The 72,089-nt window shown below is 43.9% G+C and overlaps 1 protein-coding gene across 1 annotated transcript; it reads right to left on the reverse strand.

The window, feature by feature from the left end:
- Positions 1 to 1,198: 1,198 nt before the first annotated feature.
- LOC137428592 (uncharacterized) lies at positions 1,199 to 58,461 on the reverse strand. Its single transcript, XM_068118496.2, has 4 exons — positions 58,407 to 58,461; positions 34,795 to 34,857; positions 4,912 to 4,974; positions 1,199 to 3,779 (listed from the first exon to the last, which is right to left on the reverse strand). The coding sequence occupies exons 1-4, from the start codon at positions 58,459 to 58,461 to the stop codon at positions 1,480 to 1,482; spliced, it is 2,481 nt and encodes an 826-aa protein (XP_067974597.2). The 3' UTR covers positions 1,199 to 1,479.
- Between the last annotated feature and the right edge of the window lie 13,628 nt (positions 58,462 to 72,089).

A 72,089-nucleotide genomic window follows, 5' to 3' on the forward strand; every position in this document is an offset into this window, starting at 1 on the left:
GGAGCCAGGATTTCTGGTGGGTGCGAATGCGTGGAGGAGGGTGAAGGGATTAATGGCAGCCATAAAGATATCATGAAAATTGATTGCAGAAGTGAAGAGGGTGGATAGAAGGTGGATGGATGAACTGAGGAAGGAGACTGGTGTGCAGTTGAGCTTGACGGAGAGATTGATGAAAAGCCTGCTGAAGTGCGCTGGACACTTGATGTGTACGGAGGAAGAGAGAATGGCAAAGAGAACGGGTATGTTAAGGGAGTAAAGTAGGAGGAATGAAGAGATTGGCTGGTTGAGATGGGAGGATTGTGTGAGCAGGGATATCAATGAGGTGGGGTGGTTGGAGAGTGGAGAGAAATTGTTGAGAAAGGAGGAAGTGGTGGAGTATTGTGGTCGAGGCAGCTTGGTTGGACCTCATCCCTTATAATGGGAAGAGAAGGGGGAGGAAAAGAAGACAAAGAGGATTATAATTGGTTTTGGGTCGTTTAATGTCACAAATCTTTCGGATCGTCATTTACAAATACATATCTTTCACATATTTTTCGTTCATATCCCATATATTTCAGTGTTCATTTTAAGCTGTGAATCCATTTAAATATCAGCCGATGTCCTTCCTTCCATCCGTCCGTTAAAAATAAAGTAGACAAAACTTTCTAACCCACTGTTTAATTCTATATGGTCTGAAGGGCTGTTGAAACCAAAGCTTTCAGAATCATTGGAATCTCCTGCGATGAAGCTAACTCCGAGGGCCTTTCACTCACTCACCACAGGCAGATTAGGTTGGTGGTCTTTCTGTCTTCTACCGACTCCTCTCCGGCTTTGCTCCCCCAACTCTCTCTGTGCTCTGTCCCCCAAATATTCCCACAGGTCGCACAAGATCTGCCAGCAACCCTCTTATGGTTAAACTGCCAAAATCAACCCTCCAGGTCTTCAAAGCAGCTCTTCACCACCATCTCTTATCTTCCACCATCCAAAACCTTGATCTTTTCTCCCTCTGCAAATTCACCCCAGATCAACTTTTTTGAAATACCAACTTCTTTCCTGGAAGTCCTTGCAGTTTCCAAGTGTTTATTCTTCTCCCCCTCCCCCCTTTCACACGCCTCCACCCCCCCAAGTCCTCACCCTCCCACAGATCTCCCAATGTCCCTGCTCTCAAATGTTGTTTGTGTGCTTACCCCTCTCTCCCCATCTTGTCTACCGCTCCCCTTATTATATGTTTTATGTGTCTCTTTGATTATTTTGTGTGATTAATGTTTGCTCTTTCACGAGCCTCGATCCCGTATACAAAACAAAAACAAAAAAAGTGAAGAAAAAAAAACACTTACTCGTGTTTTTCTCCGTTTGTTGCATTTATATTCCAGGGAGTCATGGTCTTTCACCTCATCTCCTCTATTTTGATCATATTCCAGTTGTTGCGGCTCATTTTAAATATTTTGTCACCTTCCTCTTCTTCCTCTGCTGTTTGTCCTAATCTACCTCTCCTCGTTATCATTTACTGTTCTTACTCTTGGTCACCCTGTGTGAATTTTTCTGATGTTGATGCAAGTATGATGGAGTTGCAAAAGCCTTGCTGCATAAAGAACACTGACAGGGCTTTTCACCTGTGTGAATCGTTTGATGTAGACGCAAGTATGATGATGTAGTAAAAGCATTGCTGCATAAAAAACACCGATAGGGCTTTTCTCCTGTGTGAATCGTTTGATGTCGACGCAAACGTGATGGAGTTATGAAAGCCTTGCTGCATAAAGAACACTGATAGGGCTTTTCTGCTGTGTGAATCGTTTGATGTAGACGCAGGTATGATGAAGTAGTAAAAGCCTTGCTGCATAAAGAACACTGATAGGCCTTTTCTTCTGTGTGAATCGTTTGATGTCGACGCAAACATGATGGAGTTGCAAAAGCCTTGATGCATAAAGAACACTGATAGGGCTTTTCTCCTGTGTGAATCGTTTGATGGCGACGCAAGTGTGATGAAGTAGTAAAAGCCTTGATGCATAAAGAACACTGATAGGGCTTTTCTCCTGTGTGAATCGTTTGATGTAGACGCAAGTGTGATGAAGTAGCAAAAGCCTTGATGCATAAAGAACACTGATGGGGCTTTTCTCCTGTGTGAATCATCTGATGTTGATGCAAACGTGATGGAGCAGTAAATCCCTTGCTGCATAAAGAACACTGATGGGGCTTTTCTCCTGTGTGAATCGTTTGATGTCGACGCAAACATGATGGAGTTGCAAAAGCCTTGCTGCATGAAGAACACTGATAGGGCTTCCCTCCTGTGTGAATCGTTTGATGTAGACGCAAGTATGTTGAAGAAGTAAAAGCCTTGATGCATAAAGAACACTGATAGGGCTTCTCTCCTGTGTGAATCGTTTGATGTCGCCGCAAGTATGATGAAGTAGTAAAAGCCTTGCTACATAAAGAACACCGATAGGGCTTTTCTCCTGTGTGAATCGTTTGATGGAGACGCAAGTATGATGAAGTAGCAAAAGCCTTGATGCACAAAGAACACTGATGCGGCTTTTCTCCTGTGTGAATCTTTTGATGTCGACGCAAGCCTGATGGAATAGTAAATGCCTTGATGCATAAAGAACACTGATGGGGCTTCTCTCCTGTGTGACGTTTTTGATGTTTACTCAAGCTTGATGAATAAACAAAAGCCTTGCTGCACAGTGAACACTGATAGGGCTTTTCTCCTGTGTGATGTTTTTGATGTTGACCCAAGCCTGATGAATAAACAAAGGCCTTGCTGCATACCAAACACTGATAGGGCTTTTCCCCTGTATGTATCTTTTGATGTTTATGCAAATATGACGAATCAGCAAATGCCTTGCTGCAAAACTTACACTTGTGCGGCTTCTCTCCTGTGTGACGTTTTTGATGTTTACGCAAGCTTGATGAATAAACAAAAGCCTTGCTGCACAGTGAACACTCATAGGGCTTTTCTCCTGTGTGATGTTTTTGATGTTGACGCAAGCTTGAAGAATAAACAAAAGCCTTACTGCAGAGTGAACACTTATAGGGCTTTTCTCCTGTGTGACGTTTTTGATGTTTATGCAAGCTTGATGAATAAACAAAAGCCTTGCTGCACAGTGAACACTTATAGGGCTTTTCTCCTGTGTGATGTTTTTGATGTTGACGCAAGCTTGAAGAATAAACAAAAGCCTTGCTGCACAGTGAACACTCATAGGGCTTTTCTCCTGTGTGACGTTTTTGATGTTTATGCAAGCTTGAAGAATAAACAAAAGCCTTGCTGCACATTGAACACTTGTAGGGCTTTTCTCGTGTGTGATGATTTTGATGTTGACGTAAGCTTGAAGAATAAACAAAAGCCTTGCTGCACATTGAACACTTATAGGGCTTTTCTCCTGTGTGAATCTTTTGATGTTGACGGAGATATGATGAACTAGCAAATGCCTTGCTGCAAAACGAACACTTGTCCGGCTTCTCTCCTGTGTGACGTTTTTGATGTTGACGCAAATGTGATGAATCAGAAAATGCCTTGCTGCAAAACGAACACTTGTACGGCTTCTTGCCCGTGTGGATTGCTTGATGTCGTTTTAAAGATGACAATGTTATAAATGATTTGTCACACAAGGAACACTTGTGTTGTCTCTCACTTCCTCGGATATTCTTGAGGGGCTCTGTACAACGCTTACATCTGCGTGTGAAAGACACGCTGCCAGGTTCGTCAGTTTCTTGACAAACACTCCGAGTCGTGGGCCGATTGAAAACTTCCGTGTCAAACCACTGGGAACAGTTTGAACAAGAAACCAGTTTCGTTTGTTTCCCTGCAAAGACAAGTCACAAAAATCATTAATTCGCACCAACTTTACAAAATTGACATATATTTCACTCAAATTAGATTGAAGATTGGCCCCGAATATGCTCAATTAGATTGAACAGGAAAGATTCAAAAATAGAGGAATTGCGCATCTCCCCAAATGAGTCAGACATTTACTGATCACACACAAACAAAATAATTCATTCGTTCATTCATTCATTCATTCATTCACACAAACGATCTTATCAGAGGTTGCTCCATCATTCTGGACAGTGTATAGCAATCAGAGGCTTGCTCCCACCATGTGTTAATGGTTGTGGCATCAGTTTCTCCTTGCTTCCTATGATGCATAACATACTTTGATGAACATTCTGTTGAATCCATCCATTGTTCTACGCGTCCACCAACACAGAATGACTTTCATAACTTTTCCACCTACAATATCTAGAAAAGCGACGAAGGACAAAGGGGTACCAGCCCTCTCGGAGAAACAATACTCTGCAGTTCTCTGAAAAGTGTTCATTGGCAATATGAAGAAGAATCAAGGCATGGCGAGGCCTGTTGGCGAATGCCCAGTGTACATGCTCCTGTTTGCCATCTCTCGTGGGCATGTCATTCGGGATGGTGAGACTCTTTAAAATGTTAATTTACGAAATAAATACGCGAGTTGTCTGGTTTATCCATTCAGAGAGGTGCTGTGAGTATATAGGCAATACTTTTCCAGGTGTCAACACCTTGCTTTTTGCTATATTCTAACTTTGCTTGAGGTGGGAATTGTCGGGATTTACGAATGCGCAGCATTGATGAAGCTCTAGCATCTAGCCTCTCTCCTTATTTTGTTTTGTTCAAGAGGAACATGCAATGTGAATGATGATGTATTTGACCCGAATAGTTTTACAGATTAATTCCTCCTCTGAAACACACGTTTACCCTGAACATCTCAAACAAATATAGTGATGCTTCAATATGCAGAGAGGAATCCGTTTTCAATGAGCTGGGTCATTTTAACATGGCCTAAAGTCACCATGTGGCCTCAAAAGACAAGTGCAACAGCATCTCTCACAACCTCCTGTGCAATGTAGACACACACACATGACTGTCTGTAACTGGGACAAGCAGAATGTTGTTGTGGTTCAGACCTTTCTCTTGAGATAGTGAGTCATCCTCAAACTCAGATTCCACCTTCACTTTCACAATCAATTCTGAAAAGAAAAACATCACATTAAAACTGAACTTTAGATTTTTCAAGTTTCTAAGGCTTATGGAGCATCTGTTACAAACTTGCAAACATACACATCAGACTTTTTTAATCCGATCAAACCCGGAGAAACAGGTCCGCTCCCTGGGAGAGGGCGAGGTTGGGGTTCTCAAATATTATATTCTTCCATTTCCTAATGATGGAGCTCATTGTGCTCTTGGGAACTTTAAACACGAGAAATTGTTTTAAACATCCAGGTAATAGGTTCCAAATTTCATCAACGGCTTGTTTCCGCATTCTTGAGTCTTATTTTGAAAACCGTCGAAATCACGTTGGTGTCTGTTCATCTGGCTGTCCGTCCACCCAAAATATGTTGGCACTCATATCTCAAGGGCTCCACATTAAAGCTAACTCGAACTTGGAATATACATTGGCCAATAGGTCTCGTTAATGGTGTTCGAAACAAATTCCACCTGAGTGTCATAGTTTTTGCTTCATGAAATATTTTTAAATACTAGCGTGACTCGGCGCGCTCCTCACCACGTGTCGTTTCAGAGGGATGGGCATCTTTGACCATTTCGGTGTCTTTTGGGTCTTCATGGTGTTTTGGGTCTTTGGCGTCTTTTGGCGCTTTGGGGTGTTTTGAGTCTTCGGGGTCTTCAGGGTCTTCAAGGGTCTTTATGGTGTTTTGGGTCTTCGGGATGTTTTGGGTCTTCGGGTGTTTTGGGTCTTCAGTGTGCTTTGCGTCCTCGGGGTATTTTGGGTCTTCGGGGTCTTTTGTGTATTTGGGGCCTTTTGGGTCTTCAGGGTCTTTTTGAGCGCCAGGGCCTTCAAGGGTATTTTTGGTCTTTGGGGTGTTTTGGGTCTTCGGGGTCTTTGAGGGCATTATGGGTCGTTAAGGGTATTTTGGGTATTCAGGGGTCTTGGTGGTATTCAGGGTCTTGGGGGAATTAAAGGGTCGTCAAAGGTCTGAGGGGTCTCAGTAGTCTAAACGTCATTAAAAGGGTTAAGAGGGTGTTAATAATTTATTTTGAAGAAGCGGACCTTTTGGTCCATACATAACCATATACGTTTGCTCTGTTATAATAAGACTAGAGGGGTCACCCATGGGAATCCCACGGGCATGGATGTGTGTGATATTTGGACATCTTGAGTTTGATGCTGCACATTCAGTTTTACAAAACGGTTACTGGCAATTTATCAGATCCACAAATGATGTAATCTACACAATGTATTTACTTCTGATAACATGTGAATGCATGTGCGTGCAAATGGGAAATACAGTTTGAAATGTGTGATTACATCTCACGTAAAATGCGACTTCAAGAGCTCAAATCCTCTCCCTCCCCGCCCCCATCATGCACACTGCACCAGGGAGTGGATCACCCACAGGGGAGTGGATCACCCACAGGGGAGTGGATCACCCACAGGGGAGTGGATCACCCACAGGGGAGTGGGTCACACACACACACACACACACACACACACACACACACACACACACACACACACACACACACACACACACACACATAGGGGAGTGAGTCACACACACACAAACACACACACGGGAGTGGGTCACACATACATCCACACACATATACACATCCACACATATACACACATATATACAAACACACACACACACACACACACACACACACACACACACACACACACACACACACACACAAACACACACACACACACTATCTCGGCAATTTGCTGTCTGTGGCGATACGCGAACGAAGCTTCGCCCTCTCTCAACATTGTTGACCACGAATACGTTTTTTTTTTTTGTTTTTTTTTGTATACTGAATGGAGGCTCGTGAAAGAGCTAACATTTACTTCACAAACAAATCAACCAGACAAACAAAATATATAAAAAGAGGGAGCGGAAAAACAAGATGGGGAGAGAAGGGGAAGCACACAAACACAACATTTGAGAGCAGGGAGATGTGTGGAAGGGAGAGGGCTTGGGGGCGGAGGTGTGGGAAGGGGGGGAGGGAGGAGGGAGAAGTATAAAACACAAGGACACCAAGGACTTCCAGGACAGAAGTTGGTATTTCAAAAAAGTGGAATTGGGGTGAAATTAGTGGGGGAAGAAAAGATCAAGGTTTTGGATGGGGGAAGATAAGAGATGGTGGTAAACAGCTGTTTTAAAGACCTGGAGGGTGGAGTGGGATTGAAGAGAGTGAGGGAGTTTGTTCCAGAGGTGGGAGAAAAGAGGAATGAAGGAGTGAAGGTGAGCAGAAAGTCTTGATTTTGGCAGTTTGACCATAAGAGGGTTGCAGGCAGATCTTGTGCGACCTGTAGGAATATTTGCGGGACAGAGCCCAGAGAGAGCTGGGGGGGGGGCAAGGCCAGAGAGGAGTCGGTAGAAGACGGAAAGACCACCAACCTGCCTGCGGTGAGTGAGTGAGAGGCCCTTGGAGTTAGCTTCATCGCGGGAGATTCCAATGATTCTGAATGCTTTGGTTTCAACAGCGTGAAGACGAGCTAGGTGTGAGGCAGGAGCACCAGCCCAGAGGGGAGAGCAGTATTCAATTGAGCTGCGGATGAAAGCCTTGTATGTGGTGAGGAGCGCAGGTGTGCTAAGGAAGGACTTCGCACGACGGAGGATGCCCAGTCGGCGACTGGCTTTCGAGGCCAGATTTGAAATGTGGTTTTCCCAGGAAAGATCATGGCAGATAGTGAGACACAAAAGCTTGAGTGACAGAACTTCTTGGAGAGGATTATTCAGAAAGTGGATGGGAGGGTTGTCCAGTCGGTCTTTTCGGAGAGACATCGTAAGAGTGTGAGATTTGTCAGGATTGAAAGACATGTTCCACTTGTTTGCCCAGTCTGTGATTTTGTCCAGGTCTGTAGAGAGTGAGGAGGCTGCAGACTGCTGATCTGAGGGATGAAGAATGGAGCGACAGAGAGTAGAGTCATCAGCAAAGAGATACAGCGGATTTTCAAGAGAGTCAGAGAGCTCATTGATGAAGACAAGAAAAAGCACAGGGCCCAGAACACTGCCTTGTGGAACTCCAGCCTGAACAGGAAGAGGAGATGAGAGAAACCCATTCAGGGCCACATGTTGACTACGACTAGAGAGGAAGTCCGCCAGCCATGCGTGGAGATTTCCATGGATACCAAAAGAGGAGAGTTTGGTGAGCAGAGCGGGGTGCCAGACCGTATCGAAGGCTAGTGATATGTCAAGGGAGACGGCTCTAATTTCCTGTTTGGCATTGAGGACCTCCATCCATTGTTGAGAAAGCAGAAGCAGCATGTCCAGAGTAGAGTGTCCAGGTCTGAAACCAAATTGATGATCAGAGATCAAGCCATTGGAGAAGAGGAAAGATTTCATATCTGAAGCAATGATGGATTCCATGACTTTGCTGATAATTGGGAGAAGGCTGATTGGTCTGTAGTTGCTGGGATCTGTTTTTGTACCTTTTTTGTGCAAAGCGGTGATGTTGGCAGATTTCCAAGCAGATGGAAGATGACCTTGAACAAAAGAGAGGGTGAAGAGAACAGAGAGAGGGAGTGAAAGAGCGGAAGAACAGGATTTTAGGACACGTGGGCTGATGCCGTCAGGTCCAGTTGCAGAATCCGAGTCAAGGGTTGACAGAAACTTTTCCACCTTGTCAGGAGGAAAGGACACAGAGTCCACACAGTTTAACACAAGTTAAACATTTAATCGTGAGGATGGAAACGTCCAACGCGAATTCTTCATAAATCTCGGCAATTTCCTGTCTGTGTACTTGGGCGGTGTAAGATATATCATGCCGTGAAAAGCCACGATTATTTAATACATCGCAGCAATTTGCTGTCTGTGATGATACGTGAACGAAGCTTCGCCCCTTTCCCCACATTATTGTGACGACGTATAAATTAAATATTTCATCGTGACGACTGTCATCAAATGGAAAAGTCCGCCACAAATTTTGAAAATATCTCAGTCATTTTCCCGTCGGTTATTTTAGGCGGTGTATGACAGTCCGTGCCGTGATTTTTTTTTGATATATCTCGGCAATTTCCCATGTGTGTGTGAATGTTCTCAATTATTGCTGACACCGAGTCTAAAACCATCGATATAAATGAAATCAGATGGCGAGTTATGGTGGAGATAGAGGCGTGAGAGAGTGTCAATGGCCTTTATGTTATAGGCCTTTGAAAATGCATTTCGTTCTATAAACGGAAACTTTCATCGGATTTAATTCCCGTCTTTTTCAACCGAGTCCAAAACCATGTTAGCGAGTGTGAAAAATGAAATGAGATATCGAATTAGAGTTGAAATAAAACTGTGAGAGAGAGCAAGACACCATGGGCCGAACAAAACAGGCCTCAAAGCTATGCGAGTAAATAAAATGGTGGATAGTTGTTTTTGAAGCCTCTTCCAGAATGGGTGGAGCTACTCTCTCAAATAAGGAAGCCACACCCCGGACAGACGTTCAACAGACAGAATCACCTCCGGAGAATATAATAAAGATATATACAAAAATAAATGTATAGAAATATATATACACACTTTTTACCCCTTTAATATTGTTATGTCGGAGGTTAAAGGTACATCTAGGGCCAGGTAGATCTGTATAGGTAACATGCTTCGACTGTCGCGATTGGGAATATACCCTGTAATAAGTTCTATGTGTAGTCCGGTTTGTCGGGATGAGCTGTATTGATGTCCCCGCTACGAGGGAGCAGGGCGTGCCAAATAGTACAGGGATTATGGATAAGATTCCTTTGTTCGTCGTCCCCTCTGTCATCAAACCTGTGTCCCTTATGGCAATGCACTCATTTAAACACTTAGATAGGTCCTTAGTGCACTCATTAAACAAGCGTTACGCCTCGGTCCCCCGTCGGTGAAGTGATGTGAGTTGACAAAGTGGAAGACGCAAGGTGGCCATCTTGGATTTTGACATGGCGACCCAATATTCAAAAGTTTTCTTCCTTATGCGTAGAACCACCCACACACCAGATTAGAAGTTAGTAGTTCGTTTATTTTTCAAGATATTTCGTTCACAATGTTCAGACACATATATGGTGGTGGCCATCTTGGATTTTGACGTGGCGACCCAATTTTCAACAGCGTTCTTCCTTAGGCCCAGATACACTCACACGCCACATTAGAAGTTGGTACTTCGCTTATTTTTCAAAATATTCCGCTCACAAGGTTCAGACATACATGGCGGTGGCCATCTTGGATTTTGACGTGGTGACCCAATTTTCAATAGCCTTCTTCCTTATGCGTAGACACACCCACACAACAGATTAAAAGTTAGTAGTTCGTTTATTTTTCAAGATATTTCGCGTTACAAGGTTCAGACATATATATGGTGGTGGCCATCTTGGATTTTGACGTGGCGATCCAATTTTCAATAGCGTTCTTCCTTATGCCAAGGTACACCCATGCACCAAATTAGAAGTTGGTACGTCGCTTATTTTTCAAGATATTCCGCTCACAATGTTCAGACATACATGGCGTTGGCCATCTTGGATTTTGACGTGGGTTGCACCCACACAACAAATTAGAATTCGGTCCTTTGCTTAGGCACGCATGTACGCATGCATGCACGCCCGCACACGCGCATGGACAGACAGAAACACGGACGGAGGGGAAAAACATAGTCCCCCTTTCGCTCCGCAGTGCGACGGGGGACAATAATTCCCCTCCCTCACCACAAAGATTTGGAAAACGGGCAGGAAGCCAGGCCGGGCCACCGCCAATGGGGCCGCAACCAGCCACACCACCAGCTGGCCTAGCAACCATCCTCGTGGCAGGCTAGCCACGCCCAGGGAGCTGGTGATTGGTTGGAGCGGGAGGCACTCGACAAATGGGAGAAAGCCAGCAAGTGCGAACATTCGAGAGGTCGAGAGACGAGGCTCTGGTTGGAGAAAGAAAGGCCTGACGTCACAGGGCGAGCAGTAAAACTGCCGGCTCGCCGGGATTGTGCTCTCTTCTCTGCTGCCCTGGGCTGATTCATGTCCTTCCTTCCTCCCGCGCTCTTGCCATTCCTGTCTCTTTGTGTCTCGTGTAGGAGATCCACCTCGTGTGGAGATCGCTAGCCCTACGTTGGTGCTTGGAGCGGTGCTCGGTCCTTCTTGGTGCTTTTGGTGCTGGGAGCGAACGGACCTCGTGGGCAGTCAACGAGGAGCCTGGAGTGGGGCATTGGCTCGGGCTTGGCGGAGCGCGTGGGCGAAGCGGATGGAGGGTTTCCTCGCGCCAGAGCTTGGAGCCGCGTTGGACTGTGGACAAGACAGCAGACAGTTAAGACGCACCACATTTCACACGTACACGACGGACAGTTATTTTTGCAATTCATTCCCCTGTCTCATATTTGGAAGTCGGTGTGCGGGATCCCGATTTAGGACATTTTATTACAGGCGCGTATTTCCCTGTCCCGAGATTCCTTGTAAATAAACCCTTGCATTATTTTCCCTTTCCATTCAACATCTTGTGTTCGTTGAGTTAATTCCCCTGAAGGATCTGAGCTGCGGTTGGATCGCTATAGGTAAGCGCTTCCGCCTCTTCCTCTTCACTTCTTCCTCCCACGGTTTATAGCCGAATCCGTGTTTGGTCGTCGCCTCAATTAAAGCCATTTGGTCATTCGCAAGCCCTGGTATTAACCGGAGGGTATTCGCATGACAACTGGTAGTCAGGAGTGGGATAGAACCCTGTTATAAATTTGGTGTCAAGAGTGGGGAGAATTTGGAAACAAAATTTTCGAAGTCGGAGGCGATAAATTTGCATCTTCGATCGGTGTGCGGGACGCGAACAGGGCGTCAGTTAAAATTTAAATTTTATTCCTGATAAAAGCCGCGCAGGAAAGCGACCTCTTCTTAACGGATGGAGGAGGTGGGCAATATGGAAGAAAGGATGGAAGATGCTGGAAGCATTTGGGGTGAGTCAGATGTACAGTCACGTGAAAAAGTAAGTACACCCCATGTAAAGTTTTGACTTTTTAACATATTTCAACATGCAGCTATTTGATCTTCATTTCAACAATATTGATAGATAAAGGTGATACAATACAACAAATATCATGAAACATTTACATTTTGTAGTCCATTGTATCATTTAAATAAACATAAATGCAAATTTCACACGTGGAAAAAGTAAGTACACCCCGACATTTATCACTTCAAATACCTAAAATTTGAATCAGGTGCACCAGGTCAGGTGCAAATGATTAGAACATCGTTGGAGAGGATCTTGGAAGAACCTGTCTTATTTAAACCTCAGACATTTCGTTTGGTTTGCTCTTTGTTGTTGAAGTGTACGGCGTCACCATGCCTAGATCAAAAGAGCTCTCTGAGGCCTTCAGAAAGAAGATTTCTGTTACGTGCTCCTCCCCGTACCTCAGTCACGGTGTACCTCCGAGCCCCGAGAGGAGTCACGGCAGAAAGATGTGTTATTCTGTATGTGAAAGATCAATGGTGAAACCACACCAATTGTTACCAACAAACAAGTATTGTATTAAGGTCACACAAGAATAACAGGACAATTCCAATATTAATCAATTGCACAACCAATATATCATTCCTATGATGGTACGATCAGTTTCGTACAATGTAACTCACTGTGCTCCAAGTGAGCGAAAATAACATTCCCAATGTCTCTATCCCGGCATCAAGCCAAAATCGATCCACGCTCCAGTGATCGTCAGAACGATGTCGTATCGAGACCAGAATCCCGTTGGGTTGACAGTCACACTGCCAAAGATGGGTGAAGGTACCCTCAAGAGGCGACTGGGAAATCACAACTTCGGGTATGGACGTTCAACGGCTCCCAATCGGCGAACTGCAGATTCCCTCTCAAAATCCACATTGCACACACACACCAGGTTAATGTCTGGATGCGGTAAAAATGGTTGAAGCGAGGTGAAAAACCTGGAGCGATGCGAAATCGGGCGCGAGGCAAGATGGCCAACCGGCCCGTACTTGAGACGTAACGGCACTCCAACGATTCTCTTCGGAATCAACCGCAAAACCTGTCACGCATGTTTATCTGTCACAGCGATAACAACTCTGTCGCAGGAATCCCTTTCCCAGGAAACCCAAAGTTCACTCGTGACCCCGTTCGCCAGCGTTTGCCCAAGACCTCAAAGCAGCTCGGCTTCTTGTCCGACTCACTCACTCCACCTCCTTTTTTTCTTCTTCTTCTTCTTCTTCTTCTTCGTCCGGTTTCCGATTTCTTATAAAACATTAAATTTTTTTCCTTCTGAAAACAGTAATCTCGATTTCACTTAACCGATAACAATAATAGCACATGGAACCAAAATGTTTACAGTGGATGAGAACCACAACAACGGAAGTGACGAATCCGTAACAGTTACAGATGCCTCTGAGTCTGGGAAGGGATTTAAAAAGATCTCCAAACAATTTGAAATCAATCATTCGACTGTCCAGAAGATCATCGACAAGTGGAGAAGATTCCAAACAACTGCCAACTTGTTCAGGCCAGGCCGCCCCAGCAAATTCAGCCCGAGAGCAGACCGCAAGATGCTGAAAGAAGTCTCTAAGAACCCCAGAATGTCATCACGGGACCTACAGGTAGCTCTTGCCACTGTTGAGGTCAAAGTGCACGAGTCTACAATTAGAAAGAGGCTGCACAAATTTTATCTGCATGGGAGGTGTGCCAGGAGGAAACCTTTGCAGAACATCAGGGCAAGACTAAAGTTTGCCAATGAACACCTAGGCAAAGACCAGTACTTCTGGAATAATGTGCTCTGGACAGATGAGTCAAAGGAAGAGCTATTTGGCCACAGTACCAGAAGACGTGTTTGGCGAAAACTAAAGACAGCATTTGACCACAAGAACCTGATACCAACTGTAAAATATGGTGGTGGAAATATTATGGATTGGGGTAGCTTTGCTGCATCAGGGCCTGGGAAGCTCACCATCAAATAATCCACGATGTATTCTTCATTGTACCAGAGGGTGCTTGAGGATAATGTGAGGCCATTTGTCGGAAAGTTGAAGGTCAACCGAAGGTGGACCTTGCAACATGACGATGACCCGAAACATACCAGTAAATCCACCAAGGAATGGCTGAAAAGAAAGAAATGGAGGGTTCTGGAATGGCCAAGTCAAAGCCCGGGTCTAAATCCCATCGAGATGTTGTGGGGGGATTTGAAACGAGCTGTGCACGCAAGAAACCCCTCAAACATCGCACAGCTGAAAGAATTCTGCATGGAGGAGGGGGCAAAAATTTCTCCCAGTCGATGTCAGAGACTGGTAGACAGTTATAAGAAACGCCTACTTGAGGTTGTTTCTGCCAAAGGGGGCAATACCACCTATTAGAGCCAAGGGTGTACTTACTTTTTCGACATGCGAAATTTGCATTTATGTTTATTTAAATTATACAATGGACTACAAAATGTAAATGTTTCATGATATTTGTTATATTATATCACCTTTATCTATCAATATTGTTGAAATGAAGATCAAATAGCTGTATGTTGAAATATGTTGAAAAAGTCAAAACTTTACATGGGGTGTACTTACTCTTTCACGTGACTGTAGATGGGGGTGGGGGGGGTTGAGCATAGTGATGGAACTTCCCCCGCTGTAGGGACGGCCCCCATAGTCAACCAGGCCTTAATGCAATTTATGGCGCGATTGGAAAATAAAATTGATGGAATGAAATGTGAATTGAAGGGAGAGATTGTTTGTTTGTTTTTTTTTTGTTTTTTTTTTCTATACAAGATCGAGGCTCGTGAAAGAGCTAACATTAATCACACAGAAAGACAAACCGACACAAAAAACATATAACATGGGGAGCGGTAGACAAGATGGGGAGAGGGGGAAGGACACAAACACAACATTTGAGAGCAGGGACATCGAGAGATCTGTGGGAGGGAGAGGGCTTTGGGGGGGAGGGGAAGGCATTTTGAGGTATAAAACATATGGACACTGCCAGGACATCCAGGAAAGAAGTTGGAATTTTAAACAAAGTGGATCTGGGGTGAATTAGCGGGGGTAGAAAAGATTAAAGTTTTGGATGGGGGAAGATAAGAGATGGTGGTGAACAGCTGTTTTGAAGACCTGGAGGGAGGAGTGGGATTGAAGGGAGTGTGGGAGTTTGTTCCAGAGGTGGGAGAAAAGAGGAATGAAAGAGTGCAGGTGAATAGAGAGCCTAGATTTCGGCAGTTTAACCATCAGAGGGTTGCTGGCAGATCTTGTGCGACCTGTAGGAATATTTGGGGGACAAAGCACAGAGAGAGAGAGCTGGGGGAGCAAGGCTGGAGAGGAGTCGGTAGAGGACAGAAAGACCACCTACCTGCCTGCGGTGAGTGAGTGAAAGGCCCTCGGACTTAGCTTCATCGCGGGAGATTCCAATGATCCTGAAAGCTTTGGTTTCAACAGCGTGAAGCCGAGCTAGGTGTGAGGCAGGCGCACCGGCCCATAGGGGAGAACAGTATTCCATTGAGCTGCGGATGAAAGCCTTGTATGTGGTGAGGGGCTCAGGTGTGCCAAGGAAGGACTTCGCATGACGGAGGATGCCCAGTTGACTGGCTTTGGAGGCCAGCTTGGAAATGTGGTTTTCCCAAGAAAAATAATCCCTTTTGGGAAATTTCTTTTGGGAGAAAAAATTGGGAGAAATGAGAAAAGATGGGAGAAATGAACAATAAAATGGAGGCTCAGAGTGAGCAAATGGAGGGAATGAAAAATGAATTGAAGGGGGACATGAAGGGAATGGAAAACAAAATTGAAGGATGGACGAAGGAATTGGAGGAAGGACGGGGAAGAATGGTGCCGATGGGGCCCAGGAGGATCCAAGGGTGGGTGAATTTGAATCGGAATGGGGGGAACTCAAATTGGGAAATGCACCGAGAATGGCAAGCAAATTAAAACGGGAGACTGCAAATTTACAGGTGAATGGGGAATACCTTCAGGTCGATGGGGATTGCCAAGAGGTAAATGGAGGATGTTTCCCACATGCTGGCCTGGAGGTTTATCAGGACCGGGTGGATGCCCTTCAATTCATTTTTCATTCCCTCCATTTGCTCACTTTGGCTTTGGCTTTTGGCTTACTTTTGGCTCACTTATGGCTTTCTTTGTTGTTAAACAGTTATAATAATCCTTAAAGTTTATTGTTTCTTTAATGACATTTTTCTTTATGCCTTTTAACTTCTTATCAGTTTTTTCAACGTTATTCACAATGTATTTATAAGCATAAGCCTTAGATCTCAATCTCACAAATTCACTCATGACATTTCCTCCTAATTCATCCTTAAACTTTCCAATCACCTTTTTATTTTTAGAAGAGAACAACTCACTCTCTGGACTGTAATTACTAGTGTCATAGATATTAATGTCCTTTTTCATGTCTGAATAAACATCATCAGTATTAATTTGCAAAATAAAACTATCTGTATCCATATAAAGTAGATTAACATCATTTTGATATTTCTTCCTCAAGTTATTATAAAAGTAATCATACATTAATGACTTTGATAAATCAAGAATTGATGTTCCAATATAAATAGGTTTGTTCATTTCAATACTCTCTTTAATCAAATGGATCGCACAAAAGTTCTCAATAAAGACCTCAGCTCGAGTAAAACTCGGTCTATTAATTAATTTTGATGCTTGTTCCCAAGATGTTGATAGTCTGATATTTTGTCTTTTCCTCACATTCTCCATGGTCTTACCAAAGACCGCATTATTCATCAATTTATAAAAGTCTTTCTCAAAATCTGTTTTTGACTCTGTTCTTCTTTGTGTATTAAAATCAATGTACCCCTTCAACCAATGACTTTGATTGAACTTTAGAACCCTATGGATCTTCTCTACTCTTAGACCTTTTGATAAATATTGTCGCAAATTTCTTTGGTGTAGAACATAATTTTTTTTGTTATATAATGTAGTAAGTAATTTTTCTGTTGATTCACCTATATTAAATGATTGTTGATAATCACTTAACCACTCCTTCTTTGGACTTTCCTTTTCACAAGCAAATGGGAGATCTTTGTGTAGGTTATGAAGTTCCTCTGGATATTTCAAATCGACCTCAAAATAATAACCAACCTTTGAATCATTCAATTCTTTTTGTGTAGAGATACATACATCTTGTAAAACCTTTTTGTAATATTTTTCCTTTACCCATCTAAGTTTTCCATAAGGAAGAGCCTGAGACATTGCCCAGCCATACAGGTTGTTCGCATCATAATACATCAAGTAGGAGCTCTCTACCGATGGATCATAATTTGGAATGTACTTGTTATTTGCTTTAGCATATCTCTTTGAACAGACTTGTGAAATTCCTCCTCTCTTTGCCTTTTCAATCATCAAAAGCATATCAACATCGGTTATCAAATCCAAAGCTTGTTTTGTCATTTTTAACATCGCGCTCCAAGCCAATCCAGGAGCAGTGTAATAGTGAGCAGGATCCAATCCATATCCAGAATGACAGATTGTTCTGAAAGCCTCAAACACATCAGCCAACAAAAGCACATCAGTTCTGAGGTACAAATCATGATACTCACCAAGATTCTTAATGTTATATTTTTTCCAAACATTTTGTGCGTGTACATAATCTTTATCAGATTTTTGACTATTATTTAATTTGTTATAGAAATTTTCTTTTAAAGGAAGTTGTGTTTCATTGAATCTCTCAAATGAGTCCATATAGTCATAGGGGTAAATTCCCTTTTGTGTTAGAAAATCTTTATCTAAAAAATGCTCTGAAAGACATGGAAACTCTTTTAGATTTTGAACCAAGTTAGCCAATGGACTTGCCATGAATTTAAATGTATCAAGAAATCTGATATGAGTAATAGGAGATGTGTGAATTGTTTTTGTGAATGAAATGTATTTCTGATCCGTGTTTGGAATTGCTGAGATACTTCCAGAAGTCTTTGAGAGTTCCTTGATAAATAGATGTGTATCATAATGAGCGTTGTTATGAAGAAAGACAGGAATGAAAGAGGGGAGTTGATAATTAATATTACAACTTTGATGAGCCGGACCTCGATATTTACCAGTGAGATGACAATGGTCTCTAACCTTTAGACCTTTACCAATTTTCTCCTCACAAATATGACAGACATTGTTTTTTATAAATTCCCTTTTTTCTTTACTTGTTAAGGACATTGGTTTATTGGTTTCTCTCATTATCTTGGTTAATCGAACACAGTCTTTTTCTAGTCGTTTCACAAACTCCTCTGGGGTATTTGAGCCTCTATACATCTCTAACTTGTTATATTTATCACCAACGGATGATTTGATATAATAACAAAAACCACAAGGAGTATGTTTTTGATATTTATTTGTGTATGATTCTTTTGGATCTGGAGAAGCAGTATCAATTTTTTCTAAAATACTTTCAAAATCAGCATATATAACAAATGGATGTTTTATTGTTTTCTTTTCATCTTTGAATGTGATCTTTGAGTCTTTTTTAGGCATGTTGATTACCGTTGATTTATGTTCACCACAATAATTTGAATGTTTATCTAATCTTTCTTGTGTATGGAAGAAGTTAAGACAACGCATACAAATATATATTTTATTTGTTCTTTTACATACTTGTGGTTTTATTAATTTTGTAATATCTTTGATGTATGTATAATGTGAATTTTCGTCTGAATTAAAATATAGAAGATTAATATGAGTTTGTTTACAATTGTCAGAAAGCTTTAAAACCTGAATGTTGTTTGTTTCTGTTAGACCATAAACATTAACTGATAAATTATTCAACTTTTCAAATTTAGGAATATCATTTAAAGTCATCGGAAACTTTAGATCTTTCGTATTTAATGTATTCTCATATTTTTTATAATGAGATACTCTTTCATCATGAAAATGTGGAGGATGTAAGTGTGCTAGAATAGACCAGAGAAAACATTTATTGTCTTTATTTTTGATATTGATAACTGCTTTTCTATTTTTGATAACACTGGGTAAATCAATGTAAGAAGAAGCTTTTAGAGGATTTGATTTAAGAATATGAATGTCTATGTAAATAATTTTTCCTATATTGAATCCACTTCCTACGATTGAATTATCCACATCTTGCTCTTGTTTAATAAGTTCATCATAGACTCCTGATGTTTTAAAATCTTGATATGAAGATATAAAGTGTGGCTCAGTTCTCATGTATGGTGTATCTATAACTCCTTCGTCCTTTGTCATTTCTAATTTTACTCCCATATAAAATTTAAGTGGTTTCATTTCTTTCAGTGTTTTTTCAATCAACGTTTGAACAGCAGGTTTAACTATTTCTACAGCATAAACTATAGACTCTGGTTCAGGAGGTTTGAAGTTAAAGACTCTTATTTTAATATGTCCTTTGAATGCACCATCAGAGTTTTTAATAGTAAACAATTTTGACAAGTGTTTGTTAGTTTTAAGATGGGCTTTAAACCCCTTCTTGAGGATGGTTGTTTTACAGACCTTACAATGTTTTGTTTTAGGTGGAAGAGGGGAAAGTTTGTTAAGAATGTTGTCTGTATGTTTTGCGGTGAGAATATGTTGTTTATAATATTTTACTTCCTTCTCGCAAGTATCACAATAAACCATATTTATAGCGTGAGAAAACGTGGTGTTTTATATATATCGCTGTGCTTAAAATAAAACACTTTTGAGCTTTACAGCTCCGTTTTATATATATCGCTGTGCTTAAACTAAAACACTTTTTCACTCAGAATCATCGAAGTCATAACTATCACATGAATACTCAGAATCATACTCAGAGTCATCAATAAAGCTACTCTCATAACTATCATTTGAGCACAAACTATTAGTATCATAACTATCATCTGTGTTCAATGAAATACTATCATCACCATCGTCCGAGTTCAATGAAATACTATCATCACTATCGTCCGAGTTCAATGAAATAGTAAAATCTTCACTGCTGTAATGACTCATATTGAATTAGCAGAAAAAACCTTTCCATCTATACCAATATACTTTCTTTCATTAACGGATTCAATCTCTACATTTTTAATATCAAAAGTTATCTTTAAATAATCTCTAACTATCATAGAACGAAATGACATTTCACCAGAAATATTAACATCATTCATTTTACTTAGATCTACACCCTTTGGATTATTAAAGTAAATACAAATTTCTCCACGAGTATTGTTGATGGTCTTATCATTCTTTTTCAAAGTATCGTGGTCAATCACTTTTTCAAGCTTTGAATAAATTGCCAGGAGTAGAGGAGAAACTTTTGTTAGATTTACTTTAATGGATGTCTTTCCAGGTATAGTTAGAGCTCTTCCTTTAAATGAAATAGAGGGGCTCATGTTATTTTCCATAACTGGTTTTACCCAAAAATTTCCATATTTATCTTTGTTCAATTTAACATCTTTGACATATTTTTCTATATCTTCCACCGAAGTAGAGATTGATTGAAATTTGTCTTTTGTGCTTTGAAACATTGTATTTATTAATGAATAAACTTGCGTTTAGTTTAAGTAAAAATTTACTATATAAATATGATAAGTTCTGAAGGATATTTAGAATTTCCAGACTCTCCATATGAAGAGTTCAGATGCAAAAACAGATATATCCATTTTTGCTGAAATGAGAAAATCAAGATTTTCTGCTGTGCATTCCAGGTGAAACCCATCAAAATGACATGGGCTGTATCTTAAAATATGTGGACGCGATCGGGTTTTGGGAGAAAATGATTTGCCTACTGAAACGGAGGTATTGAAACATATACTTCGGTAAACATAGTTCAGTTTCATCACAAATGGCGTTTATCGGTTTTTGCGCCTGAACTCTTCATATGATAAATTAGAGAATTGTCCGGCTTGTGATAGAATAGGGCTTAATAATGAGGGTTCATATAAACAATGTATTTTCTGTGATTTAATTTTAATTAATGATAATAAAAAATATAAAAATATATATAACTCTTTTAAATTAGAACCAAAAATGAATTACTTTACAAGATTATTAAGAGAGATGAATGTTAAGTATTGTGATGATAATACACCATTTCTTTCAAGGGAAGAGACTATTTGTATTGAGGAAATGTATAAGGGTTTAATGATATTTATTATTCAAAATAATTTTAATGGAAATGTTAATACAAGATACTATATAAATAAAATAATGAATTATTTTGAAATTAAACCCGAACTCAGGATAAAATATAGAGTTTCTAAAATAGCTCAAAAAAAGTTGGATGACTTGTTTTCCAAATATATAAATGAATGATTTTTTACCCGTTTGGGAAAATAAGATAAAATTTAATAACCATAAAAACATTCCAAATTCATTGAGATGTCTAATAGTTGGTTCAAGCGGATGTGGGAAAACCTGTTTACTTTTAAAGATGCTCCTTGGTCCTAATTTTTTAGATTATGATAATTTAATAATTTTTACAAAGTCAAGTTTTCAACCCGAGTATCAACTATTCTCACAGGGTTTTAATGCGGGTCTTAAAAAGGAAGACATTATCGGTTTATTTAAACTTCAAAACAAACTAAATGATTATAATATTGAAGATATAATACAATTATTTTGTGATACACAGAAATCAAAATCGAAACCAAAACCCATAACTTGTATTCTCAGTGATAATACGGATGATATACCTTCACCTCAAGATTTAGATAAATCAAAAAAGAACCTCATCATCTTTGATGATTGTGTTAATGAGAGAAACCAAACAGTAATGGATAGCTACTATACAAGAGGGAGACATTCTTCTTGTAATTGTATATATCTTAGTCAATCATATTTTCAACTCCCTCGACGCTCAATAAGAAACAATGCCAATACTTTTATTTTATTTAAGTTAAATTCAATAGATGTAAATAATTTTTGGAGAGATAATTGCTCTACGTTATGTAGTAAAAAAGAATTTGAAAATTATATGAAACACACGATTGAAAAATATAAATATATTGTTGTGAAACAAGATGAGATATTAAAGGATGTATTTTTATTTTAAACATAATTACATATATAAATGACAACAATTATTATTAACCTTGTGGGTAAATCTGCTTCTGGAAAGAACTTTCATAAATCTAAACTCTTGAATAGTAAAAATGAAAAGATTGTAAGTTTTTTTTTAAAACACCCTATGATTCGTTTTGTGAGTACTACAACCAGAGCAAAGCGACCAGGAGAAGTAGAAGGGAAAGATTATTACTACATTTCAATGGAGGAACATATGCGATTGAGGAACGAAGGTCAAATATTTGAGGAGGTCTCTCTTGGTTCTACAAAATATTCACATTGTAAGAGTGAGTTAAATAAAGTAAAATCTAATGGTCTTGGGATTTTAGAAACTAATCCTGAAGGAATGAGACAAATTATTAAACAATTGTGTGGTGATGGAGTTAAGATTTTATCATTCGGTTTTGATATCGATGAGGAGCCTCAACGCAAACGTATGAAAAGCAGAGATACAAGTATTAGTGAAGAAGAAATAACAACTCGTATTAATACCAATAAAGAATTTGATGAAATATTTAAAGAAAAGGATTTATTTCAACACATTTACTATAATGACAAAGAAAAGGAAAATTTTCCCATTGACCTTTACAATTCATTAAATGATATTTTTCAATAAATAAATACAGAAAATGAATACCGAAGAAAGAGCAAGAAAGTTTAAAGAACATCAAGAGTTGGTTTCAAAAGTTGTAAAGCAACAGGAAGAGATAAAGAAGAAACGGAGACAGAAACTAACTGGTGAAGAAGCCTTTGAAAGAAAACAAGATAAATTTTTTAAACCGCTTTTAAAAACTCAACACCCTACAGTTCCCACGGTAGAATTTACTCCGAAAAAACTTCAAATGCTCAAAGATTTTAGTCAGATACCAAAACAAGAACTTGGAAAATTAGAATATAATGATGAAGAATTATTTCAGAAACTTGAGGAGGTAAATCAACCCCCTAATTATGTAGTGGAAGCTCTTCAAAACAATGAATATTTGGCAGATTCAAAAACCAGAGCAGGTCTCATTCCAACAGAAGACCCAGCAGTGTTTCATCTTGTGGAAGAAAAGGTATTGATATTTAATGATGAATTGATGTTCTTGAGTTCTACTCAACCAAATGTTAAATTAACTCCAAGATTAATGTTTCTTCTAACAAACCCCGGATTCAGCGGTTCAAAATATTTTGAGGAACCACTTGATATGGAAAGAGAGGAAGATAGGGTATATATTGAGTTGCTAAATGCACTTGATTATGGAGTTTCTGTTGCTGGTAAAAGTAAGAAGAATGAGAAGGAGAAACATATTATTGATGCTTGGTTCGGGTGTTAGTTTTCTTCCAAATGACCCATCACAATTAGTTAATAGGCTATTATTGTTGTTAGGTAGTAAGAAGGCTGGAAACAACAATTGTTTTAATGAATCCTCAGCCATTTTATATCAGTTGATGAACATGAAAATAATTAATAAATGTCAATACAAAGATATTTTATTAGATATTAAATAAGATGAGAAGCACAATTCTTAGTTTTAATTTCACAACGAGCGATTACACAGCTTCATTCCCTTACCCACTACAACTTGACCCCCTTACCTCATATGAGGCATCTTTGTTGTCGATGGAAACTTATAATACCCTTTTTAATATCACAGAGAAAAACAACAAGTTTAGTTATAATCCAGGAAGTGGATATAAAACTATAACCGTTTCACCTGGAGCTTACGAGATTTCTCAAATATCTTCAGAAGTCTCTCGCCTTATGAAAGAAAAAGGTGATGAACCAAAAAATATTGTAATAGATATTCAAAAACACACTTCAAAATCAACTATTAAACTTAAAAATAATTATAAAGTTGATTTCACGATTGAAAATTCGTTTAGAGAGCTATTGGGTTTCGCTTCAAAAAAGATTGAAAATAACGGGACGTTTTACAGTGATAATGTTATCCAAATATCCTCCGGTATAAATTCAGTATTAATTCATTGTGATTTGATTGATGGTGCTTATAACGATGGAATAAGAACAAATACAATATTTTAATTCAGTGCACACTCAACCCCGATTGGTTATAAATTTAATATGGCACCAAAAAATCTTGTCTATTTACCTGTTTCAGGAAAAACCATATACAGAGTAAATTTTAGGATAACCGACCAAGATAATCGTATGATATCCTTTAATGATGAAATTATATCCATCAGAATTCACCTACATGAAGTTTTTCAATAAATAAATAATGGTTATTGTGAGAAAACATGAGTTGGGAAAATATAAAATAATTACAGGGGAGGGCATGTACCTTTCACCATACTATACAAGGTATGTGGGTAAAGGATACTATAAACCTAAGAGACAACGAGGTGAAGGTCATCAATTTCGAAATAAAGGAGATGGGATAATTGATACTCTAATGGGTATTGGTTCAACCATCCTTAAACATAAAGACCTAATTGGTTCAACTGCTTCTGCCGTGGGCTCCGTTGCGGGTGCTATAAAGAGTATAAAAGATGCTCAAAAGGAGTCTCATAAATTACAAGCAATCAAAGAAATAAAAAAAGGTAAAACTCAACTATCTTCACAAGAACGACAAAAAATCATTAAAATACTTGGGTCAGGGTTTCAACGATTTTAATACTATATAAATACAAGTATGGAAGCGATTGATAGTATCTATGATTTGGATGATACAATTATCATTTCAAACTCCACAAAAAAGGAAGACTATTTTAAGGTAAATGCTATAACAGGAACAGACTGGAATTCAAACGGAACAAAAAGTTTTGAAATAAATAATCAACAAACTTACTTGAATATAGCTGATAGTTTCTTGCTGTGTAAATTTAAATTCACTAAGGCTGCGAATAATACTAATGCTACACTCGTAAATGATTTCTTCTGGAAAATGTTTGACAGTGTCCACCTGTATATTGGAACACAAGAGGTTGAAGTGGTTGATTATGTCTCTGCTGCATCTGAAATGATGAAATTTACACTATATTCATTTAGTGATAGAATGGGTAAGGGAGCTGTTGAAGGTTTTATTCCTGATATGTCAACGGGAACAAATGCTGACCCCGGTTATAGTCAAAGGAAGGCAATGTATAATGATGACACAAAACCAGAGAATAGTTTTACCGTAGCAGTACCTCTGAAAGGTATATTTGGATTTTGTGATTATGACAATGTTTTGTATGGTCTTAAAATTAGATTTCAACTACAAAGGAATGATAATGTAAATAGATTGCTTTTTGGGGCTCAAAATGCTTTTGGTGATAATAATAAATTTGTTATTAATGATTTGTGTTGGTATATTAGTGAATATACTCCTAATCTTAAAACGGAAGAGATGTTAAATAGAAGACTTAACTCAAAGAAACCGCTAAATGTATCATACCTTAAAAGAAGATGTCAACACGTTAAACTGGCACACTACCTACACTTGGAATTTAGGTGTTCTTCAAGGAAAGCCACGATACCTATGGCTCATTTTTAAGAAACCAGATGGAGATGAAGGCACTGATAAGAATAATGCGCTGAGTGATAATGCTAAGGTGAAACAACTTCGGGTTTCTCTTGATGGCACATTTTATCCGCGAGATAGATTGGAAATTGATTGGGAAAAAAATGATTATGCGGAAGCCTACAAGTCTTACCAAAAGGTGTGTGAAAGCAACGGTAATAATGATCCTATTTTGGATATGGTTGCGTTTCAAAAACTTTATACAATCTATGCAATTGACCTGAGTTCTCAAAAGGAAACTATAAAGTCTAATCGAGTGGATACTTCTCTATACATTGAAAGAGGGGAGAGTGAAGAGGTTAATGCATATTGTTTGCTTTTGGAGGAAACAGAATTACAGATTAATACAGATAATGGTGTTATGATTAATATCACATAGGTTTTTTCTCATAAATAAATGGTAGGGGTATATGTTAATCAAATCAATCTTAATAAATTAACATCTTGTATTCAAAATCAAAAGCCTTGTATTATTAATGTTAATACAATTCAAAGAAAAGGAGCTGTAAGAATTGATGTTTTACTCACACACACACAAGTAAAAACACTAAATGATGTTGGATCACTTAAAATTAAAATGACGAAACCTATGTTAAAGAAATATTCAATAGACGAGTCAAGAGGAGGATTTCTCCCGTTTCTAATTCCTTTATTTGCTGGTTTAAGTGCGGCGGGAGCATTGACTGGTGGTATTTCAGCAGCGGTAAAAACTGCTAACGAAAGGAAGGCACAACTAAAAGCTCAAAAAGAATTGGAAAGACATAACAAGGAGTTGGAGAAACAAATTAGTGGAAGTGGTGTAATTGTAGATTTTGCTCAAAAACTTGAAAGTCTACCTGATAAAGCTAGATTGTTGGTTAGAGATATGCTTTCCTCTATCGCTCAAGTGGGTGTTAAACTAACTAAACGGGGTAATGGATTGTATCTTTCTCATAAATAAATGGATAAATGGTTTAAACAATTTGGAAAGAATACAACATCAAATATAGAACTTACTAAGTATTGTAAAACACTAAAAATTGATAATGTGGTTATTTGTATGAGAGATGAATTAATACATATAAATAAGAATACAAAGAATATTATTATGAATTTAGACACACAGAATGGTTCTCATTGGGTTTGTATTCATAATAGTCAGGATAAATATTATTTTGATAGTTATGGTATGCCACCACCTGTTGAAGTAATACAATTCTTACAGAATGGTGTTTATCAAACATTTCAAGTTCAAGAAATTAATTCTAAATGTTGTGGTCAATTATGTTTATATGTATTATTTCAACTCAACAATAATGAAAATTTTTATGATATCATTTTTAATCTAATATAAATGACTTATGTTGGAAAAGATGGTTCTATCTTTGGAAAATCCTCTCAGGATATTGATTTATCAAATTATTATACAAAGGCACAGGCTGAACGACAAAAATATAGTGTAAGTAAAAATATTAATATGAAGAATACTTATAAATTAATCAATTATCCAAACCCTACAGATGCGAATGACTTAATTAGATTAAGTGATTTATCACAATATATATTTTTAAAGAAAACAGCACGTTTTGTTAAACAAGTAAAATTTACAACCACAACACCTGGTTATACTGACCATACACCTTTCCTCATTGAATTTAACTACCTGCTTACAATTGAATTTTATAAAGAAGGACATATAGTTAATATGTGAATTAATAAATGGGGGTATGATATGCCTGATTTAGGGTATAATTGGTCTTTTTCAATAAACATAGAAGACCTACATGATTTTAATCAGTCTCGTAAAGAAGAATATTATCCACTTGGTGAGGATAAGGATTTATGTGGAAGTACAATTAATAAACAACAAATACATGGTTTTAAGAAAAGAAAAATATATGATAGTATAGCGATGGTTAGCATGACAAAGAAGGAAGGTCATGAGATAAGGATAGAAAGCCAAGGAATACAAACCAATTTGGTAGTGGGAAGATGGGGTGGTATTACCTGTCATAATATTAATCTCACATATATTTCTGATACATAAATGGCAGGAAGAAGACTACAAGAGAATTATAATTTTTGTATTCAAGGATACCTACAAGAAAAGGGTGCTCGGTATTACATACCTTATGATTTGGAGCATATACATGGGAATTTTGTCATTAAAAACTGGCCTTACACTGATATTGTTAAACCCACAAATAGAGACTTGTTTAAAATATTAAATAAAAATGAACTTCTCAAAGTTATGAAATATAAAACTCTTTTAGAAATCGTCAACAAATCTTATTGGTATCCTATTATGAGAAAAATAATTATAGATACAAGAATATCTCAAAATCCAGATGAGTATATGTATAATATTCTTTGGGGTTCAAACTCAAGGGTAGCAAGGGATGAGGAAGGAGTTGAAGAAGAGAAGGAGGAAAGAGAGAAAAGAGAGAAGGAGGAGAGGGAACAAAGAAAGAGGGAGGAGAGGGAGATGGAAATCAGAGCGATTCAAAAAAGAGTGGATGTATTACAGCAAGAAGATCAATCTCAACTCACTGAAGAGGAAAATAAAGAAAGAATGAATGCTGTGAAAATATTGATATCAAAAATTGCTAAGATAAATGAGGAAGGAGTTAAAGAAGAGAAGGAGGAAAGAGAGAAAAAACAGGAGGAAAGGGAGAAAAAGGAGGAGGAGAGGGAGAAAAAGGAGAAGGAGGAGAGGGAGGAAAGGGAGCAAAGAGAGAGGGAGGAAAAATATAAAAAGATGGAAATCAGTGAGATTCGTAAAAGATTGAGTGTATTACAGCAAATAAATCAATCTCAACGCACCGAAGAGGAAATTAAAGAATTAACAACTCTTATGAAGATAATATTTTCAAAAATAACAAGGTCAATGTCTTCAATTTCAGGGAGGAGATTTAAACGAGAAAGTGGGGATAAAGAAGAAGAAGAAGGAAAAGATTATGTGGTTGATGATGTCGGTGTAATTGACTTTAGTTAGTTTTTATTTGTAAATAAATGGAGGAGAGACTGAAGGCATTCCTTAGGATTCTTTATGTTTTAAAAATAAAGATTGAAATGTATATGTTGAAAACCAAAAAGGTTTTGATACTCTGTCGGAATTTTTCTGATAAATAAATATGAGTTATTGTCTCAAATGTAAAAAGAAAACTAAATCTAAAAATATCTCTTATGTTAAAGCTAAAAATAATAGAGTTTATCAAAAAGGAATATGTCAAGTATGTGGCTCTAAAAAGTGCCAATTCATCTCTCCTAAAAGAGGAGGAGACATACAAAAGTTTCTGTCAGGAAGTAAATTTACAACAACTGGAATTCCAGGGGAATTACACCTTCCAGGGTATTCTTTCTGTGGTCCAGGAACAAACTTGGATAAAAGATTAGATGAGGCTGACAATCCTAAACCTTGGTCTAAACCTACAAATTGGGTTGACGAAGTGTGTATGAAGCATGATATTGCTTATGGGAAAACCACTACGTTGACTGAAAAACATAAAGCCGACAGCGAAATGTTGTATAATTTGTCTTTGATACAAAATCCAACGTTGAGAGAGAAAGTTGATAGGTTTATTGTGAGAAATTTGATAAATGCTAAATTGAAACTTGGTCTTGGTTATTCCTCAAAAAACTATTAGGCTCTAATGATGTCATCAAGACTGAGGAGCTTTTGGCTGAAGAATTACACAAACCTATAATCACAAAGTTTAAAAGAAGGAAGGGTTATTCTAAATACACCGACCACATATGGTCCGCTGATTTAATTGAATTGAATAATGACAGGGGATACAGGTATGCTTTAACCGTTATTGATTTGAGGAGTAGATTTGCCTGGGTTGTCCCTTTAAAAAATAAAAGGGGTGATACTTTAATGTTAGCCTTTAAGCTAATATTTGATCGGGATAAAAGGAAACCAAAGAAGTTATGGACTGATGAGGGAACAGAGTTCTATAACAAAATATTCATGAAATTTCTTAAGGGGAAGGGTATTAAATTATACAGCACCTTTAATGAAGGAAAGGCAGTTGTTATTGAGCGTTTTAGTCATACTTTAAAAGAGAAATTATATAAAAAATTCACACAACTCGGTTCTCAAAAATGGGTGTATTTAATTCAGGATATTGTAGATAATTACAATAATACAGTTCATTCATCAACAAAATCAAAACCATCAAAAACATTTACAAAATTAGAATATGAAAAGGAGATTAATTTGAGAAAGCCCAAGTTCAAAGTTGGTGATATTGTAAGAATATACAAATGGAAAAGCCATTTTGAGAAAGGTTATACAAAGAGATGGACTAATGAATTATTTAAAATCGTTGATGTAATGGCTACAAACCCTTGGACCTACAAATTATATGATTTAAATGGAGAAGAAATCTTGGGTTCATTTTACTCGCAAAAATTACAAAAAACACAAGTAAGCAGAAAATACCCTTGAAAATAATAAATAAATAAATAAAATGTAATGGGGATACGTTTTTAAATCTGTGAACCCCAAACACAGAATCACACAACTTTTTAGTTGGGGCTTAACTTTTGTGTGTGCATAATGGGGATACGTTTTTAAATCTGTGAACCCCAAACACAGAATCCCACAACTTTTTAGTTGGGGCTTAACTTTTGTGTGTGTATAAAGGGGATACGTTTTTAAATCTGTGAACCCCAAACACAGAATCCCACAACTTTTCAGTTGGGGCTTAACTTTTGTGTGTGTATAATGGGGATACGTTTTTAAATCTGTGAACCCCAAACACAGAATCCCACAACTTTTCAGTTGGGGCTTAACTTTTGTGTATGTGTGAGTGAGTCATAATAATATACAAACCCTAACCCAACCCCATCCCTAACCCAACCCCATCCCTAACCTGAACCCATCCCTAACCCAACCCCATCCCAAACCCAACCCCATCCCCATCCCTAACCCAACCCCATCCCTAACCCAACCCATCCCTAACCCAACCCCATCCCTATCACAACCCCATCCCTAACCCAACCCCATCCCTAACCCAACCCCATCCCTAACCCAACCCCATCCCTAACCCAACCCCATCCCTAACCCAACCCCAACCCATCCCTAACCCTCACATTCAAAATCCCAACCCTAACCCAATCCCATCCCTAACCCAACCCCAACCCTAACCCTCACATTCAAAATCCCAACCCTAACCCAACCCCATCCCTAACCCAACCCCAACCCTAACCCTCACATTCAAAATCCCAACCCTAACCCAACCCCATCCCTAACCCTCACATTCAAAATCCCACCCAAACCCTAACATAATCTTTTTTTTCTTCTTTTTAAAAAATATGTATTTCATTTTTTTTTTTCCTCTTCTTTCAATTCTGTCTTTCAAGGCTTTCAAGTTTGAAGAAGTAGAAATGGGAAGAAAGAATTTTCCAGCATTTTCTTCCTCGAACTTTCTTGATATTGCTTAAATCAAGCGTCATTAAACAAAGAACATTGTTCATTGCTTTAGAATCCAAAGAGTCTCCAAGATGGACCCCACAGGTAGAGTCTCCAAAATAAAACCAACTTTCCAAGTTCCCAAGGTATAACCACATTCCTGTTGAGCCTCCAAGATAGGTATCACATTCCGAGTCATCAAAACAAAACCCCCATTCCGAGTCTCCAAAAATATAACCATCTTTCCAAGTCCCCAAGGTAGAACCACAATTTTCAGAAATATTGGGGGTTTCCGTGATAAGTCTCACATAGTATAACTGCGTACCATCAGGGAAAACTTCCCTTTCCCAATTTTTTAGGGTTTCTATGATGTGTCTCACATAGTATAACTGCGGACCATCAGGGAGAACTCCCCTTTCCCAATTTTTTAGGGTTTCTATGATGTGTCTCACATAGTATAACTGCGGACCATCAGGGAGAACTCTCCTTGCCCAATTTTTTAGGGTTTCTATGATGTGTCTCACATAGTATAACTGCGGACCATCAGGGAGAATTCCCATTTCACAATTTTTTAGGGTTTCTATGATGTGTCTCACATAGTATAAATGCGGACCATCAGGGAGAACTCCCCTTTCCCAATTTTCAGAAATTTGTGGGTCTCCAATGTATGACTTGTATTCTGGCTCATCAAGGTAGAACTTGTTCAGTGGGTTTTGTTTTGATAACTCACAACAAGTATCATCATGGTAAAACTCTTTTTCAGGATTTTGTGGATCTCCAAGGTATAACTCTTTGGCTGGGTCATCAAGGTAGAACTCGTTCTGGGGGTCTTGGTTGTTCAAAATCTCTTCAAACAAAAAAATAACTTCATCCCAAGTTGTGTTAAAAGCAGAATTTTCATTTCGTATCTCAGATACAATTTCCTGTGAAAGAAAATAACAATGTATTAATTTAATACAATATTTTTATTTGTATAAATCAAGCTCTATGAATATTAAAATAAACTTTGTTAACTCTTACATGAGTCTCATCTAAAAAAAAAAAAAAAATAAAAATAAAAAAAAAAATAAAAAAAAATAAACAAACTTACCTCCATTGATAAGAGGTTCGAGTCCAGTTCATCAATCTGAAGGTTGAGTTCTACACAGGTAGTAGGACTCCAAGGAATAGCAAAGTTATCCCATTCCATTTCGGCATAGTAGTCCATTCTCAAGTGAAGCAGAAAGCGTGTTTGAAAAAGCCTGTGTGGTCGGTGCCTTTTATAAGAAGGGCTGGGTGTGTGTCATTTCCTGTGGAAATTCCCTGGGCAAACCTGGGCGTGTCTTAACTGGAAATGATGTGATAGAAATTCCCTGAAAATGATGTAATGTATTACCTGGAAATGATACAATGCTGAAGAGTTTATAAAGTGGGTGGGACTTAGCAAAAGTGGGCGGGGCATAGCAAAAAAATGGGCGTGGCTTAACAAAAAAGTGGGCGGGGTTTACCAAAAAGTGGGCGGAGCTTACCAAAAGTGGGCGGCACTGGAGGCGCTCAAACAAGAACATTGAGGGAGGTTTACCATTTTATCTTAGCTCAGTTAAAATATCTTAATAAAGAACCAAACTCAAACATATTTTTTGTTAATGTATTAGACGGTGAGGAGAGTTGCAGGAGAATTAAATTATTTCCCACACATAAACAAATATTTGTAGGGTCGTTGTTTGAGTGGGCCAAAGATGTTTCACCAGATGATATGAAGAGTAAAAGGTTAAAAGGTCCATAAGGTCAGAAGGATCACAGGTTCACACAGAAGGACAATTGTTTAAGTGGTCTAATGAATAAGGATAACATGTCAAAAGGTTAGAAGCTTCGTAAAGAACATGGTGAGAGAAATAGAGGTGTTTAGGGGCAATGAGGGAAGGGAAAAATTAACATGTAAGTCAATGGGAAAATGAGAGTGTCCCAGAAGCAACATATATACACTACTGGGGTTTTATGTGCAGATCAGTGACAAAAGATATCTCCATTTAATCAATTTTGAATTCAAGGTGAAACACAAGAAAATGTGAAAAAGTCAAGTGGTGTAAATAAGTCATTCATATATATTCCTGTGTCTCACTTTCAGGCATGATTGTCAGTGGGCAAACCACATTTCAAAGTTGGTTTCCAAAGCCAGCAGCCGATTGGGCTTCCTGCATCATGCAACATCCTTTCTTGGCACACCTTTTTTTTCTTTTTCTTTTTTGGATACATAATCGAGGCTCGTGAAAGAGCTGAGACCTGCACTCATATCCACCAACTCGGCCTTCATCTGCAGCTTGAAGGAGTGCTGCTCTCCCCCTGGGCAATCGGTGCCCCTGCCTCGCACCTTGCTAAGCTTGACGCCAATAGGAACCAAGACCTTCAATATTATTGGAATCTACTGTGACGAAGATGAGTCAGTGGGCCTATCACTTTCCCATCGCAGACAGCTTGGTCGTCTCTCTGTCTTCTAGGGTCTCCTTTCTGGTCTTGCACCCTCTGCTCTTTCCGTCCTTTGTTCCCCCCAGGTTTCTGCAGGGTACACGCAGTCCACCATAAACCCCCTGCTGGTGAAACTACATTAATCAAGATCATGATTCACATCTGCTCATTATCTCCACCACCAAGGGTGGATGGAGGTTATGTTTTCACCCCTGTCTGCTTGTTTGTTTGTTTGTTTGTTTGTGAACAAAATGTCTCAAAAAGTTGTGGATCGATTCGGACGAAATTTGGCAGAGATGTAGCGTATGTCACAAGGACGAAATGATTAGATTTAGGTGAAGATCCAGATTCGGCTGCTAGAATTTTTAAAGCGATTCTTCTCCATTGGGAGGTGGGGCCAAAAACGATACAAAGTAGGATACCTCAAAAAGGAGTGGACGGATTTGGATGAAACTTGGTGGAGCCGTTTGGTGTGTGACAAGGAATAATCATTTCGATTTTGGTGAAGTTCTGAACAGGGATTCCGATATGAGAATGATTTAATATTTTTCAGTGTTGCTTCACCATTGGGAGATAGGGCCAAAAACTACACATTGCAGAATATCTCAAAATGTTATGGATGGATTTGGACGAAACTTGGTGGACAGGGTGTGCGTGTGTGACAAGGAAGAATCGATTCGATTTTGGTGAAGACCTGAATATGGATTCAGATATGATAAAAACAATTTTTTAAAGTGATTCTTCACCATTAAGTGATATGGCCAACAAGGCAGAGGTATGCTCTCTCTCCTGAGTGCCATTCTAGTTTGTTCTTTTTTCCCCACCTCTGGAACCAACTTCCACATTTTCTTCAATCGCATTGTTCTCTCCAAGTCTTCAAGACAGCTGTTCACCACCATCTCAGATCATACCCCATCCAAAACCATGATCTTTTCTACACCGGCTAACCTACTGACCCCCCCAAACCGGCCATCCACAACCCCATCTCCCTCCAAACTTCTAGTTTTTCCTTCATGACAGTTTGCTTCTGTATCCATCTTGTCCACTTCATGCATCCTCTCCTGCCCCCCATTCCTCTCCACACCCATTATTTGTCCAGGTCGTGCTCTATTTTTTCCTTCAACCCTGCTGTTGGTGTTTCCCCCCTCTATATACTGCTGCGTCTTGATCTGTTCAGTGTTCTAGCTCTTTCATGAGCCTTGACATTGCAGGAAAAACAAACAAACAAAAATAAATTTAAATTTAAAAATAAATAAATAATTCCATGGTTTGCAAATCCAACTACAATATACCCTTCCCTTTTTTACTCTACTTTTGCAATCAACACCTCATCTCAACAACACAAAATCATCAATAATAAATGATCAATAATAATTCACATGAACATTGCATTGTACCAATACACTGCCCGACAGTCACTCGTAAAGAAATTATGACTGCCCCCTGATTAGCATCAACCAGAAACTTCAATTGGCAAAACAAACAAACATAGCGTTCTCATTTTATCGTAAAAAATAACTAAAAAGAACTACAACATGAAGATTGTTGTCGTTCAAACCTTTGTCGAACGAGGAAGACTGGTCCAGCCACTCGGACTCCACCTTCACAGCCACAATAAAATCTGAAAATAAAACATCACACTCGATCTCAATTTTAAGGAACATTTCTAACAAAGTCATTATCAGAATATTGTATAGAAAGTCTACACCCCCTTTCAAAGTTTTTCACCTTTTGTTGCCCTTTAGCCTGGAATTAAATTGCATTAAATCAGACGTTTTCCAATTTAGTTACATGTCGCAACCCACAACTTCCAAGTGAAAAACAAATTATGCAAATTTCAGAAAATTAATAAAAAATACAAACCTAAAATATCTTAGTTGGATAAGTGTCCACCCCCATATAATAGCAATTATAAATTAGCCAGGTGTAACCAAGCACCTTCAAAATCACACACCAAGTTCATTAGCCTCCACCTGTGTTAAATTGTAGTGATTCTGATTGTTTCAGCATCGCGGGAAGGGGAGGTCTCTTGCGGGGCAAGCTCGAGAACGCACGTCCGAGTCGGCGCTGCTCTGTCTGTGCCGGTATCTTGTATCCCGTCAGGTCTGACTTTCCGTGATCCCTTGTTTATTAGTCATCTTAGCTTGTCGGAGTGTCGTGCGGGGCGTGTAAGTTAAATTTCACACTTACATTCAGACACGCACCAACACATACACACACTTTGTTTTATATATTATGCTTGCGTGATTATACATACTAGCGTGACTCGGCGCGCTCCGTGCGCCTCACCACACGTCGTTTCAGAGGGGTTGGCATCTTTGACCATTTCGGTGTCTTTTGGGTTTCATGGTGTTTTGGGTCTTCAGGGTCTTTTGGGTCTTTGGCATCTTCAGAGGCTTTTGGGTCTTAAGGGTCTTTGGTGTCTCTTGGGTCTTCTGGGTATTTTTGGTCTTCAGGGTCTTTTTGGTCTTCGGGGTCTTTTTGGTCTTTGGGGTATTTTGGGTCTTCAGGGTCTTTTGGGTCTTTGGGGTCTTTTGGGTCTTAAGGGGTGGCTTGGGTCCTCGGGGTGTTTTGGGTCTTCGGGGTGTTTTGGGTCTTCGGGGTCTTTTGGGCATTCGGGGTCTTTTGGGCATTCGGGGTCTTTTGGGCATTCGGGGTGTTTTGGGTCTTCGGGGTGTTTTGGGTCTTCGGGGTGTTTTGGGTCTTCGGGGTGTTTTGGGTCTTTGGGGTGTTTTGGGTCTTCTGGGTGTTTTTGGTCTTCGGGATGTTTTGGGTCTTCGGGGTGTTTTGTGTCTTCTGGGTATTCAGGGTCTTTGTTTATTCAGGGTCTTTGGGTATTCAAGGTCTTTTTGAGCCTCAGGGCCTTGAAGGGTATTTTGGGTCTTCAGGGTATTTTGGGTCTTCAGGGGTCTTGGTGGTCTGAAGGTTATTGGGGGAGTTAAAGGGTTATCAAAGGTCTGAGGGGTCTCAGCAGTCTTAACGCAATTAAGAGGGTGAATCAAGAGGGTTTTAGTAGTTGCCGAAGACGACAAGAAGAGGCCATTTCGTTGGGTACAAAGCTTGTTTATTGTACAGAAATCTCCAGCAACTGCTCGCGAACGGAAGTCGTAACGGCTTATATAAAACCAAGAACCCTCTTCGGAGGGCGTGGCTCCAACAGCCGCGCGTGCGTCACAACCACACAACCAAAAGCCCGTGTGCGTGGGTTAGACCAAACATATCGTATTGGTTCCCGTCACATGCGGATAAGTTAACCGTGACATGTGAATAAGATAACCGCGACATGTGAATAAGGTAACCACTGCATGCGCCCCCCCAGAACGCACGCCACGGGCGTGTACGTAGTTCGCAGGCGCGCTCGGCAGTGCCGAGAAGGCTCGGGCAGGGCCCGGCCCCGGTACGCGCGAAAAAACGCCGCCGTGGGGTTGAGTGGACCAAGGGGCTGGTCAAGGCCTCGGGGGAGGCTGCCGAGGGTCCTCGCGGGCCTCCCGAGGATGTAGAGTAGGAGACATAGTTGCGCGAGTGGCGAGCAGCGGTAGCAGTTGTAGGTGCAGCAGTAGGAGTTGCGGGAGTGGCGAGCAGCAGTGCGCGCGAAGATAACGAGGCTCCAGTGCGCGAAGGTTACGAGCAGCAGTACTCGGCCTGTGTGCGCGAAGGCGACGAGCAGCAGTACTCGGCCTGTGTGCGCGGAGGCGACGAGCAGCAGTACTCGGCCTGTGTGCGCAGAGGCGACGAGCAGCAGTGCTCGGCCTGTGTGCGCGGAGGCGACGAGCAGCAGTGCTCGGCCTGCGTGCGCGAAGGCGATGAAGTAGCCGTGCTGCCAACGCCTCGTAACGGCGTTCCTTCGGAGGGTCCCGGAGCTGGTTCGCCCCTCTAGTCGTAGAGGAACCGAGCGCGATGCGCGAACCACATGGCCGCTCATCATTGCTAAAACTCCGGCAGTTCGAGTTTAGGTCTTGTGGAAGAAATTGCGGTCGCAATACTGCCGTGTTCATTTGGCCCCCGAATACGTTCGGGGGCGACGGGGTCACCAGTTTAGTAGTTGCCGAAGACGACAAGAAAAGGCCATTTCGTTGGGTACAAAGCTTGTTTATTGTACAGAAATCTCCAGCAACTGGTCGCGAACGGAAGTCGTAACAGCTTATATAAAACCAAGAACCCTCTTCGGAGGGCGTGGCTCCAACATCCGCGCGTGCGTCACGACCACACAACCAAAAGCCTGTGTGCGTGGGTTAGACCAAACATATCATATTGGTAACCGTCACATGCGGATAAGTTAACCGCGACATGTGAATAAGATAACCGCGACATGTGAATAAGGTAACCACTACAGGGTGGTATTTTAATTTGAAGAAGAAGAAGACGTTTTAGTCGCCGATAAACAAACATACACAGCGACATAACCACATACGTTTGCTCTTTTATAACAAAAATAAGATACACACGACTGGATTCGAGGATGTTGCAAAATAAATACCATTTAAGTCGTCAATCACATGGTGAAAGTTATTATGTGGTAGAAACTATACTGTGTTAAAATTAATTGAATGGTTCAGTGCAGTGTTGAGAACAGCCGTGCCATGATGGGGAGGTGGGGGGAAGCCAGCCGGCTCTCCCGCGTGAAACATTTGTGGAAGGATGTGTGGAGTTGGTTTATGGTCACAACAACCCTTGTCCTGTATTGAGAAATGAAAACATCTTGTCGGGGTGATGTCGTTTTATGATTAAGTAGCAGAAGTACCCGGCATTGCCGGGCGGGGGAGGGGAGGGGAGGGGAACGGGGGGGAGGGGAGGGGAGGGGAACGGGGGGAGGGGAGGGGAGGGGAATGGGGGGGAGGGGAACAGGGGGGGAGGGGAGGGGAGGGGAACGGGGGGGAGGGGAGGGGGGGAACGGGGGGGAGGGGAGGGGGGGAACGGGGGGGAGGGGAGGGGGGGAACGGGGGGGAGGGGAGGGGGGGAACGGGGGGGAGGGGAGAAGAGTGGGAGGGGGAGGAGGGGAGGGGGAGAGGGGAGAAGGGAGAAGAGGGGGGGATGGGGAGGGTGAGGGATGGGAGGGGTGGGATGGGGGAAGGGGTAGGAGGGGGGAGGGGGGAGAGGGGGGAGGGGTAGGGGAGGAGGAAGGGGGAGGGGAGGAGGGAGGGGGAGGGGGAGGGGCCGGAGGTGGGAGGGGAGGGGAGAGAGGGGGGAGGGGGGAAGGGGGGATGGGGGAGGGGGAGGGGGGAAGGGGGGAAGGGGGGAAGTGGGGAGGGGGTAAGGGGGAAGGGGGAGGGGGGAGGGGATGGGGAGGGTGAGGGACGCCCTCCAGTACCGGCGTTGCCGGGCGGGAGAAGGGAGACCCGTACATTCGCCCTCTCGACTCAAGCTCACTCGGACAAAAGCCTCGCACAAATTACACCGTGAAGGACCAATGGCCATGTCTATGCCACAAATCAAGTACGTGAGCGAGTCGGGCGCACTGAATTGAAAATATATAGAACGCTCATACTCCGTGAAAAGTGAAGCTACAATATTTTTGAAAAATTTCATTGGTTGCTAGGAGACGGCAGCATGTAAAAACCGTTTGAATATTTGCAATACAGTTTGATCCAGAGGTAAGTGGTATGGTCTTGCTGGTTGGTGGACACGATATGTGTAAGGGAAATTATCTTGGTGTCCTGTATCTGGTCGTGCTAGTTGGTGAACACGGTACATTTAAGGGAAATGATTTTCTGTCATTATTCTGAGTGGTTGCTTCTCCTTCCCCGTATTTTTGTTCATTTTATTGTTTTTTTCCACTCTCTTGAGTTGTGGGCCTTCCTTGAGTGGTATTACATTTATCATCATCATCATCATTGGAATGTCTGTTGTAAAGATACGGACATCAAGTCCGTATCTTGACGCAGAGAGCATCAAGCACCATCTTTTTATACCAGGCAACGACAACGGCAACGCACTAACGCAGACCTCGCTCGGCCCCGCCCAAAGCAACCGCTCTCGGCCCCGCCCATAGCTGCCTCGCTCGGCCCCGCCCATAGCTGCCTCGCTCGGCCCCGCCCCGCCCACAGCGACCTCGCTCCGTCCCTTCCACAGCGACCTTGCTCGGTCCCTCCCACAGCGGCATCACTCCGCCCTACACGGCACTATCGATATATTATTCGTACAATGCCGGGTACTTCTGCCCCCTGAAAACAAATCTATGTGAAACATGCTAAATCATGCTAAATGCTAATCATGCAGAAGTACCCGGCAAAAACGCAATCGCTCTGAAATACGTGCAAACGCGGAAATGAGTTAATGGCGGCAACGAACATCACGTGATCGTTCTGAGCGAATCAGCGCGCTGCTCTGCTTCCGGTCAGATTCCGGTCATAATATTTCGCGTTGAGATTAAAATATGGTAAAAACATATTATGAAATAAATTTTTAGGTCAGCCATGTTCGTCCCAGGCTCAATGGCCATGTCTGTGCCAAATATCAAGTACGTGAGCGGTGAGCCTCTCCGTTTAGGAGTCTATCGGTAACATTACACACACACACACACACACACACACACAAACTGTGTTTTATATATACTAGGGCATGCCCGTACTATATCTATATCTAAAATTATATCCCCCCCCTCTATTTACATGAAATGGTTTGGTCCAAAGCGAACGGCTTGCGAGTGGTGACAATCCCCCCCCTCTATTTACATGCAATGGTTTGGTCCAAAGCGAACGGCTTCCGGAGTTTGGTAAAGAAATCGCCATCGCGTGCACAAACGCGCAGGAAAGCGAATGAATCGCAAATTCGTTTTTATTAGTTGTAAAACATAGTTTAACGCCAACATAGTTTGCAAACGTGAAATAAATGAATACGCTCTCAAATGTGCCATCCGAGGCAGAGTGTGCCCGCCACGTTCGGCACACGCGATCGTTCGCTGCTCTCTGATTGGTTGAATCGTTTTTTGGACATAGCTCGGTAAGTAATTGTCCGATTAATATGAAACCTTGAAAAGGCACATCCTCGGGTCCCCAGCAATATACCTGGCAAGTTAAAAGTATATCGGACCCGTGGTTGTCGAGAAACAGCGGTCACAGACAAACGTACAGACAGAGATTACTGGAATTATAGATAGATACTAGACGACCCCATGACCCGTTGGGTCAATGTTATTATATATAATTAAAGGGTTACCATGGTTACAGTGGGGGTCAAAGGTCAACCTATGGTGAAGATATATAATTTTCTCACACTTTCTAATAGAGAGGCAAAATGCCATATAAAACTAAATGTACTGGTTCTAATTGCTTTTATTTATCAATCCTCACATAGAAGAGCAGTTTTTCGTAATGAGCAGTGAGGAGAAGACCCCTCAGCCAATGATGCCACCCTGCAGCCAATGATGTGACCCCTCAGCCAATGATGCTACCCCTCAGCCAATGATGCTACACCTCAGCCAATGATGTGACCCCTCAGCCAATGATGCTACACCTCAGCCAATGATGCTACCCTGCAGCCAATGATGTGACCCCTCAGCCAATGATGCTACCCCTCAGCCAATGATGCCACCCTGCTGCCAATTATGTGACCCCTCAGCCAATGATGCTACCCCTCAGCCAATGATGTGACCCCTCAGCCAATGATGCTACACCTCAGCCAATGATGCCACCCCTCAGCCAATGATGCCACCCCTCAGCCAATGATGCTACACCTCAGCCAATGATGCTACCCCTCAGACAAATGATGCTACACCTCAGCCAATGATGCCACCCCTCAGCCAATGATGTGACCCCTCAGCCAATGATGCTACCCCTCAGCCAATGATGCTACCCCTCAGCCAATGATGCTACCCCTCAGCCAATGATGTGACCCCTCAGCCAATGATGCTACACCTCAGCCAATGATGCCACCCCTCAGCCAATGATGCTACCCCTCAGCCAATGATGCTACACCTCAGCCAATGATGCTACCCCTCAGCCAATGATGCTACACCTCAGCCAATGATGCCACCCCTCAGCCAATGATGTGACCCCTCAGCCAATGATGCTACCCCTCAGCCAATGATGCCACCCCTCAGCCAATGATGCTACCCCTCAGCCAATGATGTGACCCCTCAGCCAATGATGCTACCCTTCAGCCAATGATGTTACCCCTCAGCCAATGATGCTACCCCTCAGCCAATGATGCCACCCCGCATCCAATGATGCCACCCCGCATCCAATGATGCCGCCCCGCATCCAATGATGTCGCCCCTCAGCCAATGATGTCGCCCCTCAGCCAATGATGCCGCCCCGCATCCAATGATGCCGCCCCGCATCCAATGATGCCGCCCCGCATCCAATGATGCCGCCCCGCATCCAATGATGCCGCCCCGCATCCAATGATGCCGCCCCTCAGCCAATGATGTCGCCCCTCAGCCAATGATGTCGCCCCTCAGCCAATGATGTCGCCCCTCAGCCAATGATGTCGCCCCTCAGCCAATGATGTCGCCCCTCAGCCAATGATGTCGCCCCTCAGCCAATGATGCCACCCCGCATCCAATGATGCCACCCCGCATCCAATGATGCCACCCCGCATCCAATGATGCCACCCCTCAGCCAATGATGCCACCCCTCAGCCAATGATGTCACCCCGCATCCAATGATGCCACCCCGCATCCAATGATGCCACCCCTCAGCCAATGATGCCACCCCTCAGCCAATGATGTCACCCCTCAGCCAATGATGCCGCCCCGCATCCAATGATGCCGCCCCGCATCCAATGATGCCGCCCCGCATCCAATGATGCCGCCCCGCATCCAATGATGCCGCCCCTCAGCCAATGATGTCGCCCCTCAGCCAATGATGCCGCCCCTCAGCCAATGATGCCGCCCCTCAGCCAATGATGCCGCCCCTCAGCCAATGATGCCGCCCCTCAGCCAATGATGCCGCCCCTCAGCCAATGATGCCGCCCCTCAGCCAATGATGCCGCCCCTCAGCCAATGATGCCGCCCCTCAGCCAATGATGTCGCCCCTCAGCCAATGATGTCGCCCCTCAGCCAATGATGTCGCCCCTCAGCCAATGATGTCGCCCCTCAGCCAATGATGTCGCCCCTCAGCCAATGATGTCACCCCGCATCCAATGATGCCACCCCGCATCCAATGATGCCACCCCGCATCCAATGATGCCACCCCACATCCAATGATGCCACCCCGCATCCAATGATGCCACCCCGCATCCAATGATGCCACCCCTCAGCCAATGATGTCACCCCTTAGCCAGCCAATGATGTCACCCCTCAGCCAATGATGTCGACCCTCAGCCAATGATGTCGACCCTCAGCCAATGATGTCGACCCTCAGCCAATGATGTCGACCCTCAGCCAATGATGTCGACCCTCAGCCAATGATGTCGACCCTCAGCCAATGATGTCGCCCCTCAGCCAATGATGTCGCCCCTCAGCCAATGATGTCGCCCCTCAGCCAATGATGTCGCCCCTCAGCCAATGATGTCGCCCCTCAGCCAATGATGTCGCCCCTCAGCCAATGATGTCGCCCCTCAGCCAATGATGCCGCCCCTCAGCCAATGATGCCGCCCCTCAGCCAATGATGTCGCCCCTCAGCCAATGATGTCGCCCCTCAGCCAATGATGTCGCCCCTCAGCCAATGATGCCGCCCCTCAGCCAATGATGCCGCCCCTCAGCCAATGATGCCGCCCCTCAGCCAATGATGCCGCCCCTCAGCCAATGATGCCGCACCTCAGCCAATGATGCCGCCCCTCAGCCAATGATGCCGCCCCTCAGCCAATGATGCCGCCCCTCAGCCAATGATGCCGCCCCTCAGCCAATGATGCCGCCCCTCAGCCAATGATGCCGCCCCTCAGCCAATGATGCCGCCCCTCAGCCAATGATGCCGCCCCTCAGCCAATGATGCCGCCACTCAGCCAATGATGCTACCCCTCAGCCAATGATGCTACCCCTCAGCCAATGATGCTACCCCTCAGCCAATGATGCTACCCCTCAGCCAATGATGCTACGCCTCAGCCAATGATGCTACCCCTCAGCCAATGATGATGATGATGATGATGCTACCCCTAGACGACCCATGACCCGTTGGGTCAATGTCAGTTTGAATAGATATGAGAATAGAACTAAAGCGAACGCTGGACATCATCAGGGAGATTATTTGGGCCAGCAAGCCATAAGGTTCACCTCTCCAGCGTTCTAAATCACTTACCTGTGACACGTGATTTCGGCCCTTATCTCCGATCACGTTGACGGAAATCACCACAGCATATCGTCAAGATCCCTCCAAAAGGCTCGTCTTTGTCACATACATCACGCAACGTGTGATCCACAGCCTCGAAACTCTCTCTCCTCATCATAGGACACTCATCCCACACGATGAGTTTTGTACTTCGAAAGAGCTCTGCGATAGTGGAATTTTTACCGATGTTGCATACGCCATCTTCCCTCGGTGTCAGAGGGATTTGGAACCTTGAGTGCGCTGTTCTTCCACCAGGCATGAGGGTAGCAGCTATGCCAGATGAGGCCACCGCAAGGGCAAGTTCTCCACTCGCTCTCACTTTAGAGAGAATCAGGTTAATAAGAAACGTCTTCCCTGTGCCTCCAGGCGCGTCAATGAAAATCATTGATGACAGATTCGTGCGGATGTTGCTATTCGCGTCCATAGACGTGAGGTGTGAATGTGATTCGTCGTCCACGTCCGTAGCGCCGTCGGAGGGTTGATACGACATTCTTCCTGCAAATAGTATTGTGTTTGTGCTATCGTTTTGCCGATCATCAAATGACAAATAAATTACATTGTGAAATTAAAGATTTCAAATAAACCTATTTAAAGTGTATGCACATATAAATAATAATAAAAATCGAAGAAATATCTCTCGGTAATTTCCTGAAACATATTTTACTTCCGGGTAATAATGTTTAATGAAATAACGACGATGTATACTGTATGCCTGTTATTTTAGGCGGTGTATTTTCGTATATCAACGTGGCGCGATTTTTTAAATATATCTCTGCAATTTCCCGTGTGTGCGTGAATGTTCTCAATTATTTCTTTTAACGAGTCTAAAACCATCGATAAAAATGAAATCAGATGGCGACTTAGATTGAAGATAAAGGCGTGAAACAGACTCAATGGCCTTGAAGATACAAGCCTTTCAGAATTCATTTCGTTCTATAAACGGAAACTTTCATCGGATTTTCTTCCCGTTTTTTTTCAACCGAGTCTAAAACTATGTTAGCGACTGTGAAAAATGAAATGATATATCGAATTTGATTTGAAATAAAACTGAGAGAGAGAGAGCAAGACACCACGGGCCTACAAAACAGGCCTCAAAGCTATGCGAGTTAATAAAATGGTGGATATTACTACTCTCTCAAAGGGGTAAGCCACGCCCCCGGACCGATCGAATGTTACATACAAACACGCAAGATTTCAATTTTATAATTATATAGATATAGATAGATGTTGTTACGTTTGTGGGAGTGTCAATCGTTGACAAAACATGCATAGACGATGATTCGTGTTGTTTTGGGTGGATTGCGCAAGAAATGCCAGGTCAACTGTGGATCCCAAATAGGACCTTTTCGTATTTATTTTTACTTTTTTAAAAGCTTAACCCATATCCACTCCCTTTACACCACGTGATTTTGACTGTTGGTGGTGGAACACAAAAACAGCTTTGGAAAGGATTCAACTCTTTTTCTTTGAAGCAAGAATGGGTGGGGCGAGATAGGAAGAAGAAGAAGAAGCGCGGCTCTTGGCGGCACGTTAAAAAGAGAATCCTTGCTCGTGGCGTGAACGGCTTGAGCATGTTGGTGTGAGGGACTGGATCTCTACGAACGTTCTGAAGGATTCAGTGTGCAAGAAGCAGGTGGACAAAAAGGAAAAGGGGTATTCCGTGGAAAAAGGCGCTTCTTTGGGTCTCTGCGGGGACAATCGGTGCCTCATGCTGTGAACGGGCTCGATGTGTGCTTTTCGAGGGAGTCGAACTCGATGAACTTCCTGAGCTGAGGGATTTGATGTGTTGCATGAAGGAGGTTGGAGAAAGGAAAAGGCTCAAAGGAGAAAGGAATCACAGAGCATGGTGACTGGTCCATTCACTTTGTTCCCACCAAGCCCCGCTCTGACGACATCGATGAATCTGACCTTCAAACAGGCCTGAACCCCATTCCATTCCCATCCTCATACACACACAACATGCATTTTTAGGCCATTTTCCCTGCCAGAGTGGGGGTTAGCCTTGCGGTCCCCATGACAATCTTGTCCATTTTGCCATATTTTCTGCATCTCCCCTTGTTAACCCCCTTGCCCGCATTTCTTCTTCCACCATCTTTAGCCAAGTCTTTCTCGGTCTTCCCCGTCCTCTACTTCCTTCTACATTCATTTCCCTCACTCTTCTCAACCAGTCACTTTCATCCTTCCTCAACACATGACCAAACCATCTCAACCTGTTCCTCTTCACAGCATCAATCACAGGCTCTATTCCCATCATCTTTCGCAATTCATCATTTGTCTTCCTCTCTCTCAACGATACTCCACACATCCACCGAACCATTCGCATTTCCACCCTTTCCAGCCTTCATTGCTGCTCTTCGTTCATTACCCATGTCTCGCTGCCATAAATCATAACACTTCTCACACATGCAGCAGACACCTTTCCCTTCAGCTTCAACGACACTCCCCTCCTCATCAGCACGCCACTCAGTTCCCGAAACTTCTTCCATGCACATCTCACTCTAGCAACTGTTGCGGAGTCTGATCCACCTTATCCATTCAGCATGTCGCCGAGGTAGCAAAATGTTTTCACACCTTCCAGCTTCATGCCGTCTCCAAGATCCAACTCAACATTTCCTCCATCTGCAGCTCCCTCTGTGCACACCTTGCATTTGAATGTAGCTGCCAGACTGGTTAATGACCCTCTCAGACCACTGCATTTTTGATGAACCCACTCAGCGCACATTGTACATTGAATGGCGTTCACTCCGATACCCTTCCGGCTCACAGCACATTGCCACTTCCCAGTTCTTTCCACCTCACCACATGCTTTACCACTTGCCATCACCTTTGTCTTTCTGATATTCACCTTCAGACCTTTTGTCTCCATACATTCTTTCCGCAATCAACACCAGATCATCTGCATACAACAACTCCACGGTAAACCCTCCTTTACGTTCTGAACCAGCACCTCCATCACAGCTACAAATAGTAGTGGACTACATACCGACCCCTGATGCACTCCCACCTTCACCTCAAACTCACCACTGTTCCCGTCCTTCGTCCTTACAGCTGTGCGTGCTCTTTTGTACATTGCCATCACTACTCTGATCAACCATTCCTCCACTCCTAACTTCCTCAATGCCCATGTCAATACTTCGCGTGGAACCCTATCGAATGCTTTCTCTAGATCAACAAACCCGAGAAACAACTTCTTCCTCTTCTCCATGTACTTCTCCTGCAACTGCCTCACAATAAAGAGCGTGTCTGTCGTTCCTCTTCCTGGCATAAATCCAAACTGCATTTCATCGATCTTCACCTTCTTCCTCATCCTCCTCACCAACACCCTTTCCAATACCTTCATTCCATGCTCCAATAACTTTATCGCTCGGTACGAGCCACACTCCAGAGGGTCACCTTTCCCCTTGTATAGGGGAAACTCAGTTCGAGGGTACTCAGTTCCCAATCCACTGGAATGCGGCCTTCTTTCACCACCAGATTGCAGATCTCTGTCATTCTCTTCACACCCCAATTTCCCGCTGCCTTCAACATATCTCCCACAACTCCCGTCGGCCCTCCTGCTTTTCTACTCTTCATTGCTTTTATCGCTTCCTCAACTTCCTTCTCAGTTATCTTCTCTGCCGTTCCTAAAACTGGGTTACTCTCTATGTTGCCATCCCATTCATTCTCTGTATTCAACAGCATTTCCACATATCTTTTCCATCTTCCTTTAATTCCATCTGGGTCCACAACGATTAGTCCCACTTCATCCTTCAAGCAACTCACCCCCATCACATCACACCTCTCTTTCGCTATCTGCTTTGCAATCCTGAATGCCGCTCTCTTACCCTCTTCCGAATCCAAGCGTTCTCCGAACATTTTCCTACATGCCTCCTGCGCCTTTGCTACCTCTTTCTTTGCAGCCTTCCTGGCTGCCTTATAACTTTCATGCTCTGCTGTTTCTGCTCCCGTACCCTTCACCTTCTGCCACTCCTTGAACTTCTTCCTCTTCTCGTCAATCCTCTTTCCAACTTCATCATCCCACCACCATGTTTCCGAGTGCCTCGGTGGTCCTTTTGTCCATCCACATACCTCACCAACGGCTCCCAACAGACTATCTTTCATTGACATCCAACCACTTTCAAGCTCAACCACATCATCCTCTACCCTACTCAGCCTCTCTTTTAATGCCTCCCTTACTGTCACCTCTTTCAACCTCCACACCTTCATTCTCGGTTGGTACTTCACCCGCCGAGCTATCCTCGCACCTTTCACCCTTATGTCGCAGACAACCAAGTGGTGCTGTGAAACAGCCTCCTCCCCCGGGATCACCTTTGTGTCCCGGAGGTGCCCCCTATCTCGCCTATGCACCATCAGGTAGCAAACGGTTGTCGTCGACCCACCTGACGTGTATGTAACAAGCTTATTATCCTCTTTCTGGAACTGAGTATTACAAATCAACAAATCAGCTCCATCAGCAAACTCCAAAATCCTTTCACCTTCTCTATTTCTCACACCATATCCACAACCCCCATGAACTCCCTCAAAACCATCCATACTCCTTCCCACATGTCCATTTAGGTCTCCTACTACCACAACAACTTCCTCATCTTTCATGTTTTCCATCAGCTTCTCTATCGCACACCAGAACTCGTCCTTCTCTTCATCGCTCCGACCAACCTGCGGAGCATGTCCCGAGATGACGTTCACCAAGAGCTTTCCAATCATCATTTTCACAATCATCAACCTATCACTCACTCTAGTCACACTCACCACACTGTCTGCAAACTCCTCAGAAAACAGACACCAACACCATTCACGCCCTACGGGCACCCTTGCCACACAAACTTGTATTTCTGTCCCCGCCTCCCCTTCACCATTCTCACACCACTTCCCTTCCATCTCGTCTCTTGCACACAATATACGTCCACTCTTCTTCTGATCAATACTTTTTTTTTTCTTTTTTTTTTCTTCTTTTTTTTTTTTTCGTATACTGAATCGAGGCTCGTGAAAGAGCTAACATTTATTTCACAAACAAATCAACCAGACAAACAAAATATACAAAAAGAGGGAGCGGAAGACAAGATGGGGAGAGCTCAACCACATCACATGGGTGCACACAACCACAACATTTGAGAGCAGGGAGAAGTGTGGGAGGGAGAGGGCTTGGGGGCAGGAGGCGTGGGAAGGGGAGGGGGCGGGGGGGGAAACACAAGGGGACCGAAATTAGCGGGGGTAGAAAAGATCAAGGTTTTGGATGGGGGAGGATAAGAGATGGTGGTGAACAGCTGTTTTAAAGACCTGGAGGGTGGAGTGGGATTGAAGAGAGTGAGGGAGTTTGTTCCAGAGGCAGGAGAAAAGAGGAATGAAGGAGTGAAGGTGAGCAGAAAGTCTCGATTTTGGCAGTTTAACCATAAGAGGGTTGCAGGCAGATCTTGTGCGACCTGTAGGAATATTTGGGGGACAGAGCCCAGAGAGGGCTGGGGGGGGGGGGCAAGGCCAGAGAGGAGTCGGTAGAAGACGGAAAGACCACCAACCTGCCTGCGGTGAGTGAGTGAAAGGCCCTTGGAGTTAGCTTCATCGCGGGAGATTCCAATGATTCTGAACGCTTTGGTTTCAACAGCGTGAAGACGGGCTAGGTGTGAGGCAGGAGCACCAGACCAGAGGGGAGAGCAGTATTCCATAGAGCTGCAGATGAAAGCCTTGTATGTGGTGAGGAGCTCAGGTGTGCCAAGGAAGGACTTCGCACGGCGGAGGATGCCCAGTCGGCAACTGGCTGTGGAGGCCAGATTTGAAATGTGGTTTTCCCAGGAAAGATCATGGCAAATAGTGAGACCCAAAAGCTTGAGTGACAGAACTTCTTGGAGAGGATTATTCAGAAAGTGGATGGGAGGGTTCTCCAGTCGGTCTTTTCGGAGAGACATCGTAAGAGTGTGAGATTTATCAGGATTGAAAGACATGTTCCATTTGTTTGCCCAGTCTGTGATTTTGTCCAGGTCTGCAGAGAGTGAGGAGGCTGCAGACTGCTGATCTGAGGGATGAGGAATGGAGCGACAGAGAGTAGAGTCGTCAGCAAAGAGATAGAGAGGATTTTCAAGAGAGTCAGAGAGATCATTGATGAAGACCAGAAAAAGCACAGGGCCCAGAACACTACCTTGGGGAACTCCAGCCTGAACAGGAAGAGGAGATGAGAGAAACCCATTCAGGGCCACACGTTGACTACGACCAGAGAGGAAATACTTCCACCACTTCTCCTGATCTCCCTGTCATTGTCCCTACATTCCATGTCCCAATCCTCAGAAACTGATCTCCACTTCGGGCTGTACCCTGCCCATATGTAGTTGTAATTGTTATGGTTCTCTTTTTGAGGGGCAATGTTTTTATGGCTGGATGCCCTTCCTGACGCCAACCCTCTTAGTCGCCTCTTACGACACGCAGGAATATGGTGTACCTATTCTAAACCAGGGTACACACCGGGACATTCCCATCCTCATTTCCCGTTTTATTTGAATTCCCTGCAAATATAGGTTTTTGGGGTTTTTTTTGCTTCCCTTTCCCTTCTTGGGTTCGATAGATGGTCTGTGTGTGATGTTGTGTCGGCCTTTCGTATCGGATGTATGTGGCCTGTGTTAGTTGTTCCCTCAGCCACCAAAAGGTGGATGGAGGTTATGTTTTCACCCCTGTCTGTTTGTCTGTTTGTTTGTGAACAAAATATCTCAAAGTTGTGGATGGATTCGGATGAAATTTGGCAGAGATGGAGCGAATGTTACCAGGACGAAATGATTATATTTTGGTGAAGATCCAGATTCGGATCCAGCTATTAGAATTTTTTGAAGCGATTCTTCACCATTGGGAGATAGGGCCAAAAAAAACAAAAAAACGAGACATAGCAGAATATCTCAAAAAGTTGTGGACGGATTTGGACGAAACTTGGTGGACCGGAGGGTGTCTGACAAAGACAAATAGATTCGATTTTGGTGAAGATCTGAATATGGATTCGGATATGAGAATTGTTGAATTTTGTAAGTGATTTTTCACCACTGAGTGACATGGCCAACCAGGCGGAGGTATGCTCTCGACTGAGTGCCGTTCTTATTTCAGTCTGTCATGATTCATTAATTAATTCCGTCATCATACTTATCTGATTTGCTTGTTGTATCATTTTGCATTCTTTGAAGTAAATTGATTGTATTTCATTTTGTTTGCTTGACATTTTTCGAATTAGGTTGCAAGCTCCCCTGAGCTGCATTGTGGCAGTTCATAGCAGAGTCCAAACTCTGGAGCCTCCACTGCTTGCATTAAAACACAAAAGTTCAAGTTCCCCAAAACCGCTCGGTCAGCTTGCCGGGCTCGGCCTTGGGGGCTGGGGATAGGACCAAGGGGCGCTGAATATGCCGAGGGCCATGGAGCCGAATTTATTAAATTCTTAAGTGATCTCACTGTTAAACCAGATATCATATATGTCCAATACACCTGGTTAAAAGGTCATATCCAATTTAGGATTCCTGGTTACACTTTCATTTGCAAGGATAGATCTGGTGGGATAGGAGGTGGATGTGGGGTGTTTGTCAGGTTTGGTATTTCTCACAGCGTAACTGACCGTCATATGTTGAATTGGAATGCAATGTGATCTCAATTCCCTGCTCGAGGGAGACCTTCACGATTGTTAATTTCTACAAGCCTTGCGAGCCACTGAACTCCGATTCTCCACAGGAGGTTTTACGCAGGTGTGAAGGGCTGTTATGTGCTCTTCCCCGACCCCCTGGTCACGGTGTACCTCTGAGCCCCGAGAGGAGTCACGGCAGAAAAATGTGTTATTCTGTGTCAAAATCAATGGTGAAACCACACCAATTGTTACCAACAAACATATATTGTATTAAAAATCACACAAGAATAACAGTACAACAATAATAGCAATCAAAAGTACAATCAATGTATATCTTATGATGGTACCATCAGCTAGTATAAAGTAACTCACTGCACTCCAAGTGAGTGAAAAAGAACATTCCCCAATGTCTCTATATTCCCGTCTTCGAGCTCAGAGTTGATCCCCTCCAGCGATCGTCAGAACGATGTTGAATCGAAACCCGAATCCCGTTCAGGTGACAGGCCCAGTCACGCCGCCAAAACTGCACAAAGGCGCATGCGGCCAAAGCGGCGAAAAGGGTCACGCGGCCAGAAGCTGCGAAAAGGCGCACTCAAGGCGACTGGGAAATCACACCCTCTGGTATGATTGTTTTACAGCTCCAAATCGGCGTACCTCAGGTTTGCCTTCAAAATCCGCGTTGCACACACACATCCCAGATAGACGTCTGAATGGTGAAAACGGCTGACGGGAAGCAAGGAAAGTTTGCTCGACGCGTGAAGCATGCGAGTCAAAATGGGCGACGGCCCGTACTCGGGTTGAAACGACACGACGATGATTCCTCGGAATCCCATGCCAAACCTGACACGCAGGTGGATCAGTCACAGTGACAACAACTCTGTCGCAGGAATTCCTTTCCCAAGAACCCCGAAAGTTCACTAGCGACTTTCGTTTGACAACGTTCGCCCCGGACCTTGAAAGAACTCGCTTCTTGTCCGACTTCACTCGCTCCGCCCTTTTTCCCTCTCTCTTCTTCTTTGTCTTCCGGTTCTCGATCCGGTTTCCTGTTTCTTTTAACCTTAACTTCTTTTACCTTTTGAAAACAGTTCCTGAACAATAAACCTTTTGAAAACAATAATAGTACATGGAATCAGAAATATTTACAGTGGATGCAAACCACAACAACGGAAGTGACGAATCCGTAACACTTCCCCCCCTCAAGAAAGAAAGTTTGAACAGAGTGAAAACTTTCTTTGTAGGCAAAACTCTCGCAACAAACAAAAGCAAACTCACCCCCAAATCATCAATTCCCGAGAGCAACGATAATCAATATTTCCCAAAAATAAAGCAACAAAATTTCAAACAACCTACAGATATTTCCAAAGTTCTTTCACTCTGGACAAAGCATCCACAACGACATTGTCCCTGCCCTTTACATGCTCAATTTCCAAGTTGAACTCCTGTAAAGCCAAACTCCATCTCATCAACCTCTGATTTTTATTTTTCATTTTCTGAATGAAGGTTAAGGGGTTGTGATCAGTGAAGACCTTTATCGGAAAGGTAGTAGTTCCTAGATACACCTCATAATGCTGAAGCGCTAGCAGGAGAGCAAGGGTCTCTTTTTCCACGGTGGCATAATTTGCCTGGTGTTTGTTGAACTTTTAGGAATAGTAGCACACCGGGTGATCCACTCCATCCTCATCTTCCTGTAATAAAACTGCCCCAGCCCCCACATCACTTGCATCAATGGCCAACTTGAAAGGTGCTTGAAAATCCGGGGCGGCTAATACAGGAGAGCTCATTAATATTGCTTTGACGTGGGCAAAGGCAGCCTGACATTTGTCATCCCAAACAAATTTGGTCTCTTTCCTCAGCAAATTCGTTAAAGGGGCTACCACATCAGAAAAATTCCTGCAGAACCGCCGGTACCAACCAGCCATACCCAAGAATCTCATAAGCTCCTTCTTTCATTTTGGAACTTGGAAGCGATCAATGGCTTCTATCTTGGCTGTCACCGGTTGCACCTGACCCTGACCGACTACCTGGCCTAGGAACACCACCTGTGCCTTTACAAACTCACTCTTAGATAAGTTGATGGTCAACCCTGCCTCAGTCAGTTTCTTGAAAAATGCACGGATTTGTTTAATGTGGTCTTCCATCGTCATGGTGTGGATGATGACATCATCCAGATAAGCCTCCACCCCCTCAAGGTCTGCAATAAGCTTATTAATCAGCCGTTGAAATGTAGCAGGCCCGTTTTTCAATCCAAGGGAAGAAACTTGTACTGATACAACCCATTTGGTGTGACAAAAGCCGAGATTTCCTTGGCTCTATCAGTATGAGGAATCTGCCAATACCCTTTCAGCAAGTCAAACTTAGTTACAAATTTAGCTGGGCCTATTCTATCAATACAGTCATCAATCCTCAGGAGGGGATAGGAGTCGGCCTTGGTCACTGCATTAACCCGTTTTAAATCCGTACAACAACGAAAACTGCCATCGGGTTTTGGAACCAACACACAGGGTGAGCTCCATTCACTGCTGCTTGGTTCGATGATGTTATTCTCAAACATATTGTTGCGGTTTTAGAACCCACACTTTTGTAAATAAATAATACTTGTAAATAATTCTCATCATTAAAAGGTCAAAGGTAACACCCTTAGTTAGGCGACAGCAACACGTAGGCCACCTTAGAAATCTCAGTTATTTCCTTATTATGTGTCTAGTTAAGGCTGTGTTTCCAATAGTTGAATCTGCGTTGCATCAATCAAATAAGGAGTAGGCCCTTTTGTTCATTTTGCGATCTCTCTCCAAATTCTGTTACGCGCCTTGGTTAGCGTTCACTCAGGCGCCGCCATTGACCATGCGGTCGGCTCGAGGAAGAAGGGGGCGGAACGCCAGGAACAAGGTGTGGCGCTGTCAACCAGCCATCAAAGGCGGAGCCGGTAAGCCCTTACCAGCCAACCAGGGCTGAGGTGAGCTCGCTGGCGGGCGTGGCTTGATGAAGAGCAGATTGATCTTTGAGCACAAGGCGCAAGCGCAAAGCCTTTTACAGGGACTGCGCTGGGGGACTCCTTTTTGCAAGGACTGCGCTGGGGGACTCCTTTTTGCAAGGACTGCGCTGGGGGACTCCTTTTTGCAAGGACTGCGCTGGGGGACTCCTTTTTGCAAGGACTGCGCTGGGGGACTCCTTTTTGCAAGGACTGCGCTGGGGGACTCCTTTTTGCAAGGACTGCGCGGAGACGGCTGATTATGAAGGACTTGTTCAGCGGCGCTCTTGTAACAGGACTCGTTGGGAGAGGCGTTTTATGAACTTACTTATCGGGAGGTGTGCTTGTTTCAGAGGACTTCTTTCCAAGAACTACGAGAGAGAGCTCGATTACAAAAGGCGCTTTATTGAAGGACACGAGCCTCCCCCCCCCCCCCCCCCCACCATATGTAAGGTCCGCTCGCGTCGAACAATACGCACGAGTTGCCTGCCGGGTTTCGCCCGCGGAACCGGAGACCAGAGCCTGGACGGGGGTCGCCTGGAGCCTGGATCATCAACCTGGACCTTCCACCCTACCCGCTACAATCCCGTGTGAGTGTGTATGTTTGTCCTGGGGTGTTAAGTTAAGACTGTATAGTTAAGCCTGCCCTGTGTCCTGCTTCTTCTTCTCCGTCCTGTACATTCTTTCCTTTCCTCTTCTTTTTGGTTGTAAATAAATTCACCTTGTTCTTTCTTGGTTTTTCCCTAATTCGATCGCTTCCGTCTTTTCTCAATTGAGTACCTGTGGCACGATTTCGGAACCGCTCAGAATCGGGTTTAGTATTTGTTAATGGCCCGAGTCGCGGCTTGCTTCGCTCGGCATGTCCATTAACGCTGCGGCTCGGGAGGGAGTTATCTCCTTGCTTTACGGCCGGTGGTAGTACTTAGGTACGAAGACTAATTCGGCTTACAACCCTACTTACCACCGACCGGAAGGAACGTTACAACTTCCAGGACTTGGGACGGCCAGCTTAAAAGACAAGGGGATTAACCCCCCCTTTATAAAGGGGAGCGCCGACCCCCAAATCTGCAACAATTGGTAGTCAGGAGTTGGGATTTAGAACCTGGGACTAAATTTAGTAGACCAAATTTTGGACACCAATTGTGTGATTGGCCGTAACAATTGGTGTCTGGGAGTGGGATTTGGACCTGAACCAAATTATTTAATTTTTGGACAAAAATTGTCAAAATTTCGAGCGGCCGAAATTTTTACATCTAAATTAAATCGTGCCATGGATAATCAAGGCGATCGGATGCCGGTATGGGAAATAGAGGAGGAGTTAGAGGCAACCCAGGACCCCAGGGAGGAAGTGGGAGAAATGGAGGAGGAAAATAATGAAGGTGCGGTAGTGGAGGTTGCAGGCGCACAAAATGGCGGCGCCTCGCACATGGCCGCGGCAGTCGAGCCCGCAGCGCCGATATATATGGGCCTTTTTGTGATGCAACTCCGGGCGTATATGGGAGAAGAATTAGGTAAATTGACAGAAATATTGGACACCCGGAGTGACAAATCCACCAGAGAAATGAATGAATTGGGAGGCCAAATTGGGGGATTGAGTAAGGAGATGGGAGAAATGAGGGCCAATAGTGAGCAATTGGGAAGCCAAATTGGCGGATTGAGGAATGAATTGGGAGATCAAATTGGAGGATTAGAAGATAAATTAGGGGGCCAGTTGAAGGACGTGGGTGGCCAAGCCAGAGAAATGAATGAGGGGTTAACGGGGTTAGAAAAAAGGATGGCCACCCGGGAAAATAAAATGGAAGGAATGAAGGACGAGTTAACGGGGTTTGGAACCAGAGTGGGTGGCCAGATAGAGCAGATGGGGAGAGACGTAGACCGCCGGTCGAGCGGGAAGGGTACACGGGTATGCGACGGGGTAGCGCGGCTAGAGGAGCGCGGGTTGAGCAAGGCACAGCCGGGTGGACCGGGATAGAAATCGCGACCTGGGGTATAGAGAAGCCGACGACCGTCAAATTAAAATATTTTATTTTATTGGCGCCAGCGGTCGTCGAGCCGAATAAAGAAAATGGAATAATTATAATGGAAATTGGAATTGGAGAGACGGCAGAGGTAGAGCATGAATTGGAGGGAGAAATGGAATATGCTCAAAGTCTGTATTCACATCGTGATGCCGTGCTTAACCAAATGGAAAGTTTGCAGGTGGTGGAGAAGCGAAGAAGAGGAAGCGCCAAGGTGAGTCGGGTGGTGTATAGCGCGAAAAGCTTTGGTGCGAGAGGGTTTTTCGCGCGCTTGGGATCCAGACTTCACCCGGGCGTTCGTGGAAGGTCCTTTGTGCGCTGTGTAAAATTGAGATGTGTAAGTGGAAATGACGTGCGTGCGCGAATGGCGCCGGAGCGCGAGTATGAAACCGAGAGCGAGGGAGAATGCATGATGGAGTGTATGTGTGAGCGTGAGAGTGACACGGAGTGAGATGGATGAGGAGCATGTGTGAGGATGCACACCTGAGTTGGTTGTGGAGTGTGTGCGGGAGTGCACACCAGAGCGCGTGATTGGGTGTGTGACAGGAGATTGCACACCCGTGGGTAGGTGGGTGCGCAACAGAGTGCGCACCCGTGAGTGGTACGGAGTACGTACCGGGAGAGTATGCGCAAGAATGTGCGCGAGAGGAATGCATGGAATGCATGGAGTGTATTGAGACGCCTGGATGTGCGAGTAAGAAACGGAAGGAGTGGTGCGAGCATGCGAGGGGAGCATCGACGTTGACTGGGGCAGCGGTTAGGCTGACGTATAGCCGACGCGAGCTCTCGGGGCATGGTGTGCGCTTTGTGTGCTGCGAGGGCTGGCGGGGATCGGTGCCGCGTCGCTCCTGAACGGAGCGCCATGCACGATTCGGGCCGGGCTCTGCCCTGCACGGTCGGCGCCGCGCTTTGCCAGGCAAGGCGACCGGCCCGGTTTGAGGGGAGGTAGGAGGGTTCGGAGCAGCGCCCCCTTGTGGTGGCGGCGCTCCGGCCAGGGAAGGCTGAGCAAACGCGCTTGGGAGCACAAGGCCCTGCGTAGGGATGGTGCTTGGAGCCTTGGCCCGACAAAACCTCCTCCCCAGATTCGTAAATGCCGGACGGACACAACCAACAGGGGACTGACCATCCGCACGGATAGCCGGCTTTTCGAAGCCGAGCTGTAAGAATGTATTCCCGCACGAGAGGCTCAGAGTAGTGGATGGATAGCGATAGTGTTGAGAAATGGTATCCGATGTCGAGGGATGGTAGCTCTACCGTCCCTCACATCCCTTTGAGCACATGAGCAATAGATTTATGGGGTATGGCGGTGAAAACTAGCCCGGGAGGGTTAGGATAATGGTTAGGAATTTAGAAAGATGACCATAGGTGACTTTAGATTTAAGTAGTGACATTGTACAGGTAGTGGGGACGTAGAGTAGATTAGGTGGTTGATAACGACGAGGGGTGTGCTTAGTATAGGGGATGACAGGGAAGCACTAATCTTAGAAGGGTAATAGTTAGTGAGAGGATGCTGTGAGTATGAGCTTGAATTGTGTATGAGCTTGTGTATTGAGCAGAGTATTGAGGATGTGTGTGATTGTGCATTGAGTGATTGACTTGCAAGGTGTGCAAGTGAAGTACAGGTGCATGGAGAATGGTTGGATGGAATAGGTGGTATGGAATAGATGGTCTGGAATGAATGGTGTGGAGTGAGTATTGTGGAATATGTGGAGTGGAGTGTATGGTGCGAAGGAGTGGATGGGGTAAGAATGGACCCCTTCACGAATACCCGGGGAGGGTTGTTTAACAGTAGGTAGAGGGAGTAGGAAAATTTGGTTGGATATTGACATCTGTGGTGCGTGTAGAAGCAATGGAGTGTTTTGTTGGGTGCATGAGTGTATGGAATGGCTGGGCGTGTGGCCTGTTAGTGAGAATGACTAAATGGGCACTCCGCCACTGGTAGTCTGTCGGCCAGGTGAGGCCGCAGGTAGGCTCTTGGAGCCAGGTAGAGTTCAGTGGGGCCCGTGGATCCCGAGGGAGGACCCGGGTAGCCCGATGCCAGAGGGGGCATTAGTGCGGTAAGGGAGCCAGAGGGCCTTCCCCAGGTAGGTTAGGGAGAGGAGCTAGGTAAGCTCGGGTGGCAACTGCAGTGGCGGATGTGTGCAGGTGAGGGAACCTGCTGGTGAGCCACACGACCCAGCCCTGAAATTGTGCAAGGGCACAGGGAGAAAAATCGGGGGAGTGAGACCCCAAATTGGAGAGCGCCACAGTATGTGCAATGGGAATTGGTTTTTAGAACCGCATGGAGTAAAGATGGCCAATGATTTTGCAGGGCAAGACCCCGGGTAGATTAATGTGTTAATGTCATTCAGAAGGTAGATAGGAGAAAATCTCTTCGCACCATCCACATCCACTCACCTGGGTGATAGAACTCCACAGCATATTTTGCAGACATTTGGAATGTAAGACGCATCTCGACGTGAGGGAGACATTGTTTATATTCCATCCCTTCCTTCTTGGGAGGGATTGGGAACGAATTTGGTATTAGGGGAGATATGGGGAGACAAGACGTTAGCGACGGATTTGTAATTTGTAGGTTGTGTAAATACGGGGAGGGGCAAGGGTAGAGTAGGTGACATGGGGGGTGACGAACACAAGGGATGAGATTTCTCCGCTCGCTCTCCAGCGCCCTTCATGTGGCATTGCCTTGTGATTATGTGTACCCTTGCGCCCTTGCCCCCCGCTGACTCTGCTTTGTCTTCCTTCCCCACTCATGGACCATCTTTTGTGTCCGAGGGGAGTGTGCAGGTGCCGCAGTTGTGCGCCCGCACCTTTGCTGCCTCCGGCCTGCACTGATGCACCATATGGACCACACGTTCTGTGGCCTAGCACCACATATGGGCCACACGTTCTGTGGCCTAGCACCACTTATGGACCACACTTTCTGTGGCCTGGCACCTCTGCTGGGACCGACCATTGTTTCCAGCGGTGTCTGGCTTGCGGACCACTGTGTTTTAAGGTGGCACCTATGTCCAGCAGTGGACCACCCGAGTTGGCCCTGCTGGCCATATCAATAATAAAAAGCGGACGCGGTGTGTGCCCTTTTTAATAAATAACATCAAGCAAGAAGACAGCCAGAAGCATCGGCCCAGCAGACAAGCAAGGACAAGGCATCATTTATTATTTTTAAATGTGTGTTTGTGCATTTTTAAAATTATGGTGCTTTTTTGTGCTTTTGGTGCATTTCTTATTATTGGTGCATATGGTATGGTGTATCGGTACAGTGCATGGCAGTGGTATTTTTCCCCTTCTCAAAACATATTTTTCTTCCCACAAAAGACAGGTCCTGGGTGACAGTGTAAATAATTAGTGTACTGTAAATAATGCTCCCCACCGGCTTTATGTGTAGTTTGAGAATAATTCCGCAATTCGGTTAATTGTGGGCGTGAGTCAGTTAGATAGGATGCAACGCAGCAGGTGGGACATATCTAGTGCTAAAACTGTCGCACTCAGGGTGAGGTTAAAAGTAGAGGGTAACCACACCTAAGTGTCACACTAAGTAAAAGATAGCCCTTTTGTTTCGGCTCGGGCCGAGCCTGGAGAAAGGGAGGGTGCAGTGTTGCGGTTTTAGAACCCACACTTTTGTAAATAAATAATACTTGTAAATAATTCTCATCATTAAAAGGTCAAAGGTAGCACCCTTAGTTAGGCCACAGCAACACGTAGGCCACCTTAGAAATCTCAGTTATTTCTTTATTATGTGTCTAGTTAAGGCTGTGTTTCCAATAGTTGAATCTGCATTGCATCAATCAAATAAGGAGTAGGCCCTTTTGTTCATTTTGCGACCTCTCTCCAAATTCTGTTACACGCCTTGGTTAGCGTTCGCTCAGGCGCCGCCATTGACCATGCGGTCGGCTCGAGTAAGAAGGGGGCGGAACGCCAGGAACAAGGTGTGGCCCTGTCAACCAGCCGTCAAAGGCGGAGCCGGTAAGCCCTTACCAGCCAACCAGGGCTGAGGTGACCTCGCTGGCGGGTGTGGCTTGATGAAGCGCGGATTAATCTTTGAGCGCGTTATATAAGCGCAAGCGCAAAGCCCTTTTTGCAAGGACTGCGCTGGGGGACTCTTTTTTGCAAGGACTGCGCTGGGGGACTCTTTTTTGCAAGGACTGCGCAGAGATGGCTGATTATGAAGGACTTGTTCAGCGGCGCTCTTGTGACAGGACTCGTTGGGAGAAGCGCTTTATGAACTTATTTATCAGGAGGCGCGCTTGTTTCAGAGGACTGCGAGAGAGAGCTCGATTACAAAAGTCACTTTATTGAAGGACACGAGCCTCCTGCCCCCTCCCCCCCCCCCCCCCCGCCATATGTAAGGTCCGCTCACGTCGAGCAATACGCGCGGGCTGCCTGCCGGGTTTCGCCCGCGGAACCAGAGCCTGGACGGGGGTCGCCTGGAGCCTGGATCATCTACCTGGTCCTTCCACCCTACCCGCTACAATCCCGTGTGAGTGTGTATGTTTGTCCTGGGGTGTTAAGTTAAGACTGTATAGTTAAGCCTGCCCTGTGTCCTGCTTCTTCTTCTCCGTCCTGTACATTCTTTCCTTTCCTCTTCTTTTTGGTTGTAAATAAATTCACCTTGTTCTTTCTTGGTTTTTCCGTAATTCGATCGCTTCCATCTTTTCTCAATTGAGTACCTGTGGCACGATTTCGGAACCGCTCAGAATCGGGTTTCGTATTTGTTAACGGCCCGAGTCGCGGCTCGCTTCGCTCGGCGTGTCCATTAATGCTGCGGCTTGGTAGGGAGTTATCTCCTTGCTTTACGGCCGGTGGTAGTACTTAGGTACTAAGACTAATTCAGCTTACAACCCTACTTACCACAGACCGGAAGGAACGTTATAACTTCCAGGACTTGGGACGGCCAGCTTAAAAGACAAGGGGATTAACCCCCCCTTCAGAAGGGGAGCGCCAACCCCCGAATCCGCAACAATATACTGAACCTCCTTCCGAAGATACTCTATCTTCACAGGGTTCATCCGATAGGGGTGTTGCTTCACCGGAGTGGCGTCCCCCACCTTAATATCATGATATACCAGGTCAGTACGACCAGGTACATCTGTGAACAAATGTGCAAATTCAAAAATTAAGCTGGATAGTTGTCCTTGTTGTTCCCTCGTCAAGTGACCTAATTTCTCATCTAAATGACTCAACACTTCTGTGTTCGTCAATCTGGGACAAGCCTGGTCATCAAATTTATCAAACTTCACACCGGCGTCAACCTCTGTATTCTCTTGCACCCCGGCTAGAGGCACGACAGGTGAGACAGGAACCCTTTCTTCCACAGGCTTCCTCTCCTGATATTTCTTCAGTCGGTTGACATGACACAGCTGCCACTTTTCCGTCGGTCAGGAGTTGTCACCACGTAATGTCTCATTCACCTTCATTTCGACTGCATAGGGACCAAATATCTAGCCTGTAGTGGCTGACCTGGAACAGGAAGCAACACCAGCACTCGGTCCTCAGGACTGAAATTCCTTATCTGAGATTTCTTGTCATGTCTCACTTTCATTTTTTCCTGGGTCACTTTCAAGTTTTTCCTCGCAACGTCGCAAGCCTTTGCTAATCTGTGTCTAACCGTTGACACATACTCCACCACGGTTGACTGTGACTCCTCCTGTAGCCACCGCTCTTTTACCAATTTCAATGGTCCTCGCGCCGCGTGGCCAAGCACAAGTTCAAAAGGACTGAATCCCAATGATTCCTGAACGGATTCCCTCGTAGCAAACAACAATAAGGGTATTCCTTCATCCCAATCCTTGTCACATTCAAAACAATACATTCTTATCATATTCTTCAATGTCTGGTGAAACCTTTCCAAGGCCCCTTGGCTTTCGGGATGGTAAGTGCTTGATCTTACTTGTTCCACTCCCAACAGCTGTACCACTTGTTGAAAAAGCGTTGACATGACATTGGAACGCTGATCAGATTGGATGACCTTAGGTAGACCAACCAAAGTGAAAAATTTAATCAAGGCCTTTGCAATAACTGCCGCAAATTATTCTGATAGTCAGGTTCACTATGTTAACAAATATAATTTCGTTCAAAATTTTGGTAGATTAGCAAAACTATACATTTCTGGAATACTCAGCGCATGAGGAATCCAAAAATTATGTTTGCATTTGCATAGACACCTTTGCGAAAATGACACTCAGGACAGTGATGAAGAGTCAGGTTCACTATGTTAACAAATATAATTTCGTTCAAAATTTTGGGAGATTAGCAAACCTGTACATTTTTGGAATCATCAGAGCATGGAGAATCCGAAAATCAATGTTGGCATTTGCACAGACACCTGCAAGGCCTCCATTTTGGATTTTCAAAATGGCCGCCATAAAATACATATTTTGCGCTATCTCGGCTTCTAGTCAACCGAGAAACTTCATTAAATATGCTAATCCTATGTTTTCTGGGTTAAGGAATCCAATAAAGGCCTCAAAATAGTGCTCAGGATTATAGAAAAGCAACAAACAAAGGTGATTGAAAACCATTGTCTTTATATTTGTGATATAACTGTATTAAATAATACATGATATTGCAAGTCCATTGAAGTTATAGGTATGGGTTTATAAAGCAAGAAAGCAGCCTTGTTAGTGTCAGATTGAACTATAAGTCCTATACACAGGATCTACTAGGTCTACACCGTTCAGGAATATGCTTTTACAGATCTTCACTGTCTTGAGGGTCATTTTCGCAAAGGAGTCTACGCAAATGCCAACATTAATTTTTGGATTCCTCATGCTCTGAGTATTCCAGAAATGTATAGTTTTGCTAATCTACCAAAATTTTGAACGAAAAAACAGAGTGAACCTGACTATAAGAGGCACTGCCTCTGGGAACCTTGTGGAAGCGCACATGATGGTCAGCAAATACTGATGTCCAGCCTTAGTTTTAGGTAAAGGGCCTACACAGTCAATAATGACTCGGCTGAATGGCTCTTCAAAAGCTGGAATTGGTTTTAAAGGTGCGGATGGGATTTTCTGATTAGGTTTTCCCACCAGCTGGCAAGAATGGCAAGATTTGCAGAACTCCGCCACATCACGTCGCAATCCTGGCCAGAAAAAATGTACCAATATTCTGTCACAGGTCTTGTTCACTCCAAGGTGTCCGGCCAAAGGTGTCTCATGTGCCAAACTCAATATCTCCTTCCGGTGCGGCGGTGGCACCACAATTTGGTAATGAACTTTCCACTCATCGTTTGCTGGCACCTCCGGTGGTCTCCATATTCTCGTGAGTATTTCCCCTTTCATGAAGTAACCAACAGGTATCTTCCTAGCCTCTTCCTCTGCAACGGCTTTACCAATTAAACTCCGGATCTCCGAGTCTCCGTGTTGTTCTTCAACCAGTCTCTTTCAGACCAGCACTGTTTGCTCAACCTCGTTCCCCGATGTCTCCGATGGACACTCCATTTCCTCTTTGGTTCCAGATGCCACCTCTTCCTTTCTTATTACCTCTTTCAGAAGTTTCCTCCAATATCTCAAAGGAACCCAAATCCACCTCGCTTTCCTTCTCCTTCTCTTCAGAGCGCTTTCTACCCATAGCACGAGTCACTGCACAGGATGGAAAGATACCCGGAATCTCCTGCTCTAACCGCGTGGTGTTATTTTCCATACTGGGCATTTCAACCAACATTGGATTACCAGAAACTCGACCACCGGCCAAATCATTCCTGATGATAAAAGAGATTCCCTCTACAGGAAGAGTGGCTTGTAAACCTACGGTGACCGGTCCTGACACCAAATCAGACTTCAAATGGATGACATGAAGTGGAGCTTTAACATAGCCACCAACCCCCTGTAAAAGAACACTAACACCAGTTGCCGTCTTCTCTGACAAGGGCAAAATGCCTTCAAGCATTAAAGCGACGGTCTCCACGTTTTTCGAAGTTAAGTCTGTTCACAATTGTATTTTGTCGAAACTGTATTTATCTTTCGGTGTGTGAAGTTATTGTGTGCAACTTTGGTTGTTTCTCGGTGTTTATCTTTCATAAATTGATCGTCTGTTTGCCGTGTCGCGAGCAAGGCCTTGTACAGTGTGCACTGTACAACCTTGAGGCTTTGTTTTTCTCTCAGTGGTCCGTCGTTTGTGATGCAATAACTTTCGTTCTCTGTATTCCCAGTCTTTTCACCCATAGCCTACTTCCTTGTGTAAATCTAAACTCAAAAAAAAAAACAACAAAAAAAAAAAACATTTCCTTCTCTGTTCTCATTCGTTTATTCATTCTTATTCGTTCGTTCGTTCTTCGACCACGTGTTTCTCCCCCATTTCCCCAGATAGTTTTCACTCATTAACCTTCAATGTTTACACTTTCCCCTGAAGTTATGTATTCCGTCATATTTTATAACACCTTTTTCTTCTTCTTCTTTAAAAGGCTGCTTTCGACTTGCTCACCAAATCAATTCATCCCAAAAAAAATATCCATCTCCTATAGTGCCTTTTTTCTACATTCCCTAAACTCTCCTGCACTCCATCCTCCATCCAGCGTCCTTAAACGTATTTTTAACTCGAAGGTCACAAGAAACTCATTTTGCAATAAATGTTCGTTTCCCATAAATCGTACACTTTCAAAAATCCAATCTCACCCCTCCCCTCCAAATCTTCCCCATAACCCCTCCCCTTCAACAGCTCTCCCTACCTCTTCCACCTCTTCCACATCTTACCCTACCCCTCCTCCCCCCTGTTCTGTATCTAATGCTCCCCCTTCCTCTTCATTAACGGTATGGACCTCAAACATCCGGGGCCTTCGTTCAAACTTAACTGATCTCTCCATACAGGTTGCTTCTGTCAAACCAGACGTGATCTGCTTAACAGAAACTTTCCTCCTTTATGATGTCTCTGATTCCATAGTATCTCTCCCGGGCTACTCCCTCCTCCGGTATGATAGACCTGAGCCTCGTCCTGGAGGCGGGGTTGCTATCTTTATCAAAAACTCTCTTCCTCACTCGCCCTGCACTGCACTCTCTCCACCTCACCCCCAGGAATACCTCTGGCTACGGCTTCCCCTTCGCTCCCACCTCTTGTTCATATGTGTGTTGTACCGTCCACCAAACAGTGATGACTCCATCTACATCTCGCTGTCTGATGATATGGACCAACTTCTATCTACTCATCCCAACTCTCTCTTCCTCATATGTGGTGATTTCAACTGTCATCATGCCAGTTGGCTGGGTGTGGGTACCTCTCTCACCAGCCATGGCTCCTCAGCAAAGGACTTCTGCGACTCACTGGGACTGACACAATCTGTCAATTTCCCGACCCGGATCTCAGTCAACGGAACATCTTCTCTTCTGGACTTGGTTATGACTAACTTCCCTGAAAATGTCTGCTGCTCTTCTTCTGCTCCGATCGGATCATCTGATCATGTCCTTGTTAAAGTGGACATCTCTCTGACCATCCTCAGGGAGCCTGCTCAGCGTCGACGAGTCTGGCATTTCACTCAGGCCAACTGGCACGGTCTTCAAGCAGCCATCAATCATCTGGACTGGTCTCCCATCTCTACCACCTCTGACATCAACTCATCCTGGGAATTCTTCCAAAGTAAATTGCTCTCTCTCATGCACAGATTTATCCCATCTCGTCTTCAGTTGTCATACCCTTCCTCCCGTCCATGGTACACGGAATCTTGTGGTGAGGCTGTTGCCCAGAAACAACTTGCCTTCGTCTCCTGGAAAGCAAATCCAACGGAAGGAAATCTCATTTCCTTTCACAAAGCCCGAAACAAGTGTGTGTCCACCCTCAGGAGAGCCAGGAAACAATATCGCTCCGTTCTCAAGACCGAACTCTCTTATCTGTCTCCCTCTTCCAAATCCTGGTGGCGTCTGGTCAAATCCGTTTCTGGTGTTTGTTCCCCCTCCATCCCCTCCCTTACCTCAAACGGCTACACAGCTGACTCCGCACGTGAAAAAGCTGAATGCCTCAACTCTGTGTTTGCCTCTAAATCTTGTGTCCCAAACCCATCCCTCTCTGTACCCACCATACCCAGTCGTACCCTGCTGCTCCTGGACTCCGTGTCCTTTCCTCCTGACAAGGTGGAAAAGTTTCTGTCAACCCTCAACTCTGATTCTGCAACTGGACCCGACGGCATCAGCCCACGGGTCCTAAAATCCTGCTCTGCTGCTCTATCTCACCCTCTCTCTGTTCTCTTCACCCTCTCTTTTGCTCAAGGTCAACTGCCATCTGCTTGGAAATCAGCCAACATCACCGCTTTGCACAAAAAAGGTGCAAAAACAGATCCTAGCAACTACAGACCAATCAGCCTTCTCCCAATTATCAGCAAAGTCATGGAATCCATCATTGCTTCGGATATGAAATCTTTCCTCTTCTCCAATGGCTTGATCTCTGATCATCAATTTGGTTTCAGACCAGGTCACTCTACTCTGGACATGCTGCTTCTGCTGTCTCAACAATGGATGGAGGTCCTCAATGCCAAACAGGAAATTAGAGCTGTCTCCCTCGACATATCACGTGCCTTCGACACGGTCTGGCACCCCGCTCTGCTCACCAAACTCTCCTCCTTTGGTATCCATGGAAATCTCCACGCATGGCTGGCGGACTTCCTCTCTAGTCGTCGTCAACGTGTGGCCCTGAATGGGTTTCTCTCATCTCCTCTTCCTGTTCAGGCTGGAGTTCCCCAAGGCAGTGTTCTGGGCCCCGTGCTTTTTCTGGTCTTCATCAATGATCTCTCTGACTCTCTCGAAAATCCTCTCTATCTCTTTGCTGATGACTCCACTCTCTGCCGCTCCATTCCTCTTCCCTCAGATCGGCAGTCTACTGCCTCCTCACTCTCTGAAGACCTGGACAAAATCACAGACTGGTCAAACAAGTGGAACATGTCTTTCAATCCTGACAAATCTCACACTCTTACTATGTCTCTCCGAAAAGATCGACTGGACAACCCTCCCATCTACTTTCTCAACAATCCTCTCCAAGAAGTTCTGTCGCTCAAGATTTTGGGTCTCACTATCTGCCATGATCTTTCTTGGGAAAACCACATTTCCAAGCTGGCCTCCAAAGCCAGTCGCCGACTGGGCATCCTCCGTCGTGCGAAGTCCTTCCTCGGCACACCTGAGCTCCTCACCACATACAAGGCTTTCATCCGCAGCTCAATGGAATACTGTTCTCCCCTATGGGCCGGTGCTCCTGCCTCACACCTAGCTCGGCTTCACGCTGTTGAAACCAAAGCTTTCAGAATTATTGGAATCTCCCGCGATGAAGCTATCTCTGAGGGCCTTTCACTCACTCACCGCAGGCAGGTAGGTGGTCTTTCTGTCTTCTACCGACTCCTCTCCGGCCTTGCACCCCCAGCTCTCTCTGTGCTCTGTCCCCCAAATATTCCTACAGGTCGCACAAGATCTGCCAGCAACCCTCTGATGGTTAAACTGCCGAAATCTCGGCTCTCTGCTCACCTTCACTCTTTCATTCCTCTTTTCTCCCGCCTCTGGAACAAACTCCCTCACTCCCTTCAATCCCACTCCTCCCTCCAGGTCTTTAAAACAGCTGTTCACCACCATCTCTTATCTTCCCCCATCCAAAACCTTGATCTTTTCTACCCCCGCTAATTCACCCCAGATCCACCTTGTTTGAAATTCCAACTTCTTTCCTGGAAGTCCTGGCAGTGTCCATATGTTTTATACCTCTCCCACCGCCCCCTTCCCATGCCCCCCCCCCCCCCCCCAAAGCCCTCGCCCTCTCTCAGATCTCTCGATGTCTCCATGTCTCTCGGTCCCTGCTCTCAAATGTTGTGTTTGTGTCCTTCCCCCTCTCTCCCCATCTTGTCTACCGCTCCCGATGTTATATGTTTTATGTGTCGGTTTGTCTTTCTGTGTGATTAATGTTCGCTCTTTCACGAGCCTCGATCTTGTATACAAAAAAAAAAAAAAAAAAAAAAAAAAAAAAGACTGATGTGCTCCTGTGTCCCTCAATACCCCAACAGGTCTCTGGGTTAGTCAAGTCTCCATCCAGTGACACAAACCCCTCTGAAATAAAAGGTTTGTAACCCTCTTGAACAAGGTCATTCTGTGAGGCTGTAACTTTGGCATGGGAACCTTCCCAAGGCACTGTCCTCCAAGGACGATTTCTCGCATTTGCCAATGCATTCGGAGTTGTACTAATCTGACTCCGCTCCTGATTTTTCCTTTCCAGGGCATAACATTGGGACATCAAATGTCCAGGTTTCTTGCAAAAAGCGCAAGTAGGCCCGGCGGGAAAACTCGTGGTCTGCCTCGAGCCCCCCGGAAGATATGTCTGTCTTGGGGAAAAAAAATTTTTTTTTTTTTTTTGTATACATAATCGAGGCTCGTGAAAGAGCTAACATTTATCACACAAACAAATCAAACAGACAAACAAATAAAGTGTATAAAAAGGGGAGCGGTAGACAAGATGGGGAGAGAAGGGGAAGCACATAAACACAACATTAAAGGTTGTGGCATCAGATTTGTACTCGTAGTCATCTCTAGGTCGCCTCCATGACTTTTTGTTCTCCGCACCTGATTTACCATAACTCCCCTGGCTAACTCTAAGCGGGAAGTTAGGTTTGTGGAACCCCATCCTGTGTGTCAAGGCATAGTCATCTGCCACGGTGGCTGCCTCATACAACTCTGGTACCTTCCTTTCCTCCAGATGTACTTTAATGTCCTCGTGGACACACTTTTTGAATTCCTCCACCAAGATCAATTGTCGCAACAGTTCGAAGTCTTTCACCAATCCCCTTCGAATCACACCACCGATCAAACATGGTTTCCTTCATTCTGGCAAACTCCACATGGGCCTCACTCTCTCTCTCTTCCTGGCATTCCGGAATTTTTGCCGGTAAGCTTCAGGGACCAATTCATAGGCTTTGAGAATGGCTTTATTCACTTCCTCATAATCTGTACATTTGTCAATCGGTAAAGCCGAAAATATATCTTGAGCTTTACCCACCAGAACACTTTGCACTAACATAGTCCAGGACCCCACAGGCCATTTTAGTATTTGAGCCACTTTCTCAAAGTGTTAAAAAAACTTGGCTACCTCCTTTTCATTGAAGGGTGGAACCAGCCTCACTTGCCTACCAACATCCCAAGTGTTCTGACTAGTTGTCGAACCAGCCGGCATGGATGCTACCTCTCCCCGTTCTCTCATTAATTCCAGTTCCTTGAGTTTAGTTTACCTCCGACACTCCATGTCACGTTCCTTTAACTCCCTTTCGGCTCTTCTTTCCTCTGCTCGTTTCTCCTCAAGTTCTCGTTCCTGTTCAACTCTTTTTTCCACGAGTTCCCTTTCAACTCTCCTTTCCTCTGCTCTTCTTTCTTCTTCAGCTCTCCTTTCCTCTGCTCTTCTCTCCTCGAGTTCTCTTGCACCTCTCCTTTCCTCTGCTCTTTCCTCTGCTCTTCTCTCCTCGAGTTCCCTTGCAGCTCTCCTTTCCTCTGCTTTTAACCTTCCCTTGCAGCTCTCCTTTCCTCTGCTTTTAACCTTTCCTGGCTCTGCAGTTGCATCTCCGTTTTCCAGAGCTCCACATTTTCTTTTTCCTCGGTTAACCAATCCAAGGCTACCTCTGTCCATGTTCCCAGTCCCACCAGAGATTCTACCACCAATGTCTGCATCTCTGCTTTCTTCATATTAACTCGGACCTCCAAGTTAAAATGTCTGGCCAGTATCAAGAGCTCCGATTTTTTTAACGCTTAAAACTGTGCCTCATTAGGGGACGCCGCAAACTGTTCTGCGCCAAACACCATGGTGACTATCAGTTAACACCTGTTAACCTTCACACAAAAAAATTTCCAATTTTTTTTGAAAAATTTGGGAATGTTAGAAAAAAAATTCCAAATCTGAGAATTTTGGGAATGTTAGGGAATTCTATCCCGGACGATTATTATCAGGGAATTAAATCCCGGACGAGCCCCCAATTTCTGTTACATGCTCTTCCCCGACCCCCTGGTCACGGTGTACCTCCGAGCCCCGAGAGGAGTCACGGCAGAAAAATGTGTTATTCTGTGTCAAAAATCAATGGTGAAACCACACCAATTGTTACCAACAAACAAATATTGTATAAAAAAAATCACACAAGAATAACAGTACAACAATAATAGCAATCAAAAGTACAATCAATGTATATCTTATGATGGTACCATCAGCTGGTATAAAGTAACTCACTGTGCTCCAAGTGAGTGAAAAAGAACATTCCCCAATGTCTCTATATTCCCGTCTTCGAGCTCAGAGTTGATCCCCTCCAGCGATCGTCAGAACGATGTTGAATCGAAACCTGAATCCCGTTCAGGTGACAGGCCCAGTCACGCCGCCAAAACTGCACAAAGGCGCACGCGGCCAAGGTGGCGAAAAGGGTCACGCGGCCAGAAGCTGCGAAAAGACGCACTCAAGGCGACTGGGAAATCACACCCTCTGGTATGATTGTTTTACAGCTCCAAATCGGCGAACCTCAGGTTTGCCTTCAAAATCCGTGTTACACACACACATCCCAGATAGACGTCTGAATGGTGAAAACGGCTGACGCGAAGCAAGGAAAGTTTGCTCGACGCGTGAGTCAAAATGGCCGACAGCCCATACTCGGGTCGAAACGACACGACGATGATTCCTCGGAATCCCATGCCAAACCTGACACGCAGGTGTATCAGTCACACCGACAACAACTCTGTCACAGGAATTCCTCTCCCAGGAACCCCAAAAGTTCACTAGCGACTTTCGTTCGACAACGTTTGCCCCGGACCTTGAAACAACTCGCTTCTTGTCCGACTTCACTCGCTCTGCCCTTTTTCCCTCTCTCTTCTTCTTCGTCTTCCGGTTCCCGATCCGGTTTCCTGTTTCTTTTAACCTTAACTTCTTTTACCTTTTGAAAACAGTTCCTGAACAATAAACCTTTTGAAAATAATAATATAATAGTACATGGAATCAGAAATATTTACCGTGGATGCAAACCACCACAACGGAAGTGACAAATCCGTAACAAGGGCCAACCCTCTGGTGGAGTGCTTTTAACAGTCACAACACCCTTCGGGGTTCCAAATGTATGGACAGCAATGGGGTTTGTATTGAGAACATAATTGACGAGTTTGATTTGGTGCTTTTAAATGATGGTAGCGGGACATTTGTGAATTCATCCTCTGGGCAGTCCTCTACCCTCAATCTCACCCACGTCTCCGCTTCTCTCGCAGCAAGGTGTGAATGATAGGTCCTTCCGGACAGCTTGGGTAGCGACCGCCTGCCAGTGGTCACCCAATTCAAATTGGAAAGGGAACAAGACGATATGAATGGACCCCCCTCATGGAATGTTTCCAAGGCTAAATGGGCAAATTTTCCAAGGCGTTGCTCAGAGGTAGTCAAATCTGAGCTCACTCACGAGAATATTGACACCTTAATATTCTTTGAACCGCTTTGTGCACATGTGCTTTAAACCGCTTTGTTTCCAATTCAACACTCAATGATTGGGGACATCCTATTTCTGATTTTCCATCTCGTAGAGACTCTGATATTCTTGTTCCAGTTATCACTCCAAAGAGGGTTGCCAGAATTATTCATACTTTAGATGCCTCAAAAGCGACTGGTCTTGATGGAATCCCTGTGATTGTGTTGAAGATGTGTTGTCCCAAACTGTCACCGATTCTTGACAAGCCATTCAACATGTGTTGTCTGCTTCAGTGTTTCCTTCATCATAGAAAGTGGCTTCTTTTGTCCCTGTTTTCAAGGGTGCCAGTGAGCATTCTGAACCAATTAACTATTGCCCCATCAGCCTGCTTCCTGTAATAAGTAAGGTATTTGAATGCTTCATCAACGAACAACTTCTCAGCCATCTGGAGGACAATGAACTTCTCAGTGACTGCCAGTTTGGCTTTCACTATTCTCGCTCTGATGGTGATCTGCTATCCTTAATTATGGCTCATCTCAACAAGGCATTGGAGCTCAAGGGTGAAGCTCGATTAGTTGCATTGGATGCTTCAAAAGCCTTTGATAAAGTTTGGCACAGGAGTCTGCTCCACAAATTTCAGTCATATGGTGCATCTGGAGTGATGTATTCAATCATCTCAGCTTTCCTTACAAATCGCAAGATTAAGGTTCTAC

The sequence above is a fragment of the Myxine glutinosa genome, chromosome 5 (genome assembly GCF_964187855.1).
Source record: "Myxine glutinosa chromosome 5, kmMyxGlut1.1, whole genome shotgun sequence".
Taxonomy (NCBI): Eukaryota; Metazoa; Chordata; class Myxini; order Myxiniformes; family Myxinidae; genus Myxine; species Myxine glutinosa.

Bases quoted from the DNA above. Each gene is read 5' to 3' on its own strand.
- LOC137428592 (XM_068118496.2), bottom strand. From the start codon at position 58,461: ATGCGTCTTACATTCCAAATGTCTGCAAAATATGCTGTGGAGTTCTAT. The intron at 4,975-34,794 runs GTTTGAACGACA...TTTTCTTTTCAG, and splicing joins GTCTTCCTCGTTCGACAAAG to AATTGATTGTGAAAGTGAAG. The intron at 3,780-4,911 runs GTCTGAACCACA...TTGTCTTTGCAG, and splicing joins CTCACTATCTCAAGAGAAAG to GGAAACAAACGAAACTGGTT.